The sequence below is a fragment of the Bubalus bubalis genome, chromosome 20 (assembly GCF_019923935.1).
Source record: "Bubalus bubalis isolate 160015118507 breed Murrah chromosome 20, NDDB_SH_1, whole genome shotgun sequence".
NCBI classification, from domain to species: Eukaryota; Metazoa; Chordata; class Mammalia; order Artiodactyla; family Bovidae; genus Bubalus; species Bubalus bubalis.
In genome coordinates, this window is record NC_059176.1 from 22,071,137 (window position 1) to 22,143,225 (window position 72,089).

Below are 72,089 nucleotides of genomic sequence, written 5' to 3' on the forward strand. Positions count from 1 at the left end.
GCTCAAACTCATGTCCTTTGAGTCAGTGATGCCATCCAACCATCTCATCCTCTGTCACTGTAGTTACTATATTATGTATTATATTTACTCAAAGCTCTCCCAGATTCCTTATAAAAGTTTTCACTTCATGATATGTATGTATTAACTCAGACAAGTTTGAGATCAGGTTCTCTGATATGTATTCCAAAAAGTCTGACTTTCTCATATCCACACATACCCTCCAACATTGCTAAGAACGGAAACACTCTTCCTCCCCAGACCATCTCTTTTCTTACAAAGACATGCCTAAAAGATGAGACATCCAGAGGGCATCTGTTTCTCCTAAAATCCTCCAACACCTGCCTGCTTCACGCAGCCTGCCCAACATCCTCCCCTCTGAAGATCAGTGTCAGATGTCCTGATAGCGCCAACAGCAGTTTTGCCATTGTTTGGGGGAGTAAAGGTGGGAGCAAATCCAAGGCAGTGACCTCTAAGCTAACGGATACATGGCAATGGGCTTGGTCCCTGGGGATAGAATCCCCTGGCAGAAGGACTTAGCCAACAAGATAGTCCCACAGCTGTAACTTGGGGAGAACAGGGTCTCTGGGCACACTGGCTTCAGACACTTCAGAGTCTGTGGAGCTAGGATCTTTAGTGTTCCCAGCCAGCAATACCAGTCCAGACTCGATAACCCAACAAATTCATGATCCAAAGGTTAGAAAAGGAGAAAACAGAAATTAAATTTAAAACAATTTACACATCTGTACTCCTTTTGCTCTCACCCAAAGCCTCCCCTGTTACTGTCTCTTCTTGATCACCCACTTTTTCACCACCCTCATGTCCCTCTGTTTCATTTCTTGAACCCAAAGACAGACTTACAGATTAAAACTGGAAGCAAGTGAGGAGAATGCTGGTGAATATTTCCAAGCCTTCGAAGCTGAAGGCAGACCTCTGCTCTCGTCGAGATTGCCTTTTGGTCTCAGTGCCAGGACCACAGGTGGTGTGGGAGGTGGCTATGGCTCTGTGCGTCCATGGTCAGGGCCCCAGACCACCAGTCTTCCCAGTGATCTGACTCAGAGTGCCTCCTGCTTCTGCAGGGCTTTATCTTCCCCCTTACTCTCAGGCAAGGTTGATAGACTTAAGAGCACATAGCTCTCTCCTTTTCACTTACCACGATTTTAGTGAATCAATTAATTTGTATGTATTCATCATCTGTATCACCTTTAATATATAGGTCTGTAAGGGCAGAGACCACGTCTGCCTGTTTTTTTCCACATCCACAGTGTCAGGCATGTAAATGGTACTAAGTCCTTATTGAATAAATGGAGGAATAGGTAGATGGTTTGAAACACAGCTGAAGGGCAGGGCAGGTGGGTGGAGATACTTTTGCTGATCTCTTCTGAATACATTTGCATTTGACTATATATACATAGGTACATGCACACATCTTTTATCTCTATAGCTCTTTAGAAGTTGCCTATGTGCCTCTTCTCTAGACCTCTGCAGTGGCAACCATGCCATTCTTTCAGGGATGCATTCCTTCTGCCACTCTCTGTCTGCGCTCCATAGCTCCGTCGTGTCTGACTCTTTGTGACCGCAGGGACTGTAGCCCTCCAGGCTCTTCTATCCATGGAATTTTTCCAGGCAAGAATACTGGAGTGGGTTGCCATTTCATCATCCAAAGAATCTTCCCAACCCAGGGATCGAACTCTTGTCTCTAGGGTCTCCTGCATTGGCAGGAAGATTCTTTACCACTGAGCCACCAGGGAAGCCCTCTTTAGCCCTCCAGTTATCCTCTGCCCTGCCCTTCCTTTGGATAATCTGGCATCTTCCTCTCCCTTATTATACATTAGTCCTTACAGACAGTCCAGGAGATCCATTAGCAGAAGAGTACATGGGAGGGCAAGGCCCTTTTGACAGTGTATTGAGGACTTGTCCTGTTTACCATAACATATGCTGGAAAAGATCAAAGCTGAGCAGAAGTCTGTTTGGGTCTTTCACAGAATGTGGCTCCCCAGGCTATATCTTCATTACCGACAACACCTGCTCTCCAGGCCTCAGCTGCCTGCTCCACATTCTCCTGTAGAGTTCCTCCCCCAGGGCAGATTCAACAGGGCCTCAAATTAAACTCATCACAGGTGTCTTTTGTAACATTTACCTCTAATGATATAGTGCTTATTTTGGAATTCTAGGCTGGAAACCTCAAATGCTCTTTTCAATCAATTTTTTCTTTTTTTTTAAGATTTCTTTTATATGGATCATTTTCAAAGTCTTTATTTAATTTGTTACAATAATATTTCTGTTTTATGTTTTGTTTTTTTGCCACAGACATGTGGGATTCTAGCTCCCCAGTCAGAGATTGAACCTGCACCCCCTACATTGATTGGAAGGCAAAGTCTTAAACTGGCCAGCCAGGGACATCCCTTCATTTCTTTCTTTAACCTTTAAATTCTCCATCACCAATTCCTGTTGATCCTCCCTTTGAAATGTGCATCAGATCTGCCCTTTTGTATTGAGGTCTACCATTGCCATCCCAGCCTAGATTTTTATCACTGTAATCCCAATTTACTCATTTTTTAAAATTTAATATTTATATCTAAACTCACTTAGCAAACCAGTTTAATCTTTCTGCAGCTCCCTTAAAAAAAAAAAGGCAAAACAGCTTATGCTTCTTATTTTCTAGCACATGAAGACCCAAAAATCCATGACCAACTACTCAAAGTGTGGTCCCACGCTATGTACTGGTCCAATCTTGTGTCCCAAGATTCTTGTAGACACCCATCAGGCTTACCTCATATTCCCCAGGGAAACAACAAAGACGTATTAAGCACATGCTTTGTGCCAGGCCCAGTGATTGGCACTGGAGGGAGATAAGGTAGTATCCAAGACAGACTTGATCCCTGTCTTCATGAACCCTGAAGTCTACCTCAGGATTTTCCTTCCTTCTCCAGGTCTGCCAGTAGGGCACTGCTACTGAACATAACTCCTTTGCCATCATCCTGATGACTCTTCATATACTCAGCCAAAGAAGAGCTTCCCTGGTGACTCAGTGGTAGAGAATCACCTGCCAAAGCAGGAGACATGGACTGTATCTCTGATCCAGGAGGATCCCACATTCTTTGAAGCAACTAAGCCCATGCACCACAACTATTGAGGCTGTGCTCTAGAGCCCAGGAACCACAACTACTGAAGGCTGGGCACCCTAGAGTCCAGGCTCCACAACGAGAGAGAGGCTCCACTTGCCGCAACTAGAGAAAAGCCTGCACAGCAATGAAGACGTGGCACAGCCAAAAATTTTTTAAAATTATTAAAAAAAAAAACAAAGGGTATTTATTAGCCTTGTCATTTGGGGAGGGCACCATGCTAGGCAAGGGAAACTTCAAGTCTGGAAGTTAGAGATTACATCTTCAGGACACACCCAGCACAATGCCTGGATGTGGGTAAGTAGTCCAAAACCTTTGACTTTTATATATATAAAAGTCAAAATATGGAAAATCCCATGGACGGAGGAGCCTGGTAGGCTGCAGTCCATGGGGTCGCAAAGAGTCAGACACGACTGAGCAACTTCACTTTCACCTTTCACTTTCATGCATTGGAGAAGGAAATGGCAACCCACTCCTATGTTCTTACCTGGAGAATCCCAGGGATGGGGGAGTCTGGTGGGCTGCCATCTATGGGGTCACACAGAGTCAGACACAACTGAAGCCACTTAGCAGCAGCAGCAGCAGCATATATGTATATATGTATATATACTTTTTGTCCATGCCCCAAGGCTAGTGCCCTGACCAGGGATCAATCTGTGCCCCCTGCATTGGAAATGCAGAGTCCTAACCACTGGACCACCAGGGAAGTCCCTCTATACCTTTTAAAATGAATGACACATAATAAAAGGTTGTAAACAGAGCAATCTGAATTAAGAGGAGAGAGAAAGCAGAATGTTGAGGAGTCTGCAGAAGGCTGTGCTTTGGAGGATGTGGGCTATGCACAGAGCAAGGCGTGGGAGGAGAACATTCCAAGCAAGCGAGGTGCCGACTGCCCCAACTACCTGCCCTCTCTGTTTCCATAGTGATGGAGTATACACAGCCCTGCTGGCCCTTGAACTAGGACTATCCATGCAACAATGTTCTCATCCATAACATGTGAGCAGAAATCATGGGTACAGCGTCCGCAGCATCTGCTTTAAAATCAGAGGGGGATACTTTATGCTGTGGAATAAACAGCACAAGGTTATTTCTTGCTCACGAAAGTCTGTTGCAAGCCCAGGGGCTTCTTCACATTCACTCAGGATTCCTGCGGGTTTCCATATCAGATTGTTAACAGTGAGGCCAAATTGAACGTCAGAATTTGGGGCAGAGAAAGGTTTATCACAAGGCCATGCAAGGAGACATGGTGGCTCATGCCTTGAAAAGTCTAGAGCTCGCCAAAGAGTTTCAGCAAAGCATTTTTAAAGGGCAGTTGAAGGGCGTGGGTTGCAGGTTACGTGGTCGGCTGTGCACAGTTCTCTGACTGACCAATGGTGAGGCAGCAGGGTGGTGTCCCAGGGGTTTACATCATCAGTCCTTAGGCTCCAGGAGACCTGGGGTATGTGCTTATAGTCTTGAAGAACTTCTTCCATTTGGTGGGGGGTTTTCATATCTGCAAAACAATTCAAGAAATTTGCATCAAATACTAGTATCTAGGTACTTTGAGAGGAGCTAAAGCAGAGGAGATGGGGGAAGGCCTGTCTCAGGAAGGCCCCATAAGGTCCTACTCTGTACTTAGTAGCTCAGTCTTGTCTGACTCTTTGTGACCCCATGGACTGTAGCCTGCCAGGCTCCTCTGTCCATGGGATTTTCCAGGAAAGAATACTGGAGTGGGTTGCCATGCCCTTCTCCAAGGGACCTTCCCAACCCAGGGATCAAACCCAGGTCTCCTGCATTGCAGGCGGATGCTTTACCCTCTGAGCCACCAGGGAAGCCTTCTCTGCTCAATCTTTGATTCTTTGATTCTCCTCAATCTTGAGGAGAACAGATTTTGAACAAGAAAAGGAATACAGGTTCAAATAAAAAAGGTAATCGTAAACTTGACAAAGGTACCCCACAGGGTCCTGTTGCATCTGCCCATCAACATGTGTTTTGGTCATCCTGGCAAGGGGAGCAGGGCTGGAGAATCAAGCCCATCAACAGAAACCTTGGTATGCAGATAACTCATGCTACACTAGCTCCTGTCCCTCTGGTCAACACTAGTCACATGGCTGTGCCTAATGACATGAATGAAGAATTGTAATCTCCCATGTGCCTATCAATAGAAAAGAATTGGATACTAGTAAATATTGTAATGTATATTACACTTACATAAAATGAAGGTGCATGTTATCAACTTAATGTCTACTTTCTGAAGGCTGAGACACATGTATGCATTGACCAGTCTTTGACCATGAAAATGAGGAAACTGCCCTTGAGGATGGTGGAAACACAGGATGAAAGAAATTCGAGTTGATGAATGGTTTCGTGGGGCAGAACCACTATACTAACCTGGATCATCCACTTCCTGACAACTGTGAGAGAAATAAACTTCTATCAGATTCAAGCCCCTGTGTCTTGAAGTCTTTCTCAGCAGCTTAGCCGAAACTCCCAACCAATACAGGCAACGACGTTAACTGGAGTTAGTGTAAGTAAGGGAGTAGCATTGTCGCTTTAAAATAAACAAAAGGAATGACCAGGGAAAGTCCAATGCATGTAGCAGGGCACCCAAAGCCAGTGCTCTGGAACAAAACCAGAGGGATAGAGTGGGGAGGGAGGTGGGAGGGGGGTTTGGGATCGTGGCTGAGTCATATAAATGTATGGCAAAAACCATCATAATATTGTAAAGTAATTATCCTCCAATTAAAATAAAGAATTAATTTTTAAAAAAAGGAACAGCAAGACACATCTGTCTGTTCCAACCCAATGATAAGCTTTGAGCTAGTATGAACTAAAAACAGAAAACTTTTTTCTGGTTTCTTTAAGATCTAGCATATTTCTACATTCAGAGGGTATTATTTTGTGGATAATTGTTGGCTGATTGATAGATAGTAGGAAGAAACAAAAATACGAGAAATCAAAGCTCTAGATCTAACTATACCGAAGTCAGTTGAGTCTCCAAAACATAGCACACAGCCTCCAAACTGAGAAGGACATATACCACCTTGACACAGAAAAAGGTTCAGACAGTCTTCTAACTGAAAAGGAAGGAATACTTCAGTGAAAACCATCCATTGCCCTATTGCTTCTCCAACGGTACAATGTGAAATGGCTTTAACCCTTTGAGCCACTAGAGAAAAAGAGCATGACTACATAGGAGAAAGTATTGTTTGTTTGCTAAGTTTTATTTTATTTATATTATTATTATTTCTTTTGCTTTTTAAGTTGCAACAATAGAGAGTGGTTAAGGATTCTCAATGAAGGCATGTTTCTTTCGATTTTTCTTCATAAGTGATTTTCTCTTCCCCTTTTTAATGGTATGATTAGGGAAGGTATTTGTTTCGACAAGTAAGGTCATAATTATACCCAACAATTTTTTTATACTCCATTTTAACATGCAAAAGTTTCACCTGTTGGTTCATTAGAAATATTATATTAAAAATATTAATGTTATAGTAATAATAAAACACACTATAGTGTCTTCTTAGTCAAGGTTAACTGAACTATGCATCAGCCACAAGAGGGTTAATATCTGACCTCATATCCAGATAAATGTCAGTGAAATGATAGCTTTCAAGAGGTTGCACGAAACAATCTAAAATAAAATGCAGAATTAGAGAACTGACAAAATAATTGGGGGAAAAGTAAAAATGAACATGATAATAAACAATGTATTTATAACCAGAGTAGCTCATAATGAGATATTTATATTTATTTTAATCTGATCATTACCCAATTTTTCTATAATGTTGGTTCTATAAACATTTATTTCACTAGCCTCATGATGAAATTATTATAAATATGACTTTAACCAAAATCGGTGGAGGAAAAGCACGGATCCCAGGACAGTCTTGCCCCTTGCAGCCCTGGGTTGGGGTGCTGACCGTAGGAGAGGCAGTTCCAGGGTATCTGGGAAGGTAGTTGGGGTGATGCTGACTGAGGTGTGCACTTGACCCTGGAAATCAGAGCTGGATCTTGGGGAGGTTAGAATTCTAGTCCCTAACCCCGACCAACTGTGGAGCTTTGGTGTTGAGATACAAGGGGCCGAAGCTCACCCACTTACAAGCCAAGTCAAACAGGAAGAGGAATCAGGAAACTATTTCCTTTTAAACTAATGAAAGACAGGGCTGCCCTGGTGTCTCAGTGGTAAGGAATCTGCCTGCCAATGCAGGAGTCACGGTTCCATCCCTGGTCCAGGAAGATCCCACATGCTGAGGGGCAACTGAGCTCATCCACAACTACTGAGCCTGTGCTCTAGAGCCCACAAGCCACAACTACTCAACCCACGTGTCCTAGAGCCCGTAATCTGCCAGGAGAGATGCCACCAAAATGAGAAGCCTGTGAACCGCAACCAGAGGGTAGCCCCCACTCTCCACAAGTAGAGACAAGCCCGCACAGCAACGAAGACCCTGCACAGCCAAAAAACTAAGAAAAGATAGACATGTGTAGGCACCATGGCCCTGAAAATATGGAACCTGAATTAGACAACCCTGCCTCACGATACCCAGTCAGAAGCCCAACTAGCCAGCTGTGGGCCTCCCACAGCAAAGCCTAATCCAGCAAGCTTGAGGGGAGGATGAGCAGAAGGCACACGCCCTGTGACAGAGCCCCAGCTAAAGAGGGGCTGATGGCTGAACCCACACACCTAGCTCCTCTCCAACTCACTCCAATCAACTCGCTCAACCTCCAAGGGGAAGTAAGAAGGCAGGAGTGCTTAGGAAAAATTCCCTTTTCAAAGAACGCGGAGGCGTGAAGAAGAGACCCCTCCCAATGTGAGTCCCTCAGCTGTATAAACCTGAGTTTTCCATTTTTGAACTAATATCTCCAGTGTATCTTTTCACTCTAATATTTATGATTTTAAAAAGTCTTTGAGAGGCATGTATGTACCTAGGACTAGAGTACAAAGGACAGCACTCTTGTGGGTCACTTAGAATGGGGAAGGTGTTCCTGACCTAAGTATATGAAATGTATGCCATCATATGGTTTTATTATATTTCAACAAATATCTATTGAGTACCTTCTATGTGCCAGTGAACAGAGTAATTAAAAAAAACAGATCAGATCTCCACCTGTCTTCTCAGAGCTTACACTCTAGTGTGTTTGATGTATGGGTGCATGAATAGTTGTGTCCAACTCTTTGTGACCCCATGGACTGTAGCCCACCAGGCTCTTCTGTCCATGGAATTTCCCAGGCAAGAATACTGAATTGAGTTGCCATTTCTTACTCCAGGGGATCTTTCTGACCCAGGGATTGAACTCACATCTCTGGCATCTCCTGCATTGGCAGACAGATTCTTTACCACTAGCGCCACCTGGGAAGCCCACACTCTAGGGAGGAGAGATATTAAATAAGCAAGCCCATGAAAGTGCAATTACCAAATCAATAAGAGCGTTAAAGCAAGAAAAAGTGGAGGGTGGTAGTTGGAGGAAGGACAAGAAACAAACTTCCAGGCAGAAGGAATAGCAGGTGCAAAAGGCCCTGAGGCTGAGATGGATACAGCACTTTTGAGATGTTAGATGAAGACTCTGGCCAAGAGTTCATTGAGGAAGAATCTGACTGACACAATTTGCATATGGTAGTACCAGGCAGGCAGGACATTATAGAAAATGCCAAGGAGCTTGGATTTTATTCTGAGAGAATGAAAATCTAGTGAAGAGATTTAAGCTAGGGGAAAATATGCTCTAAATTATGACGCTAAAAATGACTAACCTCTGTGAAGAATAGATTTGGAAGCATTTAAGATCAATACCCCCATGAAGTCGGCGAAGGCAATGGCACCCCACTCCAGTATTCTTGCCTGGAAAATCCCATGGACGGAGGAGCCTGGTAGGCTGCAGTCCATGGGGTCACTAAGAGTCAGACACAACCAAGTGACTTCACTTTCACTTTTCACTTTCATGCATTGGAGAAGGAAATGGCAACCCACTCCAGTGTTCTTGCCTGGAGAATCCCAGGGACGGGGGAGCCTCGTGGGCTGCTGTCTATGGGGTCTCACAGAGTCAGACACGACTGAAGCGACTTAGCAGCAGCAGCACCCCCATGAAGTAATAAAAGCCACCTGGAGAAGTCACAGAGGAGAAGGGAGAGGGTGCCCTTTGGGCCTCTGGAGTGTAGCCCCAGAGCTCTCGTGTCACACTCTTCACTGGTAAGAGCTCTTGCCACCTACGTGGGTCATTAGAGCCAAGTTGGTTAATAACTGATGGTTGGTGAGATATATCATTTTATATACTAATGTTAACACTATTTAGTGCTTCATTCAAAGGAGTAAAGGTGAATTTTTATCCAAGGGTCCCCCAAATAAAGTTTATTCCTAATAGATATTTTCCCCAGTGACTCAGTGGTAAAGAATCCATCTGCAATGCAGGAACCACTGAGACCAAACTGGCTGTCTAAAGTGTATGTGCCTGGATAAAGTTCCTTTGTCTTGATCAAAGAAGGGGTAGAAGAATTTCTGGGGAGAAAATTTTTTTAACTGAAGTATAGTTAATTTACAATCTTGTCTTAGTTTCGAGTGTACAGCAAACTGACAGATATATATATATATATATATATATATATATATACACTTTTTTAGACTCTTTTCCTTTATAGGTTATTACAAGAAATTGATCACAGTTCCCAGTGCTATACAGTAGGTCCTTGTTTACCTATTTTATATAGCGTGGTGTACGTATTTTAATCCCCAACTCCTAATTTATCTGGGAGAAGATGGTTTTTATCTTGAGGTTATACTTCAGACCTTGAGTTAGTTACCTTTATAAGCAATAGCTAGAGGTAACACCTCATTTTACCTCACTGTGCATGAGTGTTAAGTCACTTAAGTCATGTCCGGCTCTTTGCGACCCCATGTAGTCCACTAGGCTCCTCTGTCCATGGGGATTCTCCAGCAAGAATACTGGAGTGGGTTGCCATGCTCTCCACCAAAGGATCTGCCCATCCCAGAGATCGAACTCACGTCTCTCACGTCTCCTGCATTGGCTGACAAGTTCTTAACCACTGGCTGTCCCCAAAGTACTATTGAGTCACCAATGGCAAAAAGAAAAAAAAAAGTGCCTATAAAGTAGAAAAATAAAGAAACAAACAAAAGTGAGAGCCTTTGTTTACTACCTTGAGCTCCTCCTTAACGGAAGCGTTGCTAGGACAGCACTCCTGCAAGACAGGTCACCGGACTGTAGGCTCCTGGGAGCTACAGGTGGGAGGTTACCTCTGGTCGTTCCCAGTCCTGCGACAGCCTACAAGGAACCCTGACTCCGTTTATTCAACTCATTCACTGAATACTTAGAGTGCCTCCAATGATCCAGGCCTCAGTCAAGAAAAAATGTTTTGGTTTTTTTCCTGCGAAGAAACACAGCTTAACTGACTTTAGAGAAAAGGGAGTTTATGGGTTCATGTAACTCAAAAGTGCAGAGTAAACAAAGCCAGCTTCAGTCAATACTGAAGACTAACGCTCCAGTGGTTTGTGGGCGGGGCGGGGGGGGGATCCATTCTTGGTTCTGTTTTCTTCCATGTTCCCTGCATTCTCATGAGTAGCTCTCCTTAGAGCTGATGGTCCCCAGGCTGGCTCACAGTATAGCAACTAAAGTGAAAGTTGACTTTCCCCTTCACAGTAGGAACAAAACCCCGAAGATTGCCTCTAATTAGACCACCATGTACAGATCTGAACCAATCACTGACAGAAGGGGGCTGGCCAGTGACCTGTGTCACTTTGACCCATCGAACTTGAGTCATGTACTTATCCACTGGGGCAAAGCGCAGAGATTCATCACCATCCAAACAGCATGGCCCAAATTAGAAGACTACAAAGAATGTGGCTTGGTGATTCCCTAAAGACACCTTTAAAGGTGATAGCAAGGCAGTAGATATCCACAAAGTATTTAAACTCCAGCGACATGAGGTACAAAACAAGCTTGCCCTCACAAACAATGCAGGAAAAGGATGATTCCACCACGCAATGCCATACATAATGTAATTAGGCTGATCACACATCTTGGCTAGCCAAGGCAGTCATAGTTTACGCCTGGTATCCCAGCAGAATTATTAGCAATGGACTGCCTTTGTCTCAAAAATGCCCTGGTTTGGACAATGTGTTTTGTGGCCACTCTAACAGTAACTGATGTATCTTCAAATGCGCATGAAAGAAGGACAAAGGGATGACTGACTGGGAGAGAGGGGGCAGCAGTGGACTGGAAAAGCTTCATAAGGAGGGCAGTGCTTTCCCTGCACGTTGAAGAAGGTGTTTGAAATTCTCTAGAGGCTCTAGATGCTAAGCAAGTCCAAGCACCAGGAAAGGTGAGGAGGTATGAACAATCATTTGGGGTGGAGGAATTGCTCCCACACCTCTGTGATCCAACAGGATCAAAGACGTGCAGAGGAAAGGGTTGGGGCAAAGGACAGGAAAGGTGAGCCTCTGGCCTCTGACCAAAAGAAGAAGCACCACATAAAATAAAATGAGGGACTTCCCTGCTGGATCAGTGGTTGAGAATCCGCCCGCCAATGCAGGGGACACAGGTTCGAAGCCTGGTCCTGGAAGATCCCACATGCCATGAGCAGCTAAGCCTGTACACCTAGAGCCTGTGATCCACAATGAGGAAAGCCTCAGCAGTGAGCAGCCCACGCTCACCCCAACTAGAGAAAGCCTGCACACAGCAACGAAGACCCATAAATATAATAATATAAATAATTTTTACAAAAATAAAATGAATTATCCAAGCTTATCAAGTCTGGCAGTAAGCTAGACTTCCATGGTTTAGAATAGAAAGACAAAAATCTTCCTTTTATTTCTGGTCCCTTGAAACACTCTGGAAGTATGCTGAACCTGAGAAGTGAATTTAGAAGCTTGTTTCACCTCACTTAGATTCATAACACCTGCTGCTGAAGATGTAACCTGGACTCAGAAGATGAAAAATGTCCTCTGTCAGGCCCAGACATATGTCACTGGTTTGGATCATATGTCATCTGTGCCTCAGGTAATCATGAACGCGAAAGGAAGAAACAAACAGTTGTGTTGTATAATAGGTTTTCTGCTTATCCTCCTTGTGAGATACATTATTTCAAAAGGACAGATAGAAATGGATATATCATAGGGTATCAACAGAGCCAATACATTTGGCTTAAGAAAAGTGTGTATTTTAAGTTGTTCCTATAAATTTTACCCCAGATATACTGATAATTTTGCATTATTAGCTTCACACAGCCAAAGAGAATGTTCATTCTTTAGTGTTAAATTGTTATGTTCACAATTTGAGAGGGAAAAGGAAATTATAAATATGCAATGTAATCTATGGGAATGTAACTTCTTCCTAGTATAGTATTTTCTAGTAATTGTTTCACAATTCTTCATACTTCCCTACAATGTCAAAGTTTCATACAAGCAAATCTTAAAATGAATAATGGAGTTGAATATACTATAATTTCAAACACTTGTGTGTTGAACAGCTAGTTATTCTCTAGAGTACCTCTGTGAATGGGTGAGGTCAAATGTCTTTATGTAATACAATGAAAATGAAACATGAGTGTTAAACTCTAATCAATCCTATCCCTTTCTAGCTATAGCTGTTGGTGGAACAGATATTATAGTGTCCACATGATATCACTTATTTAGACCCAAAGAGAATAACTTAGTCATTAATACTGATAACCCTGGGGCTTCCCAGGTGGAGCTAGTGGTAAAGAACCCACCTGCCAAAGCAGGAGACAAGAGAGATGTGGGTTCAGTCCCTGGGTCGGGAAGATCCTTTGGAGGAGGGCTTGGCAACCCACTCCAGTAAATTCTTGCCTGGAGAGTCCCCGTGAACAGAGAAGCCTGGAAGGCTACTGTCCATAGGGTCACAAAGAGTCAGACACGACTGAAGCAATTTAGCACGTTTGCACGCACAGATAACCCTTGGGCTTCAGTAGTGAGGTGTGTGTCTCTGTCTTCTCTGTACTTGTCCCTCCCGAAGACTTCAGTCATCTTTGCAGTTCACGTCAGACTATCTCACCTCTCTGTGTCTGCCATCTGCGGACCTCTTGGTACCTTCCTTTGTTCACAGAAGATGTCAGTATGTGAATCTGTCATCTTTTCTACTCCTTAAGCTATTATCTTTATTGATGTCTTCAAGATCCTTGAGAAAAACTCCTTGCTCACATGGCCTTGCCCCTCCTCACCTTCAGTGTCCTTTCCCCCTATCTTCTAACACCACCCACCCCCACAGGTAGACCCTGGACCTTGGTATCACTGACTACTGTACTGTCCCTGAGTTTTATATCCGACTGTTAAATCTGACTCCCCTTCACGTTCTCTCATCCCTACTCCGGCTGTGCTTTGATCACACCAAGTTCTCTAAATCATTAGTCTTTACTCTTGTTCATTCTTCATGATCTCTCTCACTTTTCTTTATTCCTTATTCAACTATATCATCCTATATCTATGTGCTTTTTTATTGGGGTATTGTTGCTTCGCAGTGTTGTGTTAGTTGCTGCTGTACAACAAAGTGAATTAACTATATGTATAATACCTGTATCTCTTCCCTCTTGGACCTCCCTTCCACCTATCACCCCATCCCACCTATCATAGAGCACCAGGCTGTGCTACACAGCAGCTTCCCATTAGCTGTATATATGCCAACCCCAATCTCCCAATTCATCCCACCACCCCGCCACCTCCCGGGTCCACACATCTGTTTTCTGTATCTGCATCTCTATTCCTGCCCTGCAAATATGTCCATCTGTACCATTTTTCTAGATTTCACATATATGACTTAATATATAGTACTTGGTTTTTTTTTTCTTGCTGACTTACTTCACTCTGTATGACAGTCTCTAGGTCCATTCACTTTTCAAAAGTTAACTCTCTTGCCCTCTTTTTCTTCCAGTTCCCTTTCCCCCAGAGAACTCTAACCCTGGTTGTCCCACTAGCTCTTACTCCACACTGGCCACAGAACAAATCTGCAGAAAAGCATGTGCTTTCTGTCGACCGATTCCAGTTTAAATTCATGATCATGGATCCTTACTGGGTCTTCAGTACTGCTTGGTTACCTTAATACTTTAATAGTTTAATAGATGCTCACTTCCCACTCTTCGAGATGAGCCCGTGTCATGATTTTCCTGTCTCCTCAAACCGCCAGTCTCCACCCCAGGGTGCAGCACACCCTTGGCGCACCTGTATTCTCGTGTCTTCCTTTGTAAGAGAGGAGCGTGCCAGCTTCCATCAAAGTCACCACTTGGGCACAAGCTCTCCAGCCCATGCTTTGCTATTCCAGGACCCTCTTCCTGGAATATTCCTGCTTTTCATCAGTTTATCCTTCTGGACTTAATTACTCCCACTAGCAAAAACCTGTTCTCTTGATTCCTTCCTCCAGCTCCTGCTATATTTTTCAGCTCCTTTTCAGAAGAAAACTTTCCAGAAGGGTTGACTGAAGTTGTCTCCATTTCCTCTACATTCCTGTCTTTCCTCAGCCCACTCCAATTGGCCTTTATCCCCATTCCTTTGAAACTGTACTGTGTCAGGTCAACAACAACCTACATTCTATCCAATTTAATGGTCCCTTGAGCATCCTTGTCTTACTAGATTTCTCATAAGCATTTGGCACAGGTGACAAATCTTTACAGAGACATTTTCCTCTCTTGACTTTCCTTTCTCACTGGCCACTTCTCCTCTCCTGCTCATCCTCTTCTGTCCAGTCCCAGTGTTTTCCCAGAATACAGCATTCCCATATTAGGTCCTCAGCTGGGAATTCCCTTTCCTTCAATCTTCCACATGTCATTTAATTCTTATTTAAATAGAAGCCCTGCAGAAGGACATTTTCTGACAACTTGATTTTAGTTTTCCAGAAACTCTATCTTGTCTATTGTAATAGCTCTTAATGTATTTGTTTATTGTCTCATCCCACTAAAAATTTCACAAAAGTAGGGAATTTGTCTATCCTGTTCACGGTTCTAAGCAACTAAAAATATTTCTTGTGTGAATGAGAAAATTAATATTGGCTTGCACAGTAAAAACTAATACTTTTTCATTAACAACTACATCTTCTTTGCATTGCTATGATTGTCAAAACATTTGATGCCATGTGAATGGAAATTTTTCCTCTCATCCTCAAAATAAGATTGGTTTTCTTTTCCATTTAAACTCAAAGAGGGTCTAGAATTCAATAAAGTTTTAGAAATCACTGCATTTACTTCAATCTTTGTTTTTAAATACTAACTTAGGAACTGTAATACTTATCCTTTATAGGTCAAGACCCACTCTTAAAAAAGAAAAGCTCTTCGCTAGCAGTGACAGTGTTATTGTTGTTGTTCAGTCGCAAAGTCATGTCCAGCTCTTTTTTTAATATAAATTTATTTATTTTAATTGGAGGTTAATTACTGCAACCCCATGGACTGCAGCACACCAGGCTTCCCTGTCCTTTACCATCTCCTGGAGCTTGCTCAAACTCATGTCCATTGAGTCAGTGATGCCATCCAACCATCTCATCCTCTGTTGTCCCCTTCTCCTTTTGCCTTCAGTCTTTCCCAGCATCAAGATCTTTTCCAGTGAGTCAACTCTTCACATCAGGTGGTCAAAGAATTGGAGCTTTAGCTTCAGCATCAGTCCTTCCAGTGAATATTGTGTGTTGATTTCCCTTAGGACTAACTGGTTTGATCTCCTTGCTGTCCAAGGGACTCTCAAGAGTCTTCTCCAGCACCATAATTAAAAAGAATCAATTCTTCAGTGCTCAAACTCTCACATCCATACCTGACTACTGGAAAAAACATAGCTTTGACTATATGGACTTTTGTCAGCAAATGATGTCTCTGCTTTTTAATATGCTATGTTGGTCATAGCTTTTCTTCTAAAAGGAGCAAACATCTTTTAATTTTATGGCTACAGTCACCATCTGCAGTGATTTTGGAGCCTAAGATTTCTCACTAAATCATAGACAAATACACCACAAGGATGATTTTGTCTACTCCAAATTAAAGCTTAAATGTTAAGATTTAAACTTAAATATACTTAAATAAGTGCAGTTCTAGATTATTTTTGTGGCATTGTTTAATGCAAAGCATATTAATAATATATATTCCATAAATTATGTGAATTCTTTCTTTAATTTATAACTTTGATTAATCATTTCTCTAACTCTGGACACTGAGATGGAAAATAAATTCTAGAAATGAGAATCTAGAAAACTTGAGTAAATTTTTAATTTAGTTTTTCTTCAACCAAAATTAAATCAACTAAAATAATCTGTCAATCATTAATTACACAATTCATGAAATTCAGAGCAATTTTTCATGATAACCTAAAGACTCATGTGCCCTTATAGAAAACAGAATTTGCTTAATAAAGATAACAACACAGGGTCATGCCAAATATCTCTCTTAATGTGTGAAATAAATGTGTATTTCTCAACATTGACTCATTTTCACACCAAAGAACTGCTGCATCTGAGCACTATACACAGGACAAATAATATTCCCCGCTAAAGAACAAAAGCCTTTTTGGGCCAATATAGATGATGACTCGCACTGGTTTCATTAAAAAGTCAAATACCAAGGTAAAAAAAATATATACTTTTAAGGATTTTTTTTTCTCATAACTCCTCAGCGATGAAAAGTATTATTAACCAATATCACTTGTCTAGGGTTGTTACAATAGGGTTGTTAATCCACAGGTAGGGCATTAGTCCAGTGAGGAAATAAATTGAATACAATCTTTTCAAACAAGATACTAATTTAAGGATACACATTTACAAATTTGCTGTCAAAATTTGTCATTTTTCTGAAAGAAATGAAGCATGGTTGAGAACAAGCGATTAAAACAAAGATGCAAAATCAGGCTATTTACAAAGTCATGTTATCACTAATCTTTGATTTCTAAGAATAATATTTGAGCTTTTAACTTACTGGACATAATATTAAAATATGTATTTTCTAACTCAGAAGTAGCCTTCAAATGGTGACAAAATATGATCATCAGTTCAGTTCAGTTCAGTCGCTCAGTCGTGTCTTTGCGACCCCATCAATCGCAGCATGCCAGGCCTCCCTGTCCATCACCAACTCCCGGAGTTCACTCAGACTCATGTCCATCGAGTCAGTGATGCCATCCAGCCATCTCATCCTCTGTCATCCCCTTCTCCTCCTGCCCCCAATCCCTCCCAGCATCAGAGTCTTTTCCAATGAGTCAACTCTTCACATGAAGTGGCCAAAGTACTGGAGTTTCAGCTTTAGCATCATTCCTTCCAAAGAAATCCCAGGGCTGATCTCCTTCAGAATGGACTGGTTGGATCTCCTTGTAGTCCAAGGGACTCTCAAGAGTCTTCTCCAACACCACAGTTCAAAAGCATCAATTCTTCGGTGCTCATATGATCATAAATAGGAGTAAATAGGTGTGACTTTTGAAAAAATATATTCCAGTACTAAAAAGTCATTATATATTACCAAAGAATTGAGAAATAAATTAAATCAGATTCTTAAGTGCTTGTTTTCTTTCTGTAATATTTTTGACCAAAAAAAAAAAAAAAGATTTCCTATTTCTAGAGAGTTATTTGCAAATTGACTTCTATTTCACACTATTTGGTCAATGTTTATTTTTCTAGTGTTATGCAGCTTATGGGAAACAAATGAAATACTACATTTATTTGAATTTTTATTCAGTGTTGAGTTATACTTTTATACCTCAGCTAAATATTGTTTTGATATATTAAATGTAGACCTCTACACTCTCCCTTTATAGTCTTATCTGTCATTTGATTTTTTTCTAAGTCATTAGTCCTTCATTTCATTTTTTCTATCGTGGCTTTAAATATCCAGTGAGACCCTATGATTTTTATCTGAACACTAATAAACCACTTCTTTGAAGCAGCTTCTACTATAGCCAGGAAGTCATAATATGGATAATGAAGTAATAGTCACTGTCTTCACCACCACAGGATTCCTACCAGTCACAAGCACAGCTTCCTCAAGCCCCAGCACCGTCTCCATGTTAATAATGGTTAATGAGCTAAAGTATTGAAGACACATAGTCTCCATTTGCTCAGGGATTTTGTATTGTATATGCTAATCATGTGAGAGAACTAGAGGACGATGCAGTAGAAAAGGTTATGATTAAGAATGTTATGTATTCTTCTTCTTCTTTTCCTGATTTAAATAACTGCTGAGGCACAAACCAAGACCCAAGGGAGCTACAGAAATTTACACATTTACAACACTGGGTTCCCATGAAGAGAAGTGTCTTGCAGGAAGAATGTCAGGATGAATATTTCCCATCACATTTGAAAAGGATACCAGTAAAAGAGGGGTTGGCAACAATGCTCTTGTACTTAGAAGAGTTACAGAAGGCTTCTAAAGAGCCACTGGAGTGCCAGGCAATTCTGATGATGGTGTGGTACAATTTGAAGGACTAGAGAAGGTCCCATATTACAAAATATACCTCCACCCCTTAGAGGCTGATCTGCTGCTGCTGCTGCTGCTGCTAAGTCGCTTCAGTCGTGTCCGACTCTGTGCGACCCCATAGACGGCAGCCCACCCGGCTCTCCCTTCCCTGGGATTCTCCAGGCAAGAATACTGGAGTGGGTTGCCATTTCCTTCTCCAATGCAGGAAAGTGAAAGTGAAGTCTCTCAGTCGTGTCTGACTCCTAGCAATCCCGTGGACTGCAGCCTACCAAGCTCCTCCGTCTATGGGACCTTCCTGGCTAGAGTACTGGAGTGGGGTGCCATTGCCTTCTCTGAGAGGCTGATCACTGCACCTTAAATTTCTTCACTGGAAATACAACACTTTCCTTTATGAAGTCTTTTAAATCTGTAGTTGAGATTCAATACCAGTTAGTGAAACCACCTGTATCAGAAACCTTGTTTCCAAATGATGCTTGGGCTTTATTTTCAAGTTTCCTAAACTGGGCATTAGGAATGTATGGTTTTCAAAGTATTAAGTGTGCTCGCTATGCAGCCAGGTTCAGGAACCATTGTTATTATCTCCCATTAGGAAGCCAGCATGCTTAGGATCAGGGAATTCATAATAAGCCAGTCATCACTTGCACTTTAGAAAAGATGGTTGAGGGACTTCGTTGGTGGTCTAGTGGTTAAGAATCTGCCTTGCAATGCAGGGGATGTGGATTCAATCCCTGGTCAGGGAACTAAGGTCCCACATGCTGTGGGGCAACTAACCCCAAGTACCACAGTGAAAGGTCCCGCGTGACACAACAAAGATTCCATGTGCCACAACTAAGGCCTGATGCAGCTTAAAAACAAAAAAAAAAAAAAAACAAAAAAAAAACCTTGTATTAAAAAAATGATTTAAAAAGGAAAAAAAAAAGGGGGGGGATGGTTGGTCAGTGAGAGTCCAGAAGACTAAAAGAAACCCTTAAGATTTAAGTAATGGCCCTGATTACCAAAATCAGTGACTTTAAGACTTTACATTGTCTTAATATATCCATCAATTTAATGTAATGATATTTTGCTGAACGCTTAGAAAACTCACTATGTGCCAAGTCTTATTCTGAGTACTCTACAAATATTCATTTATTTAATCTCTATAAAAACCCTATGATGTATGTTCTTTTATTAATATTTCCCCTGTTGTACAGATGAGGAAACTACAGCTAAGGTGAAGATATGAAGTCATTTACCCGAGCTATTAAATGGATGAGCTTCACAACTCCAGCTCCTAATGCTGGGTCCTGTGACCGTTCAGATGGCAGGCTAGGCTCTGAGGAATCCAAGATGAATGGCCCAGAGGGAACCTGTAGGCTGACTGCTGCTGCTAAGTCGCTTCAGTTGTGTCCGACTCTGTGCGACCCCATGGGCTGCAGCCTACCAGGCTCCTCCGTCCATGGGAATTTCCAGGCAAGAGTACTGGAGTGGGTTGCCATTGCCTTCTCCGCAGACTGACTAATGGAATACAACTGAGAAATCAGGTTCCCGCCATCAGAGCTTTAGGAAGAGAGGTCAAGATTTAGGTCTTGCCCAAGCAAATCCTGGCTGACTTTATCTCTCCTCGTGCTACTCACCATCTTTGTAAGAATTCGTCACTTGGCTTACCAAATTCATCTCCTTGGTTTTCCCAGTGCTTTTTGCTAGAAAACAAATGATAGGAAAGCTTGAATATACATTCAAGTGGAGTCAGTTTTATTTCCTTTTGAAATGGGATGTAACTGGATATTGGTTGTGATGATTCTAGAGATTCTCATTTTGGAGAAGGTATTGCCATAGGAGTAGGATTGGAATGGGTGCAGTCATCAATTTAATTCTTTATAGATCCAGCCTTGGTTTGCAAATGAGATGAGAGATGCAGCTGCAGGTGAGAGAGCACTCATTTAAAAAAAAAAAAAAAACTTGGCAGACCACAGCTTAAAAGTGTCCACAGCTGTTTGAAATTGTGCTTTGCATATTTGCCTCTTTTGTTTTGCATGCTACTCCTTCTGCTCATGGATTCAATGAGATAATTTACAAGAAGAATTTATAAGAAAATAAGTTGTTTTCTTTTTTATAAATCACTTTTTAATATTTGGGAAGAATTTTTTCCTGAGTCTCTCATGTTTCCTTAACTAGACTCTATTCATTTGACTAATACAGGGTATTTTATTTAATTGGTATCCTGATAAATGACATGACCTCTAAATTGGCAGAGTACCAGATTAAAAGATTTAGTTTAATGCTTTTCAATTATTTTACACTTTTGTTACAATGGAGCAGCTTACCAGTTTAAATAGACAGGGAAAAAATTACAACTGTTAACTAATGTCCTAAAAGCTATTTGGGCTATTAACAGGTGGTGCTAATGGTAAAGGGCCTCACCTGCCAACACAGGAGACATAAAAGATCTGGGTTCAATCCCTGGGTGGGGAAGATCCCCTGGAGGAGAAAATGGCAAACCACTCCAGTATTCTTGACTGGAGAATCCCATGGACAGAGAAGCCTGGCAGGCTACAGTCTGTGGGTCTGCAAAGAGTCATACACCACTGAAGCAACTTAACATGTATCTTATAATTGCTTTAATGTTACTTCATTATATAATTCCTAATAATAGGAATATGTTTAGTGTATCTTCATAAGTGAAAAGAAAACTGTTTCTTGTTTTCATTGTTCTTGAACTATCATTATCTCTGATATTTATATAAATGAGGATTATTAAAGTGTATTAAAATGCTGAAAAGACTGTCACTTTGCTAACATTAGGGGACAGAAATTGTTTTTATTCCTATTTTTTAAATTAAGATATATGAGGCATGAGTGGATAACCTGCCCATAGTTCCATAACCACTAATATTCAAAGCAAGGATTCTAACATAGGCATTCTGATTTTTAATTCCACCTACTTCATCACAGCTCTCTCTTGGAGCAGTTCTTGACATGGCCACATTTAACTTAGAGGTGAAACTGGTGTTTCTCATAGGCAATCTGACGGTCTCTGTGAGGAGAATTCAGTTCTTTAATATTTACCAATAATTTATTTCATTTCTTTTTCTCCTTAGGTACAGACTGTGAGTAGAGTGGTACATTTTGACGTTTGATTTTGGACACTATGATTTGTAAAACTGGAGGCAATAGTCAGACTTTTCCCATTTCCATGTAGTTTGTGGAATTGAATCTTTGTGCCATTTAAAAGGATATTTTTGGTGTGTTTCTCTCTATATATATATTTGTTTTGTAAGAGAAATAGAGATTTCCAGTTAATAGGAATCTTGGTGAAGACCAAATGAGATAGCATGCAAAGCATCTGGCAAAATGTGTCACTTACAAAGTAGGTACTGAAAAAAATGCTACTTCTCTTTTCTTTCCTGCCTGCTCTGCTGCTATATTTTAAATTCTGGACACTGACAGTTTTATGTAACTGCTATAAAATCTGAGGGGAACTGAAACTGTCAGTTTAATTCATGGGCGTTGGTTATCGTCATGATGGTATTTCAGGCCCCAAATATGTAGCACACATATATTTGTAAGCTGCAGTAAGACAGAAGGAAATCCAAATATCTGGATATTATTTACTAATCATGGTACCCATTTCTGGCTGTGGTGGGCAATCTTATTTCTATTACCTAAAACTGTATTTAAAGCAAACTTTTTCCCAATTGCTGATGATAGAATATAGCTTGAGCCAGCCTCCAGACCTTTGTATATCACTCCGTTATTCATATGTGTTCCTGATCTCAATACAATCTTCAATATGCTTAACTGTATGCTCTGCATTACAGTAAAATGCCTTTATAAGTTGATCTTAAAATATATTTAAATAATGTTATTAATCTTATGGGAAGGCAATAAATTGTTACTAATCTGGATTGCTATCTAGTTATTCTCATTCTCAAGATGTAGGATCTGATGCACAGGTGATAAATTTTCTTGAGGTCATATGGAATCCATGAGTATAACTTGTGAAATATATTGAATTTCCCAAATAAATAATATGATGAGTATTCCTTATCATTTCATTACATAAATAAAAATGAATTTTGCTCAGCTTTCATATGTGCTTATATTTAAAGAAATGAAGTAAAGTTTTGTATATTTAAAGTATTTAATACTTAAATATATGACTAGTCAAACAGAAGAATTTTAAAACTTGAATCACTTATTTTCTACTTTCTCATTCCGACATAATAATAGTAGAATTTGATATCCATATATATATATATATATATATATATGTTGTTGTTCAGTTGCTCAGTTGTGTCCAACTCTTTGCAACCCTGGAGACTGCAGCACACCAGGCTTACCTGTCCTTCACTATCTCCCAGAGTTTGCTCAAACTCATGTCCATTGAGTTAGTGATGCCATCCAACCATCTCATCCTCTGTCATCCCCTTCTCCTCCTGCCTTCAATGAGTCAACTCTTTGCATCAGGTGGCCAAACTATTGGAGCTTTAGATTCAGCACCAGTCCTTCCAATAAATATTCAGGACTAATTTCCTTTAGGATGGACTGGTTGGATCTCCTTGCAATCCAAGGGACTCTCAAGAGTCTTCTCCAGCACCACAGTTCAAAAGCATCAATTCTTTGGCATCCTGCCATCTTTATGGTCCAACTCTCACCAAGTCTGTACATGACTACTGGAAAAACCATGCGTGTGTGCCAAGTCAGCTTCAGTTGGGTCCGACTCTTGCCCACCCCATGGACTGCAGCCCATCAGGCTCCTCTCTCCATAGGATTTTCCAGGTAATAATACTGGAGTAGATTGCCATGCTCTCCTCCAGGGGATCTTCCCCACCCAGGGATTGAACCCGAATCTCTTCAGTCTCCTGCGTTGGCAGGTGGGTTCTTTACCACAATTGCCACCTGGGAAGCAGAGGTGGAAAAACCATAGCTTTGACTATACAGATGCTTGTCAGCCAAGTGCTATCTCTGCTTTTTAATATGCTATCTGATACATGCACACACACATATCTGGCTCCTAAATCTGTGCTAGACAGCTGTCGATTTTTATTTAATTTTATTTTTGCCACATAACGTATCTTTCGTCATCTACTTGGGGTAATTGTATACAACTTTTCTTCTTGAGATCTGTCCCGTTGTCCCTCCCTCTTCTGTGAGGGACACTCCCAGCTCCAAAAGTAGAGTGTATCACCCAGGCCCAGCTAATGGGTGCAGTGGTAGATACTATCAGGATCTGGAATTTTATTTTATTCTACTTACAAGTTAGTAAGTTGTTCTGTTGCTATTTCATAGAGGCCAGCAGAAGACACAAGATTTCTGGGTCAGAGACAGAGAACATTATAACTCAGGGTACAGCCGGTGAGCAACATGATTAGCAATAGTTCATCTGTCCTTGATTATCACGGGGGTGAGGCAGTGTGAGCCCAAATGGATGCTGTGAAGTGATGGGCCTGGGTCACAGATGAGGAACACTGATCTTGGGGAAACCATCGAATTGTAGTAAGCAGTAATCGAGCCTTCTCTTTGCCTTTACTCAAGATTGCTTGCTAAAAACAAAACTCTGAGAAATAATCTAGGTAAAAATTGGTCAGCGCCTCGTATTCTTGCATACCCAGCAAGGAACACGGAGGGTGAGGGACACATGGAGGCATGCCTCTCAACAGATAAATGATCTGAGTCTAATCAGGGAGAATCATTTTTACTCTTTCCCCTGAAATTTGAACCTGGAAAAATATCATTTCAGTTTTCTGCAGCTGTCTGTAATTACACAGGAATAGCCAATCTGAGAATAGAGCCAAGATTGTGAAAGTCAGAGATGAGAAAAGGAAACTGAAAGAAAATATATTGCACCGAGTTACAGATCAAGTACACCATGAGTTCTTCGTTAAGAATTTTCAGTCATGTGAGCTAGTTAGGTTTTCATTCCGGGTTGGCATTCAACATGGGTTGTCTCATGATATCAGGTAAAGGAGGTATTATCGTCCTGATCTTACAGATGAGCACAATCTGAGTATGGAGATTACCTTGCCCATCATCACCCAATGAAGAAAGCAGAGCTACAGCCGCTGATGGCAAACTCCATGCTCTTAGCAGTTAAACTGGTAGTTCCCACACTTTTAAGTACTTTAGAAATACCAAGGTTCATCCCAGACCTAATGAATCAAGGTCTCTAACATAGAGCTTAGAGAATATGCATTTTCATAAGTTCTTGGGTGATTCTGATGCAGGGCTGTGGGCCACTTGTTAAGAAATGTTTGCTTTGGAAACAGATGTAATTTCAAGGATACAGCTGGCTGCCTGACCTTCTGATACTACGTCCTTATTAAAAACCCTTGCTTCTGGAAAAGAACACCCGAAGCCTTGTCAGTGAGGTAAACTACAAATCAAAAGAAATCCTTTTCTGAGAAAAGCTCTATTGGGAGAGGTGAGGAAAGTCAGAAAAAAGAGTACTAGGCTGAAGGGAGAAGCATTAAGAAATGGGAACTTAAAAATGAAAAGGAGGTGGTGGGCAGAGGTTTGAAGCTCTGTTTCACCAATTATTCCCTAAGAAATTTCTTTTGGCTTCATTAATTAGGCTGTGTGTGTTTAAGTTCAGATTCCACACAGAGTTTATATAGAAGGAGACCTGAGAGTCTATTGCAAAAGACGTGTAGACATCTGCTTGATTTGCTAGCCACAGTGGTTCACTGGACATGAAGGAGGATGTTTAACTTAATTATTGACTTTGAATAGACATTTTGCCACTGCTAATAATATTAGCTAGATTAATGAATTGTTCAAGGGTTATAGAGACAGAACACTATTGAGAGTTACTGTTCATCAATATTTGGACAACCTTTCCTAGAAGAGTCTTGCCAGTCACATGTGTTATTGTAAAATATTTTCCTGTTTGCTATGATGTCTTAGAATTTTTTTCTCTCCCTCTTTAAATGAAGTATTAGTTGTCTTGTGATACAGATATTATTGTGAAAGTCAGAACTTTTTCTGTACATGCTATTCTACAGCGTCTCCATCGTATGTCTTCTTCCAAGTGGACTCTGATACATGGTAAGTCTTTCTTAAATTTTTAAGGCTGGGAGCACTGGAGGTCATCATATGTGTCTGGTCTGGGCATGTAGGTGCTGAGGAGGGGCATAGAGTCCAATTCTACTGCAGAGATAATGTGGTAGCTGATGGCATTCCCTATTTCTCCTTTTCTTTTCTATTTTTTGTCCAATCAAAACAGAAGACTTGAATCAGTCTGGCTTAAAGAGGTATTTATTTTTAGAGTTTTAAGCTCATTATTATTCCAAAGAATTTTAGAAGCATGCCTGTAATCTCAGCCTTAAATAAGTATAATATTTCCAGCTTTAGGCCAAGAAGATTGCATTTGATATATGTTTTGACAATAGTTAAGTTCATCATCAAAGTGAATGTTTTACCAAAGGGCTTTTAAAAGCTGTAACTCCTTTTGCAATGATGTTTTTCTCCACCCAACAGTTTGACAAGCAGGTGTTTTGATATTTTTGTTTGAACTGGTTGCTTCTGTTCACAGGCTTTCTCAACTATATCGTCATTGCAGAAACATTATCCTTTTTCTTATGGGTAAAATCAGTAGCTGGATTTTGCTTCCAGAAGTACACTTACCCCATCTCTAGATAGTCAGCAAAGCAGTAAATAATCACTTACAACATTATCTCAGTACTTGCCTCGCTCTTGGAAGCCATGTAGCAATCCTGAACCTCTCTGCCTTCTTTTAACACCAACAAATGAAATGTGTTCAGTGAAAAGCAAGATACTCATCTGAGTATGTGGAAGAGGTTCTTATGAGCTCAGAGGTGTATGGTGCAACAAGAGAGCAGCTTTGTGGTACCTTGTTTTTAAAGCACACACCACTGTAACAATTATGTGATTGCCTATCAGTCATAACAATTAAAGACCTAACCTGTCTGATGTGGCACGCTGGAATAAAGAAGGGATGAGCAAGATAAGATTTGCAACACATAACCCTTCTAATGAAGCGTTTTTTCAAACACTGATATGAGTATGTCATCTCTATTAGTTGTTTAAAATAAACTGGGAATATATCACAATTTTTTAAAATGTATTTTCTATATTGTTCTCCAGGAAAATTCCTTGCTTTTTTATTTCTCAAGCCCAAACTATACATTCAGCATTTTTTGATCGTCACCATTAAATTGGATGAGGCATCAAAGATTTTCAAATGTGATCCTATCTTGGGGTATTGTGGGAGAAGATGACCTCAGACATTCCACCCTGAGAACACTGAGGTCCCCAGTAAGAGACAGCAGGGACATTAAACTGATACATTTTATGTTCCTCCATAAATCATGTTTCATTGCCGTGTCTCACCCTGAGGTGAGGCTCATCACCAACTTCTAGGCCATGCGAAAAGGCTTAGAAGTAAGAGGAGGCTGTAGGGGTGGGGGTTGCACAGAGATTTGCCAAATTCTTTTTCTCCTGCCTCAATATAGCAATGTGTGCATGCTCAGTCGCTCAGTCACGTCCGACTCTTTGCGACCCCATGAACTGCAGCTGCCAGGCTCCCCTGTCCATGGAATTTTCCAGGCAAAAATACTAAAGTGGGTTGCCATTTCCTACTCCAGGGGATTTGCCCAACCCAGGGATGAAACCCACATCTCCTGCATTGGCAGGCAGATTCTTTACCACTCCAACCACCTGGGAAGCCATCACAGGCTAAAACTAACTGCATCCCTATTACACTAGAGGAAAAGCATAGGACTTGAGTCCTTTAGTCTTAGCAACACATCAAAGGCTAATCAATCTAAAGGACTCAAGTCCTATGCTCTTTGTCTAATGTAACAGGGAGGCAGGGTGTATGGAATGTTTTTAATGAGTGAGGTTGACCTTTGTCAGGAGAAATGCAAAAGACCTGAGACAGAGCCACAGAAAAATTTACCAGCCCAAGGAGATCCTGAGGGTCACCAGTCTAGAGCCACTGGATTCCCTCTGGTCACTGAGCCAAGAGGCTCATCAAGAGGCTGCCTGCTGTGGCAAGGCCAGGTCACTGCTTGGCAGAGGCAGAGTCTTGGCAGAGACCCCAGACTGGGAGGCTATATGAGGACCCCTAAGACCCTGAGAGGGCTGTAGCCCAAAGGAGTTGAAGCATGACCCTCGCCAAGGTGAGAAGTCAGATCACAGGCTCTGGAAGCTGCAGATTGAAACAAACTGCAACCAGGATCATCCCAGTGGACAAATGCCCTCTTCCCAGAGATCAAAGGGCAGACAGGACCCCTTTCCCAAGGACCCCACCTCATTCCCTCCTCCATTAGGACATGAAGCCTCTCCCAGTTCACTCTAAAGCCACTTTTAAGATAACAAAAAAGGAAAGGGAACCCAGCGAAGAGACTATTGAAACATGTTTAAATAAAATTTTGAAATTATCTGAAAATGGCTAAATTATCAGCTCAGCTGGATGTTTGAACAGTTATTTAATTTTTCCTCCCAGCTAACCGGCTGGAAGGGGCTTGGATGGTCAGATGAATTAAAACAAAGAACAGAATGTTTTCTCTGCACATCGGAGTTATGAGTTCAATTTGCCACCTTGCTATAGCTTTTAAAAATAATGAAAAAGCAACAGTTCAGCTATTTTAAATCATACTGAGATTATGTGTAGAACTATAAAGCCTAGAGTTACAAGGCAGTTGAAGGTATTTGAAGCCCACAATCCCCCGACCCTGGTTCTGGAATCACTGCTTGGAAAATACTCCTTTTCCCTTATTTTGCTGTGAAAATAAAATGTTTAAAAAAAAACAAAACTCCTTTAGTACCTTCTTAAATTCTTCCAGGGATGGAAACGGCCATCACTGAAAAAAGCACAAAATATGTCTTTCTGTACCATTTTTCTAGACTCCACATAGATGCATTACTATATGCTAGTTTTCTCTTTTTTACTTACTTCACTCTGTATGACAATCTCTAGGTCCATCCACGTCTCTGCATATGGCACAATTTCATTCCTTTTTATGGCTGAGTAATATTCCATTGTGTATATGTACCACATCTTCTTTATCCATTCCTCTGCTGATGGACATTTAGGTTGTTTCCATGTCCTGGCTATTGTAAATAGTGTTGCAATGAACACTGAGGGGCACGTATCTTTTGGAATTATGGTTTTCTCCAGGTATATGCCCAGGAGTGGGATTGCTATGAAGTAGATGGCTGGTGAGGGCCTACTGTATAGCATGGGTGGGGGCAGGGAAGGAGTGGTACAATCTGTTTGTAAGACATGTATTAGGTCACCTTAAAAATGCACTCCAGTATACATTAGGTGAGACAAATACTGTTTGATTCCACTTACACAAGGTACCTAGAATAGTCAAATTCATAGAGTTGGGAAGTCCATCAGTAGATGCAATGGGCCAGAGGATGGGGGTGGGTGGGAAGGGGGGTTGAGGAGTTAGTGTTTAATGGGGACAGGATTGCCATTTAGGAAGGTGAGATGGATGATGGTGAGAGTTGCATTACAACATGATGCCATCAGAATGGTCCAGTTAAATATGGTTAAGAAAGTATGTTTTCTATTGTGTGCCTTTTCCACAATTAAAAATATTTAAAAACATCTTTCTTCTTTTAAGTTGAGATCTGATTTTTTGTATTTCCTTTATCCATTGCCCTTTGCAACATCTTTAGGACATCACTTTTTTCCCTTTCCACTACCTTTCCCTGGGATGTAAATTAGCAATTACTTACTCCCACAGCAAAGTCTGAGGTCATAAATGAGGGCAGCCAGTAGTTTAATCTGTGAGAGATTGTAATATCATCTAGTTCGTCTGGTAACCACAGCAAACCACAGAGAGTGCAACCATAGGGGAAGAAGTACACTTTTTCCTATTCATACTGACTCAGTTTTTTTCTTTCTCAGAACTAACAGACTTCAAAAAATAGGTAAAGTTATAACCACAATCTTGGTAAAAATTCCAAAGGTAATCAGAAATCTTACGTTTTAATATCTAAATGAAACATAGAGCAACTAAGCCAATATGTGTGTGTCTTGAAGTAATCTGTTGAAACAGGAAGATTCAAATTGCAAAGTCAGACAACTTGCAACAACATAATACATTTGTTTATTTAGTTAATATTACAATGGAAACAGGTTAAGAGCACTAGATTTGTGTCCTCGGAAGAGGATAATGATCAAGACGTTTATTTGTAAATTTCACTGTCCTTAACTATTAAAAATCTATTTTCCAAAGGAGTAATAATATGCATGATTTTTAAATGACAGATCTAAACTTTCAAATTTATGACCAAAAGCATATTTGTTCATTAAATAAAACTTTAAAGGACATTGTAACTCCTGGTTACTGCTTTCAGGAAAGCACAATGTTCTTGAAGCAAATATACACAAAACGTCTTTCCATAGTGATTTTCAACCATTGTGTATCATGTTGATGAAGGAACCTGAGAACCCCAGATGTTGAGAACTCCTGAGTGTTGTAATACACTCTGGTTTACTGAAACAGTCACAAACATGTATTTAATGCCTACTATGTAGAAGCCAGCAATCTAAAGCAACCCAGGTAATACAAAGAAGTAAAATTATTGGTCTTTGCCCTGCTCAGGCTTCCAATGAAGTTGGTCAGATAAAACACAAACACAAATTAATTTACTTTCAATGTCTTCAAAAGAAGTGCCAGTATTACCTAGATTGTATGTTAGAATCACCTATGCTGTGAACCTAGAAGCAGCAGGTACATAAGCAAGGACATCCTCAGTGCCTGCTAAAGTCTGTCTGAATCAGGCTGTGGAGTTCCAAGTTTGAGGGGAGGATATTTGAACCCTCATATCTAAAAGTATTCTAGCCAGTCTCACACCTGTCACTGTTAGTGACTGTGTTTGGCAACTGCTTCATGGACTTATGACAAGGGAGCAAGATAAATGTATCTAGTATGTGAGTCTATTTTGATTTGAATATATGTATATATATACATATATATACATATATTCAAATCATATGTAGGGCGATGTTGAAAGCTGAGACTTTCCACTCTGCGTGGGAGGAGGCTAAACCACATTATTTAAAACAAGAGACTACATAAGAAAAGTAGGAACAACTCTGCAAACTTCACTGACGACAAGCCAAAACAGAAAGGCTAGAGGAAAGAATCAGAGAAGAGGGCCTAGCAAAAAGGAGAGGTTTTGAGGGGACCTTGGGGGTCCCCTGCCACCTCCGGGCCGGCCCCACCGCCAATATCCTGAAGAAAAGGCCCTGGGCTAGGGCAAGTAGAGAAAAGGAAAGCAGAGACCACAGTTTTCAAACACCACAAATAAATAAATAAATAAATATGTTAAGCAAGAGAATAACTTATTAGGCACCGCTTGAAAGGCAGCAGCCCTCAGGGGTCGGGCAGGCCGCACCGTCTAGCCTGTAGGTGGCGGTGACACGGTCGGGATGGGCCGAGACTGGGAAGGCATCACCCGAGGTCTCCGCCCGGTGCCTGTTGCGACTCTTGGATGGGCACCTCCAGGAGCTAGGGTGAGGGAGAAGGCCGAGTGGAGCTGCCCCCACGCTCCCGGGCGTCCCCCGAGGCAAGCGCACCCTGTCCCGCCTGGCCCCGGAAGTCCCCCTGCGCTTGGTCTTTGAAACCAAAAGCGCCCTTTGTGAACCAGGCGGGAGGGTGACTTCCATTAAAGCCTTCCTCCCCCATCAAACCCCGGAATCTTTTTTAAAACCCCTAGTCACTTGTTCTCAGCTCCTTTTTGCTCCAAAGAGGGGGTCTGGATAGGATCGCAGAATGCCTGGGGTTCGAAGCGCGGGACCGATTTTACTAAGCACCTGGCTCCGCTCTGGGTGGATGGGGAGTCGGGGGTAGGTTTGGGGATGGGATGCGCGCACCTTCCTTCACTCGAGAGTGAGAGGAAAGACCCGCTGCCTAGATCCTTCTCCAGTCCGAGTTCCCTGAAAAGAGGGCTGCGGAGAGGGAGAGCGAGGGTTCGCCAGACTCCGCTAGGGGCATCAGGCAGAAACCTGGCGAGCGAGGGGCGCCGCAGGGCGCGGCTGAGGGCGAGCTGGGTTTTCCCGAGGGAAACCTGTGGCGGTAACCGTGGCTCAGCTTAAACAGAAACAACGGCTGGCGGGGCTGAGAGTCGGGCCGAGTTGGAGACGTTTCTAAGTTCACCACCTGCACCTGCAGGACCTGGCGGAAAGAAAGACCGAAATTGCCTTGGGCGGGGGGAGCATAGAGGGATGCAAAAATACAAGCGCAGGGGAGGAAGAAGCGGAAGAGGGGCCCGCTAGTCTTCCAGCTTATAAACAAAGCTCCGGGTCCACGTTGTCTCGCGCCTTTCCCGGGTCTTCCACCCGAAGCGCACAGTGGGCCCAAAGGCCCCACTTTTATTCTCGCACCCCGACGCCTGGGGTCCTTTCGCCTCTCGCATCTGGCCTCCCTTTCTCCTCATCCTCCCCTTCTCTGGGCTCAAGGCCCCCCGGCTCGGACCCGGGGCTCAGAGGGTCGTGATCCTGGACGTGCAGGTGCCATTACGGAAGACGCCGCCGGACTCCAGGTTTTCGGGCTGGAAGTCCTCCACGCTGTAAGCGCGGCTCTTGAGGGCCGTGGCGTAGTAGTCGACCGGCTCCTCGGCGGCGTTGTCCATCCAGCTGAGGCAAAGGATGCGCTGGAAAGAGCGCTTGAAGTTGTCTGAAAGGAAGCCGTAGAGGATGGGGTTGGCGCAGCTATTGGCGTAACCGAGGATGACCGACAGCTGGCTCACCGTGGCGTCGTCCTGCTCCGCGAACACGTTGACTAGCTGCACCACATAGAAAGGCATCCAGCAGATGACAAACACCATCACCACCATCATCACCATCAGGGTGATCTTGCGCTCCGAGCGCTTGCGCTGCTGCCAGCCGGCCTTGAGAGCCACCATGCGCATTTTGGCGATGATGAGCACGTAGCACAAGCAGATGGCCCCTACGGGCAGCAGGAAGCCCATGAGGAAAGTGTACAACACGAAGCCCACCAGCCAGCGCTGGGCGGGCTCGGGCATGAGCATGTTGCAGGCCACCGTGCCGTCGCTGTTGGCCGCCGTGCGCGAGAAGACCACGATGGGCAGAATGACGAGCAGCGACAGCACCCACACGCCCAGATTCACCACCTTGGCCACGGTGGGCCGGCGGTAGCGTGCGGCCTTGATGGGGTGCACCACGGCCACGTAGCGGTCCACGCTAAGCACAGTCAGACAGTAGATGCTGGTGAACATGTTGACTGCGTCCACGCTGAGCACGAGGCGGCAGAGTAGCGCGCCGAAGGGCCAGTGGCGAAGCAATGTGGAGGTGACCAGGAAGGGCACGCTGAGCATGAGCAGCTCATCGGCGATGGCCAGGTTGAGGATGTAGATGTTGGTGGCCGTCTTCATCTTGGCGTAGCGCAGGATCACATAGATGACCATGGAGTTCCCACAGAGCCCCACCAGGCACACCACGGAGTAGATGAAAGAGATGAGGATAGCGCTGCCCTGGCCCTCGCTCAAGGTCCCGTTCTGGGACGCGTTTCGCCCCGGTTCTTCCATCCCGTCTGCAGCGCCGGCCCCGGGGCCCCTGCTGCCGCCGCCTTCGCCACAGCTGCCTGGGCTGGGGCTAGGAGAGGAGGGAGAGGAGGCGGTGCCATTGGGGAACATCTCAGCTGATGAGGGCCGGTGGGGCTGCCGGGGCTAGGACGTTCTCCGGGCGACCCCCGCCGCTGGCGCCCTCACTCGGCACCCCGGCGGTCCGCCCGCAGCTCGCAGTCACCCGGCGCCTGGGGGAAGCGCTCAGCGACTGCAGGAAGCGCAGCTCCACCGCTGCCGGCGGAGCGCATCGCCCGGCAACTGCCGGTGCGCAGCCGCTCGCCGCTCCTGGGCGCCTGGGCACACGCGAGCGTGGAGAGGGGAGGCCGGGAGACTGGAGCCCGGAGCTGCACAGCCATTAACTGCCGCGGCTGTGGGCTGGCGAATGATTAATAGACACCACCAGCGCGTCAGCAGCTACGAAAAGGGAGGGGGGCGGGGGGCGGAGAAAGCGAGGAAGGTAGGCGATAGAGGTGTCTTATCACCCTTCGCCCAATTTTCCTTCCCAGTTTTGAGCTCCAGTCGACTAGAGCAGCTCCTTCCGGGGTTCCCCTTTACCCATCCTTCAGGGAGACCTGGGGGGTGCCTCCGCTTTCCTGGAGGGTGGGTGGGGAACAAAGCTGTAGATGCTGTCCCATCCCACCGGGCTCCTAGCCAAAGCAAAGCGTGAAGCCGACCTTAGGCACAGATGATGTCTGGAGTTCATCTCAGTTTCCCTCAGTTGCCGCCCCGCCCTGAGGGACCCCCAACTCCACGCGGATCCAATCGTCCGGAGCCCTAGCCACCGCCCCCCACCCCGCACCGCCCCCGCCTGCCCTTCCCCTCAGACCCGCTGCGGAATTCCTTACCCAGGGCGCGCTGTCTCCAGACCGACGCGCAGCTGGCCCGTGCAAAGTGCCTGTTCGGTCTGGTAAGCGCGGTGACGTGTTCCGTGCGGTCCCTCTCCTTTCTTGGGGCGGGACCCCAGCACAGGCGCCCACTCAGACTCTGAAGAGTCGCGGAAACTGACCCTAAGCCGCGAGCGCGAGGAGGCGGAAGGACCGCAACCTTGCGTTTAGGGGCTTCTGCCTTATAACCCCGCAGGCAGCTCTTGGCGGGCGGGAGTGTTCCGGGGCCCGGAGAAAACCCACTGCGAATCTCTTAATACAGCTGGTAGTGCCCAGAGCCCCCTGCGTCTGCCGAGCAACAGCGACTGCCGAAAGGAGGACGCGCTGCTGGGAGCGGAGGAGCCGGAGCCTAACCGTTCTCCCGCCCTCCCCCATCCAAACGTGCCAGGCGCGGTATTGAAAATCCATCTAGGTGTTCGCTGGGGATAGATACGGCTGCGCCGCCTGGAAAGGCTCCGCCCGCGTCCCTGCTGTACTTTGTACCCTGCAGAGTCGGCGGGCCCCGGGGGAGGAGAGTGTGAAGGCCTGGGAGAGCGGGGGTGCCAGTCGGGGTCCGGCCGTGCAGGTGATCGGACCTGTCACCAACTCCAGTAACAGCAGGAGGACGGACCTTGTTCAAGACTTTCCGTGAAATACCTAAGATTTCAGCCTTTTTTGAGCCCCCTGGATGTGTGCCCCGGCTGCTGTTTACGTTCCTAAACCTTTAAGAGACAGAAATCGATGTAGGCACGCCTAAAGCTCGCTGACTTTATTTAGGAACTGCACAGTTACTAAACGAACAAAAAAAAGTTCATTTATCATGACTTTTAACGATCTGTTAGGACTTCCCACTATCCCTAATCTGGGTTCCCTTGGGCTTTCCAATTCTTTCAGTCCAAAAAAGAATCACTCCAACTCGCCAGTTCTTTTCAAGATCCCCGTAAGTCCTTGTCTGAATCATGTGGGTTCCTAGGAAAATTGACCTGCAGCATCCCAGTGCTGCGGGGGCTCTTTCAAGATTTAGCTTTGTGTCCAGTTTTTGTGAGTTCTTCCTCTCGACCAGGAAGCACCCACTGTCTCGTGAGTCTCATCATCCCTTCCCTCAGTACCGTTTACAATAAGCAGAGGCAAATGTAAACAGAAACTAAACTCCTCATCAAGGATATTTGTGCCAATGTGGAATGCAGAAATTGGAAGGAAAAAAAAAGTATAATTTCTATTTTCCCCTCGCTTTATACAGGTATCATTTGCATATATGTTTTAGTTCTCAAAACTAAGTGCTCCTCAAAGGAAAAGAAAACCTTCTGTAGTGTGTTGATTATAGCAATCAGAGATAAAAGAAAAGATGACAGACTCTCACAGGAGTGTGTGCAATGGACACTGAATTATTAATGAGAAATGTACTGGGAAGAAATTCAAAATTTCCTAAGAAATTTCCCAAGCTGTTTAACTCATTGCTTTGCCTCAACAAATTACTTTATCTTAAGTAGCATGTGGAATTCGTGGTTACTTTTATTTCATTTTCCTTAAAAAATACAGCACATATGGAGAAAAAAATAAAAATGTTCATTGGGTTGTTTGTTGTTTTTTTATAATGGCTTTTATTTTTTTCTCCAGAAGAGCTTTTAACAAGCCAAACCTCATAATGATTTAAATGCCTCTTTGCTGATCACTGACTAAAGACACCTGGCTATTACTCAGGAGGCTGACATTTCCACCGTCATCACCTAGACCCCTTGGTGTTGATCACGGCTGCTCCAGTGGCAGTGGGTGATGAGAGCCTGTGAAGCACAGCTCTACTGTTCAGGATCTCATATGTTTGTTTTGCAGTTCATCTTAGGGAAATCTCCTCTCAATTTACTGGTAACCTCACACAAAAGAAAAGAAGACCTGATGTGAGCCTGCTTTTTTGTTTCTTTGTGAAGTAGTTTCTATGATGAATTTTTAATCCATGAAAAGAGGTTGACAGTGAGGTGTTACTTTACGCCCCCTAGGGTGGCTATAATAAGTTTTTAAGGAAAAGAAAAATAACAAATGTTGACAAGCATATGGAGAAGTTAGACCCCTTATATGTTGCTGGTGGGCATAAAGAATGATGCAGCAACTTTAGAATACTTGATGATTCTCAAGTATTCTTTAGAATTCTCAAGTATTCTTTAGAATACTTGATTCCTTTCCTCAAAAAGTTAAACTTAGAATTATCATATGACCCAGCAATTCCACTCCTAGATATTTACTCCCCCAAATTGAAAATAGACATTTGAACAAAAACTTGTACATGAATCTTCACACCAGGACTATTCATAATAGCCAAAAAGATGAACAATACCAATACCCATCAACTGATGAATGGATAAAAAAAGTGTGGTATATCCTTTTATGATCCATCCATAAAAAGGAAAGTGAAGTAGGAAATGGCAAACCACTCCAGTATTCTTGCCTAGGGAATCCCATGGACAGAGGAGCCTGGCAGAAATACAGTCCATGGGGTCACAGAGAGTCAAACACGATTGAGCAGGCACTTGGCTTAAAAAGGTTTGAAATTTCAAAACATGCTACAACAGAGACAAACCTTGAAAATATTATGCAGAGTAAAAGAAGCCAGGCACAAGTCACATACTGCATGATTCCATTTATATGAAACATCCAGAACTAGCAAATTCAGAGAGACAGAGCAGCTTACAGGTTGGCCGTGGTTAAGGGGGAGAGAGAGGGGAAACAAAATGCTTCATGGATATGGAGTTTCTTTTTGGGGTTATGAAAATTTCTGGAACTAGATAGTGGTGGCATTTGTACAACGTTGTGGATGTACTAAAACCATTGAATTGTACAGTTCAAAATGGTTAAGATTATGCATTTTATGTCATGTGAATTTTACTTAAATAAAAAGAGAGTTTGAGATAGACAGGAGCCATGCCACGTTATCAAATCTTTTTAGCCATCTATTTCTTAACATTGTATCTGTGAGCTAATCCGGAACAAACAAAAACAACCAAGCAAAAGTCAGCATGTTTCCGGGCTAAACAACATGTGTTTGGAGTTGCAACTGTTTTAAAATTACATTAAGAGAAGGAGCCTGGTTAGGAATCTGCCTTCCTCTCAGACCTCAATTTAATGTAAATGTTTCTTAAAGACACAAGAATGCTACTGTAGTCATTGGATCATTGTAATGTGTAAAGAACACAGCCTATGTTTCCTGTTCTGATGAAAAACTTCCCCCTTAATTTATTACATCTCTAAAGGCTTGAAAAAGCTTAGAATAAGCTTGTTTTCTCTGAGACAGTCACCTGTCTTTCATTTCTCCCTTATTTGCTTACTATCTTTCCTATGCCTGTGTGATCTGAACATTTCTCCATATGAGAGGAGAAAGAAGATGGCTTTCAAGACGAGAATGAAAGTCCTTATTTAGGAAGTTGCACATTCTTAAGCAGACTGATTTTCTTCCCCACCTCAATTCTCTCCTACAAGGCGCACTCTACCGTGCTGTCAAGTACCAGGTGTACACTTTGATTACCGTGTTTATCACTTTGTACTGTGATTTTTGTGTGTATGTACTTGTCTGTCCCCACTTCCCAATCTGCAAGCTTGTTCAGAACAGTGGTTACGTTCTATTTATCTTTATATCTGCAACACCCAGCACAGTACCTGGAAAATTGCCCAGTACCTCCTTGTTCTTTTTTCCCCATAGCATTCCATGGATATAGTACCTTCTTTTTTCTAACCCATGAACTGTAAACACAAAGAAATGAACTTTGGGTCTCTTGCAAGAAGAGCTTTAATATCGATGTAATATCACCATCTGTAGTAATTCCTTATACTTTTCAATCTTCTAATTTCAATTTGCATGTCCTATATCAACAGTGATCATGCTGATGACTCATTCATTGATCATTCTTGGTCTTAAATTTCCTGGCAGAGAAAGGGCTCTGGAAAATGGGTAGTATGTACTTTAGTAGCTAATGATGGTTATTTAATAGTATCATGCAGTGCGAAAGCCATTATATGTGGAAGATTGTTTCTTTCTAATTGCAGCTCTGTGTCCCAGTTGGTTTGGTGAAACAGTAATTATCAGGAACTCAAACTCTGCTTCTGTCAAAATCGTTACTAATATGTTTTTTTTTTTTTTTTCCAATTGGAGCCCACGGTGATCCTCAAACGAGCTCCTGTAATCCATGCCAGTGGTAAAGGGGCTGGCTGGGGCCAAGGATTAAGGGAACAAACGCTTCCTGGAGCATACTCTGTACTGGCATCATCAGAATTGTGTTTACACACACCTGTCTGGGCAGATGGGTCCAAGCTGGCTATGAGGGGTGAGCACCACTCAGCAACATGACCCACAAGAAGAGGTGTGTGTCACTTAAGGACCATCTGTCATTAAGCAGTTAGCTTGATGACAGTCTAATAAGAAAGTCACCAGAGTGCAACAGTAGCCAGAGGGCTAAGCAGCAATCCCAGGCATAATTTCCCAGCGAAGCCCCAACGCTTCTCAACAGCCCCAGTGGCCTGTGGTTCAGATCATCACCAATCTCGGCAAACCCGCCTTAGCTGGATGATGATTTTCCTGTTGCCTCTTGTGAAACAGTAGGGCCTTGTCTTTTTTTGTGTGCTCTCAAAAACACACACGTGGTGCATGCATCTTTGCCTTCTGCTGGAGGCAGGAAGAGCAGGCGTGAGTGGCGAGCTCAGAGCCAGTGGGAGCCAGTGGGAGCAAGTGGGAGTGGTCCAGGAAGGGAAGCCTGCTCACTCCCTCCTCCTAAGGACCTGCAGCCTCACCTACACCAGGCCCTGCCTCTGTACTCCCCTTTCTAGGCAATTGTGAGGGTGGGGATAGGGGCCAAAGCACTTTACCTCGACCTTGAGGAAGCGGTCTGTGCGACTGCCTGACTCTTCCTTTCCTGCTAGGAGAAACAGGTAAGAAGAATACACAGTCCAGGTAGGAACCCTGGCCTGAATAGAAGTTACCATTCTTTGACAGCTGTCTGGGTGAACTGAATTTTCACTACTTAAGCAATTAGCTATGGGCTTCCCTCATAGTTGGTAAAGAATCTGCCTACAATGCAGGAAACACAGGTTTGATTCCTGGGTCAGGAAGATCCTCTGGAGAAGGAAACGGCAACACACTCCAGTAGTCTTGCCTAGAGAATCCCATAGACAGAGGAGCCTGGCAGGCTGCAGTCAATGGGGTCACAAGAGTTGGACACAACTTAGCAGCTAAACCACCACCACCATGCAACTAGCCAGAGCACTGGTTTCTGATACTATTTCCTACTTCTTTTGTTTTTTTAATCATAGGAGTAATATTTAGACTATAGTAGAAAACAGACATAATCATGTAATTGTATTGTATAGGGCTGGGCTTCCCAGGTAACCCTAGAGGTAAAGAACTTGCCTGCCAAGGCAGGAGACGAAAGAGACAGTTCAGTCTCAGGGTTGGGAAGATACCCTGGAGAAGGGCATGGCAACCCGCTCCAGTATTCTTGCCTGGAGAATCCCATGGACAGAGGAGTCTGGCGAGCTACAGTTCACGGGGTTGCAAAGAGTCGGACATGACTGAAGCGACTTAGCATGCACGCATTGTGTGTGGTCACTCTTGGTCCCCATTTCTTAGTGAGGAAGAACTGGAAATTAATATCATAATTCTACTATGTATGAATAATACTGTATTTTTAATCAAAACTAAGTAATTTATTCATTCATTTAACAAATGTTTATTGAGTGCCCACTGAGTAGCAGACACTGTGCTAGGCATTAGAGATACAGTGGCAGAGAGAGAACTAGTTTCCAGTGGATTTCTAGCAAGGCAGGAGAGTCAACACTGGACAAATGGATGATGTAATTGCATTTAGTGATAAATTCTAAGAAGATAAGTAGGGATGAGGGGCCAGAGAGTGCTGGAGAGGTGGGTGTACTTGACCTAGGTTAGATCAAAAGGTCAGAGAAGGTGATGACAAAAACAGCCCCAGAGGGTGAAAAGGTGAAGGAACACACTTCGGTTACAGCCGCATGTGTGAAACGGCAGTGGTTCGGCTGACGTCGGTGTCAGGCACGCTTCAGTTACACCCCTGCACCCCTCTTTTGTTTTGTTTTGACTTCCTAAAGTGACAATAACTTAGAGAACACCTTTAGATCTCATCTGGACTTCTCTTTGAACCTGGTGAACCCCAGTGACTATTTCCACTGAGTTTTCCAGGAAAAGTAGGCTAGGGAGACAACAGCCTCCGTAGAGCACTGCCCCTGCAAGCTTTCTCCTCTGGAGCTGTGCTCCTCATTACATGGGCATCTGTGAGCGGATAAGGAAGGAAAAGGCCAGGAGTTCAACATGTGTGAGAGCCAATGCTAAAACTGAGAAAACTTGAAGGATGTATCTCTTCCTCTCAGTGAATTTGAAAAACTCCTTCCTGAGCGGTAAGACACAACCACGCATGCTCCGGACCATCTGCCAGAGAAGAGCATGGGGACCACTGCACTCATCCATGAGAGGGGGGCCCGTGTGCTCACGTCCGCAACTTCAAAACAGATGAGAATGAGGATCTGCTTCAGACCAGAAGTGTATGCAGATAAGCATATTAGATGGTAGGTTGAAGGCAGGCAGGCTAGGGGGCTGGGGTGGGGACGGGCAGCTTCTAGAATGTGGGGGGTCAGGTGGGCTTGGTGTTGTCCTCTGTAATCACACTTGATATGCAACTGTCTACCATAACAATTCGGAGTAAAAACAAAATCCTGGTTTTCAGTCGTCACGTCTCTCTCTTCAGTGATAGTGCAAAATTCACACATGAAATAACAAAGACTCAGGTGTTGATAATTAATGATTCGATGATGAATGATTAATCAACTCTGCACTTCTGAAAGAACACAGTCCCTATGACTACCTGCCCAGAGGTCCCAAGCCCACTTTTGGGGCCTGTGTGGCTAACTGCATGGCAGGTACACGCACCTCTAAGCTGGAGGGGAGGCCAAGGGATGACTGTCTGAGGGAAGATAAGGCAGATGAAGAACGAACTTGGTTGTGGGGACCAGGATGTGTCTACTCACTGGACAAGACAGAGCCAGGGGTGAAAACTCAAGTGGGCTGGGCTGCTGGTGGGCCAGGTTCCAGGGCAGAGCTCCTGAGGTGTGCAGCAGTCTACATTTGATTTACCAGATCATCAGGAAGGTAGGATGATAGCACATATTAATAGATTCTGAGCTGGACTTACAACTCTCAAGATAAGCCAACCAAACAAAACAGTAAACAGTTGGGTCTCTGGGAAAACTGTGAGCATAGATGTTTCACCCAGGCCACTGAACATGGAGAGCGGATGCCCCAGCAGCTATCGCATCCTTTTCTGCCCAGTCCTGTGGCCTTTCCCCATTCCCAAATAGAATTTTGCTCCTACTCTAGTTGAAAAGCAACAGATTACATAAATAACCATTGATGCAAAGAAGTAACAGCCCAAAAGGAGGTTCAGGCCCTTGGAAGAATGATCAGGAGTGAGGTGTTCTGGAAGTATGGTTGACATCTGGGCCCCAAGTTTGCCAGTAATCAACAGCATGGCACAGCCTTAACAGTGAACATCTTTCATGGGGCAATGCATGCACGCATGCTAAGTTGTTTCAGTCACGTCCAACTCGCTTGTAACCCCATGGACTGTAGCCCGCCAGGCTTCTCTGTCCATGGGATTCTCCAGGCAAGAATACTGCAGTGGGTTGCCATGCCCTCCTCCAAGAGATCTTCCCAACCCAGGGATCGAACCGGCGTCTCCTAAGGCTCCTGCACTGGCAGGTAGGTTCTTTACCACCAGTATCACCTTTGAAGCCCTGAGGGGGCAAAGGAGGCATTAAATATATTTCCTGTATGTAATACAATTGAACAGTAATTAAACACTAAAGCTATTGTTGCTGATGAATTTTTATAGACACAGAAAGATATTCAAAACATTGCTGTGTAAAAAATCTATTTCAAAAGTATATGAGCCCATTAAATACACACACACTCCCCAACTGAGCATATGTCTGCAAAGGCCTGAAAGAACAATTACTAAGGCATTGAAAGTGATTATCATGAAGCAGTTTGGTTATGGATGTCTCATCTCCCTTTTGTATGTAGAGATTTTCTAATTTTTCAGCCATGAGTGTGTATTGCTTTTGAATAAGATAAAAGTAATAAAAGCTTTTTTTTTTTAAATTAAAAAAAAAAAGACTCTAGGCCATAAAGTGGCTGCTCTATTTTATGGGGCATTCGCCTATTTATTTCTTCCATAATTATTTTTGCTTTCAGAAAAACACTGATAAATTTATTCTAGAAATTAACATATTGTGATGCAAATTCAATAGCAAACAAAATGCATCCGGTAGAAGGTGATAGAAGGAATGGAAACAGGAACTGGAGTAGTATACTGTCTTCCAGAAACCCCTATAGCCCCAAGGCCATGTGGTCTCTCAAGTGTGCCTGGGTCTGCTGCGCCCATCTCCTGGAATTGCTATTGTCATGTAAATCACAAGAGAATGTTTCTGAAAGCAGGGTACAATTGTCTACTGCCAAACTTCTGAGTGTAAATCATGTATTTTCCATGAATTTAACCTTGTGCAGATTATTTGACCCGTTTGTGCGTCAGTTTCTTCTTTTGTAAAGTGAAGATAATGCATCTACCTGAGATGATTGTTAAAGAACTAAATATGTTCAAAATGTTTAGAGCCATGTCTGGCATGTGGTAAGCATTAGCTAAGTATTTAGTAGCACAGGATTTCCCTGCTATCTGAAAGAAGAGCATTCCTTTGAAACCTTTCATAAGCTGAAATGGCGTAAAGCAAAGAAGCAATTACCTTAAGACACATCTTGCTAACCGATGCACAAAATAAATCAAGATAAAACACAGATTCTCACAGACAATTCAAAGCTAGGGTGCTTGATGCTGGGATGTTGAGTGTAGTTCCCAGGGAAGGACTTTGGCAGTCGCTCCCCCTGTTCTTAGTCCTCTGGGTACATGGTGCCTCTACAACCATTCATTGCAAAACAAATACTGAAAGCAATTATAGTTTTGCTTTTTGCCTTTTTTCATAGAAGCAAAAAATCCTTTGCAGATTCCTTTCCCTTACAAAAATAGGTACAAATACAGGTCTTTCATAAAGGTAATGTGGCATAAATCGAAATTTCAAAATGCAGGGGGTACCCGTATATTAGTAAAATTATGTCTTAAGTATGAATTACGAAGCAACATTATTTTTTAATCAGTCAAAAGAACGTAAAAATTTTGTTTTTAGCTCTTGCTAAGAACTTAATACAGTAGGTCTGGTGCTGCTGCTGCTGCTGCTGCTGCTAAGTCGCTTCAGTCGTGTCCAACTCTGTGTGACCCCATAGACGGCAGCCCACCAGGCTCCCCCGTCCCTGGGATTCTCCAGGCAAGAACACTGGAGTGGGTTGCCATTTCCTTCTCCAATGCATGAAAGTGAAAAGTGAACGGGAAGTTGCTCAGTTGTGTCCGACTCTAGCGACCCCATGGACTGCAGCCCACCAGGCTCCTCAGTCCATGAGATTTTCCAGGCAAGAGTACTGGAGTGGGGTACCATCGCCTTCTCTGACAGTAGGTCTAGCATGCACCTATTCTGAAATATTTACTGAGCAATGACTCTGTACACGTTACATATTCTTTCTTTTCCCTCCTGCCTACACAGTCTCATAATTCAGCACTGTGAACTGTGTCCCACTTGCAGGCTTTTAGGGCATGTCACACATTCAGCTAAAATAACTCCAAAACGTTAGTCACTTCTATCAACATTATACCCACAGTGAAGCCACTTCATCCACATCATAAAGCTTTAAACTAACCACTGCATTCATTGCTTCAAACAACCCAATTGTCATGCAGGGACAGTCTGACCTGACTTTTCTTTTTGTCTCAATTTGCAGAGAGACCTCCAAGCCCCCAAGCTGATAACTATAGTTGAAAAATGCTTTCAAATTCTTTTCTTTTCTTTTTTTTAAATGCTGAGTTGAAAGGCATGTAAGATTCTAGTTCCCCAACCAGGGATCAAACCCGTACCCCCTGCAGTGGAAGGCTGGTGTCTTAACCACTAGACCATCAGGGAATTCCCAGAAAATGCTTTCAAATTCTGAAGAGAAGTGCTGGCCCACCCCTTTCAACCATCACTCCCTCCAGGCTATATCTAAGACTAGAAAGGAAGATCGAGGGAGATTATTCTCTTAGAGAGCTTTGTCAGAATGTTGTGCATTTCCCTCCCACACAAGATGGAGTGTCTTCTCCCTCAGTCAGTAAAGCGTAGGGGCCTCTATAAAACCCCTTGGGGAGCTTGTCAGGTGTCCCCTGAGGTCGGTAAGACACAGAGACTGGTTGTTGTTGTTGTTCAGTCACTCAATTGTGTGTGACTCTTTGCCACCCCTTGGACTGCAGCACACCAAGCTTCCCAGTCCTTCACTATCTTCTGGAGTTTGCTCAAACTCATGTCGGTTGAGTTGATGATGCCATCCAACCATCTCGTGCTCTGTCACCCCGTTCTCCTTCTGATTATTATTTGGAAAATTTGGAGGTGAGCAGGAGATCTGGCAACCCACTCCAGTGTTCTTGCCTGGAGAATCCCAGGGATGGCGGAGCCTGGTGGGCTGCCGTCTATGGGGTCGCACAGAGTCGGACACGACTGAAGTGACTTAGCAGCAGCAGCAGCAGCAGGAGATCTGCTGGAACTTCTTCAGATAATAGAGTGACGAGGAAAGACTACAACTGGAGAAAGCTGAAAGTGAGGTAGAGGCAGTGTTTCCAGTGACCTGGGATGGACAGACAGGTGGGAGCACCAGGAGGGACTCTGGGTACCTGGTGGAGGGAGATGACCTCAGCAGGAAGGTATGTACCAGGAGGAGGGGCTGGCGGGGGTGGGCACATGACCAACTGGTGAAGATTGCTGGGCAGACCAGAGAAGGGCATGGGGAAAATCTCCTGAAAGATGTGAGGGTGATGCTGAAGAACCCACCAAGAAATCCCCCAAGAGAAAGAGCCACTCCCAGTGGTCACCCATGTGGCGATTAGAACTGCCAGTCAAGGAAGAGCTTTCATGTCCGTCATGTCTGTTACGGCTCTTCCCTCTCCTTCACAGGCACCAAAGGCAAAAAAGGAGTCAGAGAAAGTAATGTAAAGGAATAATAAAGACTCTGGGAAGCTGTGAGGATATTTTGTACAACATGGAAAACATAGCCGATATTTTATAATAATTGTACATGGAGTATAACCTTTTAAAACTGTGAATCACTATGTTGCATCTCTAACATATAGAGTAACATTATACATCAACTATACTGCAATTTCAGAGAAGGCAATGGCACCCCACTCCAGTACTCTTGCCTGGAAAATCCCATGGATGGAGGAGCCTGGTAGGCTGCAGTCCATGGGGTCACTGAGAGTCGGACATGACTGAGCGACTTCACTTTCTCTTTTCACTTTCATGCATTGGAGAAGGAAATGGCAACCCACTCCAGTGTTCTTGCCTGGAGAATCCCAGGGACGGGGGAACCTGGTAGGCTGCCGTCTATGGGGTTGAACAGAGTCGGACACGACTGAAGTGACTTAGCATAGCATAGCATAGCATACTGCAATTTAAATATTTCTTTAAGAAAGAAATAATCAAGAATCCAACCACTCGCCTCTTCTTTATTATAGAATCCAAACATGGAACAGGCTGAAGCTGGTACAGGGACAGGAACTTTGAGTTGAACCAGAAATTAAAGTTTCAATTTAGAAAGAATTGTTTTATACAGTGTCTGAAAATGAGACTGCTGATATCTGAAAGTGAATACAAAATTTATGGAATCCATGCACATTAAGACTTTCCACCCAGTTTTATGGTATTTAACCCTTCCAACCACACTATGAGGAATTTTCTACTCACTGCCCTCATTTTGCAGATGAAATCAAAGCTCAGAGAGGTTGAATAACAGGCTCAAGTCACACAGCTATAGTCAGAGCTAAGATTTGCTCAGAAATCTAGCCGAGGGCTTATCCTCTTATCCACCATGCCACATTTCTCTTGTCTTAGGGCTTACAGAGGGGTTTTCCAGGTAGCTCAGGGGTAAAGAATCCACCTGCTCAAGCAGGAGATATGGGTTGGATTCCTGGGTCAGGAAGATCCCCTGGAGAAGGAAATGGCAACCCACTCCAGTATTCTTGCCTGGAGAATTCCATGGACAGAGGAGCCTGGCAGGCTACAGTCCATAGGGTCACAGAGTCAGATAACTACTTAGTGCCTAAACAGCAAAACAGGGCTTACAGAGCTCACTCAGTGAAAATATGCTTTTGACATCCAGAAGTTACATAATCAACACACCTGTAATTTTGTGACTTCTGTTTTCCTCAATGAATCCAACAATTACTTCAGTTTTCCCCTTTATTTATATTGCCTAATCGTTTGAAAATAACAAATGTGCCCTTGATTAGAAATTTAGGATAATGTCTTGAAAAAATTAGCCTTAATAAAACATTATTACAAGCCATTTAAGATTGAGCCATTGATATGTCTGCACCAAAGAAAATGCATTTTTTGTTAAATGCTGGCCACCCTTTCTCAGTTCTAAATGTGTCATAACCAGCACTATAGGTAGCTTAGCACTTGTTTTGCTTGAGAATTTCTGTGCAGTTTTTTTCCTGCTTTATTCTTGTGTTCTTGCCCTGCCTTACTTTTGCCCAGCCTCAGGCAAATGTATACCAAGCAGTGGGTCAGCAGAGTCACTAGATTGAGGGGAAGGACTTGGAGCTGCTTTGAAATTTGTACTGACTCCACAAAATTACAGCCAAAATGTATTCCCAGGACAAGGAGTGGGATTGCTGCTGAAAGAAAATCAATTAAAAAATAAATAAAATTTCCTTCCCTAGAGCAAGTGCATGCACATTTCAAGTGGTCTAGGGGCTTTGCACTTGGACTTTGGTTGACTTGACGGACAGCTGTAATAGACCTGAGAATATACAGATGCCAGATTCATTCCGATGGGCACATTCTTTCCTAACTGAAACGTTAAGCTTCTCTTCACTAAACAAGTGGGAAATCAGAATTTTTAGTCCATAAAAATGCCTTAACTGACTACAGGGTAGCCACAGAAGGGGAAACAAAAAGTAAAATTCAATATTCACACTTGTGCCTGAGACAACAGTAAACCAAAACAATTCTACTTTAGCACTGGAATTTTTTTTTTCTGTTTAAGAGTTTAATTGCGATATTTTCATCTCTAAACTTGAGATTCATAGATCCGCTTTTCACACCTGCAACATTTTAGCATCTATTTATTTTCCTGGAAAATTCTATCCCATTCTCTTCATGAGAACACATGCTCTTAAAATCCACCAGGGGGAGATTTTAACACTGAGAACTTCAACAGAGAACTTCTGGGTTTGATATAGTTGTATTTCAGTTGACAGCTGGAACCACTTAAATTTTGAACTAAGCCTCTATGATAAGATTTACTTACATCTTGATAAAGCTACTCAAGATATTCCAGCTATATTAAAACCAGAGCTGAGTGGCTAGGGAGAACTGATGAAATATTGCTCCATCTTGTCAGAGGATACACAGGTGTCTGAGTGTGTGTGGGCAGGGGAGCTGGGTGTGGATGGAATGAGCCCTTCTGTCTCTAGAGGGGAAATCAGGAGACAGAATAATCTCCGGCCACTGCCACTATGTACACGGTCAGTAATTCCTAGTTTCTGCTGATACATAATGCCTTTATTCGGTTTCTCAGGGCAGGCTTTGACACCGCAATTCTCTACGAGAATGATCAAAGAAGAAATGAAAAATGTATATAAGGGATATTTTTGAGACACATTTTTGAGACAAATGTATATAAGAGATATTTTTGTTTTACTTGGAGACATATGATATTATTGCAGAAATCTGGATAACCAACATCACTGTGCCTCATCCAATTACTTGTTTGTATTGAGCAGCAATAATCTGCTGCCATCAAACTTCCAGTTAATTTTTAAAAATAGGTAATCTCTAGAAAGAAGTCTGTAACAGGAGTTGAGATGTAATGTCTTCTCCAAAGTTTGATTAACTCCTACTAACATGTAAGGGTGTCCCTAATGCTCCATTTAACAACTGCGGTTTTATAGATTTTTTTTTTTCAAATTGAAAAACAGGATATAAAGACCACTAGTGCTAGTTCTAATACAGATATTTCCCTTTCTGCCATTTTCAGAGGTGAATTTCTGCTGCATACAAATGTCTCAAACATTTCTGCCAATGAATGAACTTTTTCATACTCTTGAGTGAAAAAAAAACAAATATACATATTATATATATATATATATATATATATTCTTTTCCCCAAGCAGTATAATGAACAAACTAAGCACATCTTTTAAAATAGTATGTGAGTGGGTTTTCTGGGTTTTTTTTGAGATTTGAATTAATGTTTTATCCCTTTATTTCCTCAGCTCAGTAGGCAACACACTCTCAGGTTCTTTCCTTGGCGTGGTATGTGGCTGGCTTCCTGGCTTTTATTCTTCAGGGCTTAGGCCAGCTGAGAGAATATGGTTTGAGAAGAAATATTTCTCCAGAATGAAAGGAGCTCTCCAGCACCATGATGGGGTCAGGGCAGGGAGAGGTCTGTGAGTTCCAAGGATAGAAAGGCTTTGTTCCTGGCAGAGCTCGATGAATACAACAAGACCTTGGAGACATTGGCCAGATCCTTCAGAGTGGAGGCTTGAGTTTAGATCTGGGGCCAGTGGTCTTCCCCATGAGTGCGTACTTGGAACAAGCATGGGAGCAGCAAGGTGATGGCCTGTGAAAGCTGCTCCCTGGATGACTAAGCTGTAATTGATGGTCACCAACAACTAAGGTCCAGAAGGGTCTCTAGATACTTTAGATCTGGGTGAGAAATCACAGCCTTCAAGGGAAAGAAGCACCGGGAAGAGCAGGAAGGATTTCTCACCAACTTTAGAAAAATCTGGGCCCTAAACACAAGTGCCAGCCTTCCAGGTAGTTGATGTCTTTGTCCTACCCTGCAGGTTCTTCAGGTCAGAACTCCCAAACGTCAGCCCCTCTTAACGTAACTGCTTTCCCTATTCTGACCAGACCCAGGATGCCTTACTCCAGACACTTTCTCACTGGTCCTCTCCATGTCCCGGCGAATGTGGATAGGATTGCACAAGGTGAGAATTTTGCTGGGCATCTTCTGCAACTTTCCAGCAAATCCCCACCCTCTGCAATCCTATCCACATTCTCCATCTCCAAACCCAAGCTCTGAGTGGTAACTAGAGAAATTCCTCAACAGCACTGGACCGGTACTACTGACAATCAGGTTTCACCTCAGATTGGCCCTGCGACCTTCCCTGACAGTCTCTACACAGTCTCTACACAGTCTCTACACAGTCCCCTTTCCTGTTCCCCACAACTGCTACTTCAGATCATGCTACTCCTTTCTAATACCCCACTTCACCCTGTCCTTCCTTAACTCTCACTTTCTGGACCTCTGATTTCATTTCACAGAAAAAACAGAGTTCTTCCATGAGATAGAAACTCCCTCATGTTCATTTGACTTCCCTGGTGGCTCAGATGGTAAAGCGTCTGTCTATAATGTGGGAGACGCGGGTTTGATTCCTGGGTCGGGAAGATTTCCTGGAGAAGGAAATGGCAACCCACTCCAGTATTCTTTCCTGGAAAATCCCATGGACAGAGGAACCTGGTAAGCTACAGTTAATGGGGTTGCAAAGAGTCAGACACGACTGAGCAACTTCACTTCACATGTTCATTCACTCTACTCCCCAAACTTATTAACGTCCAAACTCATCTTTCTGTCCTTCTCCTCTTGGGGGAAAACATTTGTCATTGTTCAGTTGCCAAGTTATGTCTAACTCTTTGTGACCCCACGGACTGCAGCACACCAGGCTTCCCTGTCCTTCATTATCTGTTAGAGCTTGCTCAAACTCATGTCCATTGAGTCAGTGATGCCATCCAACATCTCATCCTCTGTCGCCTGTCTCCTCCTGCCATCAATCTTTCCCAGCATCAGGGTCTTTCCCAGTCAGTGGGCTCTTCAAATCAGGAGCTCAAAGTATTGGAGCTTCAGCTTCAGTGTCAGTCCTTCTAATGATCCCTTTCTTAAGCAAATCCTCTGCTTCGCTTTGGCTCTCTTTCCCTTCAGCTTCTTCAGGGAATTCCTTCACAGGCTGTCCCCTGTCATTCTTATGTGGTAGACTTTCTCTTTACTTTTCCTCCTTAGCATCAGCAAGGGCCACTGCTGCTGCTGCTGCTGCTAAGTCACTTCAGTCGTGTCCGATTCTGTGCGACCCCATAGACGGCAGCCCACCAGGCTCCCCCGTCCCTGGGATTCTCCAGGCAAGAACACTGGAGTGGGTTGCCATTTCCTTCTCCAATGCATGAACGTGAAAAGTGAAAGTGAAGTTGCTCAGTCATGTCCGACTCTCAGTGACCCCATGGACTGCAGCCTACCAGGCTCCTCCATCCATGGGATTCTCCAGGCTAGAGTACTAGAGCGGGGTGCCATTGCCGTCTCCAGCAAGGACCACAGTCGATAACATTTATTGGTTTTAGGCATTCTGCATACTGCCAAGGACTTTCCCTAATTTCATTTTATTACTTTTTTGTTTAAGTTTAATCTTACTTAATTCTCACAACCGTAGGAGGTGGGTACATGAATCTCTCTCTTTAACACATGAGAAAACTGAGAATAAAAAGATTTTTTTGCCCAGCATCTCATAGCTAGTAAATAATGTGTTTCAATTCAGTTGTCTTTATTCCAAAAGATGTAATGTTCAGTTATACACACACACAAATATTCTTAGCAACTGTGCTTTTCACTTAAAAAAATCCTGCATTGACCCTCCTCTGTGCCCCTAAATTTGGCACCATATTTCCTTCCTTCCATTCAGGACCAACTCTTTAGAAAGAACAATCAACACTTGCTATCTCATTTTCTATCATCAGTGTGCTCTTGTTAAGGTCATTACTGTTTTTTTGCTAAATACAATGAAACATTTCAGACTTTGTATTAGAGACTTTCCAGTTGCTTATGACAAGGTTGGTATTCTCTCCTTCTGTATGATTTTTCCTGCCAATGTCTCCTTGATATTCTCTTGCCAATTTTTTCTCTTACCTCTCTTCATGTCACTTAAGTTGATGTTCCCTGAGTCCCTCAAGCATCTTCTCCCTCTGTCCACTCTCCAAGGAAAATCTCAGGCATTATCACAACTGCAACTTTACCTTTAGGCTGATGACTCACATGTCTGTATCCTTACCTGGGTCTTTCCTGAGTGCCAACTAGCTACTAGACACCTTCATGTAGATGGTCTAAGTGCATATCCAACTCAACATTTTCAAACCTGTACCAGTTACCACCTTCTTTTCAAATCTACTTATCATAAATTTATTCTACTAAAATGCTTTAATCAGTTAGTTTATGCCAGGTACTTATCTAGGGTCACAGCAATGAACTACAACAACAACAACAAAAGACCACAAATGGCTGCTTTATGTAATCTACATACTAATGGGAAACGTGTTTCCATTTGTGTCTGCTAGGATTTGATCAAGGAAGTAGAATCTATAAATATTACAGATTAAGAGGTTTATTATAAGTTCCCCTGGTGGCTCAGCAGGTAAAGAATCTGCCTGCAATGCAGGAGATGTGGGTTTGATCTCTGGGTCAGAAGGATCCCCTGGAGGAGGAGGGCATGGCTACCATCTCCAGTATCCTTACCTGAAGAATCCCATGGACAGAAGGGCCTGGCGGGCTACTCCATGGGGTCACAAAGAGTCAAATCTGAAGCAGCTGAGCACAACACACAGGGGTTTATTATAGCTATAATACCTTACACAGTGATGGAGGAAGCTGGGAATACTGCATTCTGAAGGAGAGAGTTGGAGGAAGTTGAGAAAGTTACTAAGCAGGGCTCCTGAAACCAGACCCATCCACTAGTCAGAGTAGGACCTTAAGAACTCATGCATCAGTGGAGGGACAGCTGTTGCCTCTTCCCTCCCTGCGTCTAACCTCCAGGACCTTCAGAGAGTAATTAATGGCTCCTGCTTCATTTCTTCCCACTTTACCTTGACAACCTATAGCAACAGGTTTGAAAGTGAAAGTGTTAGCTGCTCAATTGTGTCCGACTCTTTGTGACCCCATGGACTGTACCCCGCCAGGCTCTTCTGTCCACGGAAATCTCCAGGCAAGAATACTGGAGTAGGTAGTCATTCCCTTCTTCACATGATCTTCCCAACCCAGGGATCTAACCCAGGTCTCCCACTTTGCAGGCAGATTCTTTACCATCTTAGCCACCAGGGAAGATTCGAACCCAGATCCATCTTTCTTCCTGTCCCCAGCTTTTGTGATGTTGGACTCTAGCATTCAGGTGAGAATCTCACAAAGAGAAGAGCACGGTCTCTTCCCTTACTGCTCCTCCCCAGCCCAGCCTCCACCTTTGAAGCTCTCCTCGTCCACCTTGAGCATGTAATCCTCAGGGGTCTCCATCAGGCTGAAGAACTTGCACCTGGTTGGGGGCAGGTGGCATCTCCAACCTGGGTGGGGCAGAGAGGAGTGCATAGACCCTGGCTGGGTGCCTCCCTGTCCCCTCAAGCCTCAGTTTTCTACCCAGGACAGTGGGGTGTGTACAGTCTTAGCTCAGCTAAATAGACACAGTCCAAAACCACCACACTCTCATAAATGATACATAGCTAAGTTTGCCATTGGTATTTTAAATCTGCTCTGGAAATTTCTATCTTTTATAGCTAGGGAAAGAGAGAAGAAATATCCAGGATACACATCTCAAAGGAGGATGTGTTTTTCACACAAACATGGAGGAATTGTGGAATAATAGTGAGGAGGGGGCAGTGGGAGACTTGGAAGAAGAGAAGCTCATCAGAGAGAAATTCACGGTCCTCTGTGTGGAGCCCAGTTTCAGTTAAGGCAAGAATAGTAGCTTAAACAGTGTTTAACCAAAACTGAGGTCCACCCAAGACCTCAGCATGTGATCTTATTTGGAAATAGGGTCTCATCTCTGCAGATGTAATCAGTTGAGAATCTTGAGATGAAATCATCCTGACCTAGTTGGTGGTAGTGTTCAGTCACTAAGTTGTGTCGAACTGTTTTTGACCCCATGGACTGTAGCACACCAGGCTCCTCTGTCCTTCACTATCTCTCAGAGTTTGCTCATATTCATGTCCATTGAGTTGGTGATGCTATCTAACCATCTCATCCTCTGTCTCCCCCTTCTCCTCCTGCCCTCAATCTTCCCAGCATCAGGGTCTTTCCCAATGAATCAGCTCTTCACATCAGGTGGCCAAAGTATTGGAACTTCAGTTTAGCATCAGTCTTTCCAATGAATGGGTCCTAAATCCAATGATTAGTGCTTTTTAAGATGAGCAAGGACACAGAGAGATACACAGGCAAGATGGCCATGTGGAGACAGAGGCAGAGACTGGAGTCGTGCTGCCACAAGCCAAGGAACACCAGGAACTGCCAGAAGCTAGAAGAGGTGAGGGGGGATTCTCCCCTAAAGACTTCAGAGGGAGCACAGCTCTGGAATATCTTGATTTTGGACTTCTAACCTCCAGCCTTCTGACCTCTAGAACTGTAAGAGGAGAAATTTCTGTGTTGTAAACCACCAAATTGTAGTAACTTGTTACAACAGCCCCAGGAAACTAATAAAGTAAGAATAATTCTGCAAGCGTATTGCATCTGTGTGAAGAGGGTAAGTTTTTATAACCTTTCTTTAGTTTTTAAAATATTTTATATAAAATACTTGCCTTCTCTATTTTTAATAAGTCCATTTTCTCCTTAGACTAGTGAGAGAGGATTCAGCACTCTCAGAACCCTGGTGATACAGATAGAGGAGCCAAGTGTGTAAGAAAAAGTGCAATGGAATTGTCTGCAAGAGGCTGTTTAATTCTTTAAATCCCTGCCATGCTAATTAAATAATGTTAGACTATGAACTTAAAACCTACCTACTCTATCTTACTTATGCTGACATTTTCTTCTACCGTATTAAAATAACTCTACATTTTAAATTTGCTGATTGCATATGCTCTGTGTAGATTAGGGAAGAAAAGCCACAGAGGAAAGGAAAGGCTGTGTAAACTGTGTACCTCTGGAAGAGTAATATTCCCCACCCTCATTTACTTGCCGTGTTGTGCCAGATGACCGAGAGCCAGGAAAGGCACAGTGTAGAACCTCAGAAAGAGAAGCTGTTGGGAAAACCATCTAATGAATAAAAGTGTTGATTGCCCCATTGACTCTTTGCAACCCCATGGACTGTAGGCTGCCAGGTTCCCCTGTCCATGGGATTCTCCAGATAAGAATGCTGGAGTGGGTTGCCGTTTCCTTCTCCAGGGGATCTTTCCAACCAAAGTCTCGCACACTCCAGGCAGATTCTTTACCATCTGAGTCACCAGGGAAGCCCACTATCTGATACTTGTGATAATTTCCAAATTTAACAGTCTGGCGCTGCTAAAAACCACATCTGTCTTCCTGAAAAACAGCACTTGCACATTTAAACTCAACCGTCATTTCCACACCAATTCTTCTCTTTCTCGGGCTTAAGGCTCCATTTTCTTTGACTAACGTGATTTAACTCCCTGCCCCTTTTAGGTTCATCTCCTCTGGCTGTGCTCCTGTTAATAAGATTAACGGTTCTCTCAAAGCTGAAGGACTTATCCTCCCCTGATTTCCCACAGTGACTCTAAGCAGGGTGTGTATTTCCTCCCCACCCACAGATTCTATCAGAACTCCCTTCTCCACTCTTTAATAGCTTTCGTCCAATAGTTTTTGTATTGCTACAATGTATATTTCAGTTCCTACCCTGCCTCAATTGGACAGTAATCATATGAAGGAGAAGTATAATTGCTTTTCTATTTGAATCCTCAGTAAAAAAGAAATCACATTCCTGGCCACATAACAGGGTTTAATTACTATTTGAAGTGCAACCAAAAAAAAATATGAATGGATTGCAAAGATGTTCTTAGGAATGGTCTTTGGCTACTGATATTTCTCACGAAGGGCTTCCCTGGTGGTTCAGTGGTAAAGAATCAGCCTGCATTGCAGGAGGTAAGAGTTGGATCCCTAGGTCAGGAAGATACCCTGGAGAAAGAAATGGCAACCCCCTCCAGTATCCTTGCCTGGAGAATCCCATGGAGAAAGGAGCCTGGCGTGCTGTGGTCTGTGGGTTAGCAAAGAGTCAGACATGACTGAAGCAACTAAGCACAGCACAGATACCTCTATCTGTGAAGTGACTCAGGAGTCAAAAAGAATCCAGAGTCATATAAAACCAAAACTTTGGTGTGTTGTGTGATCAAACTACCTCAAAGAACTCAATAAGAATCACATTAGAGAAAATAAGCCTTAGCTCTATGGAAGGATCAACTCCGGGTGGGGAGGACCTGGACTGGACAGGGTCAGCCTGGTGTAGACTGGAGTCTAGATATTGCTCAGGATGGCATTTCTCTAACAATGGTCATACATCCACCAAACAGGTAGATTAATTAGAGTTGACCCTTGAACAACACAGGTTTGAACTGCACATGTCCACTTATACTGGAATTTTTTTTTTTTTTCAATACTAGAGGATCCATAGATGGTTGAATCCTTGGATATGGAACTGGGGACCTGGAGGATCTGTGGATATGGAGGAACCATGCCATGTAAACAGCGGGCAGGCTATTAGTTATACTGGATTTTTGACTACACAGAGGGCTAGTGCACTTAACCCTGGCTTTGTTCAAGGTTCCACTGTGGTATGGAGGGGAGGGTGATCTAGAGCACCGAAGTAAATGATTGCAACACTGAAGGGCAGTGGGTAGGTGGCAGAAGGTTACAGTGTGAGATTTAAAGTGGAGGTTTTCTTGAAGCAGCCAGGAGAATGGTCCAGAATGGCAGCAAGGAGAATGGAGAGCACCTATCCCACTTCTAGGTCCAGAGATTAAAGTGGGAGAGAAATAGCCACTATTTGCAAAGGTTCCAAAGTAGAAGTGTTCTTGGAAGAAAGCCAGGTTTATGTCAAAGCAGGGTGAAGATCTCGAAAGACATGGAGGAAATAGGGAATGTGGTGTTATAGGGAGCACAGACCACAAGACCACCCTCACTTCTGAGACTAATAGTAAGTTCAGAGAGTTCCCCAACCACCATCAGTTCTGAAAATTCACCCAAAAAGACTCACAGAACTTATTAAATGCTGTTATCCCAGGAATGGTTTATTACAGGGAAAGGATAAGATTAAAATCAACCTAGGGAAATAAGATCGAACTAGTCAATCCTAAAGTAAATAAACACTGAATATTTATTGGAAGGATTGATGCTGAAGCTGAAGCTCCAATGTTTTGGTCACCTGATTTGAAGAACTGACTCATTGGGAAAGACCCCGATGCTGGGAAAGATTGAGGGCAGAAGGAGAAGGTGGTAACAGAGGATGAGGTGGTTGAATGGCATCACTGACTCAAAGGTCTTCCCTCATAGCTGAGTCGGTAAAGAATATGCCTGCAATACAGGAGACCCAGGTTCAATTCCTGGGCTGGGAAGATTCTCTTGAGAAGGAAATGTCTACCCACTCCCATATTCTTGCCTGGAGAATCCCATGGACAGAGGAGCCTGGCAGGCTACAATCCATAGGATCAAAAAAGTTGGACACAATTTAGCAACTAAACCACTACCACCACCAAATCAATGGACATGAGTTTGAGCAAACTCCAGGAGATAGTGAAGGACAGGGAAGCCTGTCATGTTGCAGTCCATGGGTAGCAAAGAGTCGGACACAACTTAGTGACTGAACAACAAGCAAAGAAGTATCTAGGGCAAAGTCCAAGAAAGTACCAAACTCGGAGCTCCTAGTTTCCTCCCATTCAGTCATGGCCAGCTTCACTTTCCGAGAATTGATGTCTGATGATAACATGGAGCATTGCCAGGCAGGGACACTTACCCAAGCCTTGGTGTCCAGAGTTTTTATGGAGACTCTAAAACATAAGGTTGGTTTACTGACCCAGTGGCTAATCTCTAGCTCCAGCCTCTCAGAAAATCAAGCTAATATGATGTGACCCAAAGCCTGCAACCTAAATCCCACTCCTATTTATCTGACTTGCCTGAGGCCAAAGTGAAAGAAAAGAAATGAAAGTGAAATTACTCAGTCGTGTCCGACTCTTTGCGACCCCATGGGCAGTAGCCTACACCAGGCTCCTCCGTCCATGGGATTTTCTAGGCAAGAGTACTGGAGTGGGTTGCCATTTCCTTCTCCAGGGAATCTTCCTGATCCAGGAATCGAACCCAGGTCTCCCGCATTGTACACAGACGCTTTACCATTTGAGCCACCAGGGAAGTCCTACTTTTATGTGCCCGAGGCCAGCAGGCAAATAAAAACACTGCTATCTGGCATGTCTTTCTAAGGGATTAGAGAATACCTCCAGAAGCCCAACCACGGGCAAAGCCCAGATCTCCCTTTTAGTAAGGGTAAATACTTTACTACACAGAGGACTGTACTAATGATTGTCTTTTAACATTGTATTATAAGTATTTGTACTTACATGTGTCTCCTACAATGGAAGTAAGATCCTTGAGCTCAGAATCCAGGCAATATGCAAGGTCTTCATGTTGGATGAACAAGAGTAAACATGCTCCTCTATTCTTGGTGTGTGGGTCTATACAATATATTGACTAACCTCAAATGCCATAGTCTTGGAAAAGTGACTTTACTTATTCTTTTTTGAGGAACATGAATCTTTCAGCTTCACTTGTCCCTTTAAATGAGAAAAAGCTTCCATTTTATCAGTGGGAAAGTCTGAAAGAATACTGCTCTGAAGCAGCCATGCGCTATGCCTTGAATGACAATGCACTGAAGGATTTCTTGAACTTCAGAAGGATAGTCCTCTACAGTGAGGTCTTGATGCCTAAACCAGTGCATATTTTATGAGGGGAGAAAATGAATGAATTTGTAAAATGTTCCATGGCCTGACAGCCATCTGATTTACCTCAGCACAAAGAAAGATTAAAACTGCTCTCAAAGGGAAGTGTCAGCTTATTTGTTTGACCAACAGACTTATTCTAACCACTCATCTCTCTCATTATGGCTGGGAAAATGAAAGAATGGCTAGAAATGAAAGCATAAAAGAACATGCATAAAAGGCTAGAGTTAAATGGAATATATCAGAACTTCTTTTGATGTTTAAGTCCCCAGGTTTGAATTCTGTCACTAAGTAAAGCACTTCAGAAGGTGAACCTTGCCATTATTAAAAATAGCTAAAGAATATAAAATACCCTTATGCAACCAGAGTATAAAATATTTCGAGGTATTAGAAACATCACTGTGGAAAGAGAAAGGATTACCATTCTTCTAATTCTTCTTACCCTAACAATGGTATTAAATCCATGTATCCTCTAATTCTTCTTACCCTAACAATGGTGTTAAATCCATGTAGTCACCTAGAACATACCACAAGGTCTATTATTCAATCTGCATCCAGGGTCACGTTTGGTCTTCCCATGGAACATAATGTAAAGATTAAGGACATGGTCGATTCTTTTTTTCTTCAAAAAAGAGACACTTTCTCATTCTAAGTATTTTGGACATGATTTTCATTCTCAGGAAGCAAAACAAATGGCAATTAGCAGAAACAAATAAGAAAGTGACAACCCATTTTGTATGGGAGGTCATACACGATCTGAGGCCAGGAAGCCATATTGGCTGTGCTCAGGAGCTTCAGTCGTGTCCAATTCTTTGCGACCCCAGGGACTGTAGCCCGCCAGGCTCCTCTCTCCATGGGATTTTCCTGGCAAGAATACTAGAGTGGGTTGCCATTTCCTCCTCCAAATCACCTATTTCATGATAAAGCACTGCCATGACAGCACCTAGTTCAACCTGATTGCTTCATTAAGGCCTTCTGATTTGATCTGCTAGAGTGTATCTTCAAGACAATCTCAAGGCAGATGTGACTATTAACAAAGCTCTTATTACTGATTTTTAGTTATTTCACTAGAGATTATGCATTCACAACTTAATATAGCTTTCTTACAGGTAATATTGTCCCACTTGATGTAATGTATGAGAATCCTGTGCTGAGCTTAGTTGCTCAGTCGTGTCTGACTCTTTGTGACACTGTGGACTGCAGCCCACCAGGCTCCTCTGTCCACGGGAGTCTCCAGGCAAGAAAACGGGAGTGGGTTGCCATGCCCTCCTCCAGGGGATCTTTCCAACCCAGGGATAGAACCCAGGTCTCCTTTTATTGTAGACAGATTCTTCACCATCTGAGCCACCCCTTCTGGGTGGAGAGGGTAGCTTATCCTTTCACCAGGGGAACTTCTTGACCCAGGAATCGAACCGGGATCTCCTACATGAGAATCCTATCAGAGTATAATTCCATATATTCCACAATTCTTTATGAAATTGTTACCAGACATTACTTTGACAACAAAGGTCCGTCTGGTCAAGGCTATGGTTTTTCCAGTGGCCATGTATGGATGTGAGAGTTGGACTGTGAAGAAAGCTGAGCACCAAAGAATTGATGCTTTTGAACCGTGGTGTTGGAGAAGACCCTTGAGAGTCCCTTGGACTGCAAGGAGATCCAACCAGTCCATTCTGAAGGAGATCAGCCCTGGCTGTTCTTTGGAGGGAATGATGCTAAAGCTGAAACTCCAGTACTTTGGCCACCTCATGTGAAGAGTTGACTCATTGGAAAAGACCCTGATGCTGGGAGGGATTGGGGGCAGGAGGAGAAGGGGACGACAGAGGATGAGATGGCTGGATGGCATCACCGACTTGATGGACGTGAGTCTGAGTGAACTCCGGGAGCTGGTGATGGACAGGGAGGCCTGGCGTGCTGCGATTCATGGAGTCGCAAAGAGTCGGACATGACTGAGCGACTGAACTGAACTGAACTGATCTTCCTTCTTCATACTTTATGAACTTGACCACGTCAATCTTATTTTTATTTTGAGCAGTTAGTAATCTTTTAAAGAAATTGAGAGACAACTACATTAATCCAGATATTTACCATTTTAGTGCATTTCATTCCTTCTTACTGATTCATGGCTCCATATGGGATCTTTTCCCACTCGCCTTAGCATTTCTTGTGCAGGTGGGCTGAGATGAAGTTTGTTGTTTTCACTCCTCTAAAATGTCTTCATTATACTCTCATTGTGAAGGACATTTTCACTCTGTATAGAACTTTAATGTCTTTTTTTCTTTTAGCTTTTTAAAGATATTATTCCACTTTCCTTCAGCCTGCATTTTTCTGATTTCTCAACCATCATTTTAACCTTTGTTTGCCTGTATGTAATGTGTATTTTTTTCTGACTACATTTAATATTTTCTCTTTATCAACAATTTGATTATGATGTGCCAGGATATGGTTAGCTTTATGTTTACTCTACTTGAGGTTTCCTAAGTTTTTGGATCTTTAAGTCAATGTTTTCACCAAGTTTTGGAAATTTATGGTCTTTTTCATATATTGTTTCTACTCTATTAGCTTTTTCCTTTCCTTCTGGGACTTCAGTTATACATTTGTTAGATTGTGTGTTCTTGTCCCGCAAGTTCCTAAGACTCTTAATTTAATTGCAAGTCTTTTTTTCTCATTTTCAAATTGGATAATTTTTATTGATCTGTCTTCAAGTTCAATGACCTATACTTTACAGTCTCCAATTTCCTATTAAGCAAATTCAGCAAATTTTTCATTTGCGATTTTGCTTGTAAATTCCAGAAATTGAATTTTTTAGAGTTTCAATTTCTCTGCTGACATTTCTCATATACTTATTTTTTACATTCATCTTTTCTTTAATATGTCTGAACACTGTTATAGCTCTTTTAAAGTTCTTGTCTGATAATTCCAATATATGGGTCATTTGCAGGATCTGTTTCTGTTGACCTCAATTCACTTGACTTCACATTTCCCTGCTGATTTGCAAATCTAGTAACTATTTTTATTTCTTACTGGACATTGTATGATTATTATGTCATTATGTTGCCTTTGAAAAAGTGTTAAATTTTGTTATGTCGGATGGTTAAATTATTGACAAATCCTTTTGTTTCCTCCAGACTTAGTTTTGTTTTTCATGATGGCTGATCTATTTAGGTTTTTTCTCCCTTTAGTTCTGGCACTAGTGGTAAAATCTGCCTGCCAATGCCAGAGAAGCAAGAGACTCGGGTTCAACCTCTGGGTTGGGAAGATCCCCTGGAGTAGGAAATGACACCCTACTCCAGTATGGTTGTCTGAAAAATTCCATGGGCAGAGGAGCCTGGTGGGCTACAGTCCATTGGATCACAATTCAGTTGGTCAGTCGTGTCCAACTCTTTCCGACCCCATGAATTGCAGCACACCAGGCCTCCCTATCCATCACCAACTCCCGGAGATCACTCAGACTCATGTCCATCGAGTCAGTGATGCCATCCAGCCATCTCATCCTCTGTTGTCCCCTTTTCCTCCTGTCCCCAATCCCTCCCAGCATCAGAGTCTTTTCCAATGAGTCAAATCTTCGCATGAGGTGGCCAAAGTACTGGAGTTTCAGCTTTAGTATCATTCCTTCCAAAGAACACCCAGGACTGATCTTCTTTAGGATGAACTGGTTGGATCTCCTTGCAGTCTAAGGGGCTCTCAAGAGTCTTCTCCAACACCACAGTTCAAAAGCATCAATTCTTCAGTGCTCATCTTTCTTCACAGTCCAACTCTCACATCCATACATGACCACTGGAAAAACCATAGCCTTGACTAGATGGATCTTTGTTGGCAAAGTAATGTCTCTGCTTTTGAATATGCTATCTAAGTTGGTCATAACTTTCCTTCCAAGGAGTAAGCGTCTTTTAATTTCATGGCTGCAATCACCATCTGCAGTGATTTTGGAGCCCCCCAAAAAATAAAGTCTGACACTGTTTCCACTGTTCTCCCATCTATTTCCCATGAAGTGATGGGACCAGATGCCATGATCTTAGTTTTCTGAATGTTGAGCTTTAAGCCAACTTTTTCACTCTCCACTTTCACTTTCATCAAGAGGCTTTTGAGTTCCTCTTCACTTTCTGCCATAAGGGTGGTGTCATCTGCATATCTGAGGTTATTGATATTTCTCCCGGCAATCTTGATTCCAGCTTGTGCTTCTTCCAGCCCAGCGTTTCTCATGATTTACTCTGCATAGAAGTTAAATAAGCAGGTTGACAATATACAGCCTTGACGTACTCCTTTTCCTATTTGGAACCAGTCTGTTGTTCCATGGCCAGTTCTAACTGATGCTTCCTGACCTGCATATAGGTTTCTCAAGAGAAAGGTCAGGTGGTCTGGTATTCCCATGTCTCTCAGAATTTTCCACAGTTTATTGTGATCCACACAGTCAAAGGCTTTGGCATAGTCAATAAAGCAGAAATAGATGTTTTTCTGGAACTCTCTTGCTTTTTCCATGATCCAGCGGATGTTGGCAATTTGATCTCTGGTTCCTCTGCCTTTTCTAAAACCAGCTTGAACATCAGGAAGTTCACGGTTCACGTATTGCTGAAGCCTGGCTTGGAGAATTTTGAGCATTACTTTACTAACGTGTGAGATGAGCGCAGTTGTGCAGTAGTTTGACCATTCTTTGGCATTGCCTTTCTTTGGGATCACAATGAAAACTGACCTTTTCCAGTCCTGTGGCCACTGCTGAGTTTTCCAAATTTGCTGGCATATAGAGTGCAGCACTTTCACAGCATCATCTTACAGGATTTAAAATACATAGACCTGCCCTTTTCCATACTCTGTCCTTGAGCTTCCAGTAGCTATTGTATTTTAAGCTCTCACATATGCTCTCTGCATTTAATGAGACTACTAGCCTCTGTGTATGCTCCACCTCCCTGAGCTGTGCTCTGGAAAACACCCTAGGCAGGAGGCAGACAAATATCATGCTCATCTTGTGTTACTTGCTTTTGTCAGTGATAACAGTACTGAGTGGTCTGTGTTCAATGCCTGGAAACACTTGTTTCGTGTATTTGTCCAGTTTTACAGTTCCTTGTGGCAGGAGGGAACGTCTGGTACCATTTACTTCACCAAGGTCTGAGGCAGAATCATGATTTTCCTTTATGCCTGCCAACATGGGTCAGGCAAGATTATAAATGTCCAAATTTTGACACTATGCCATAGATTGCTGGCAACATATTCAGTATGTAATCATTTCTTAATGAAGATAAATAAAATGTTTGGCATTAAATTGAGCTGGAGTTCTTTGATAGGAATAAATTTTCTATTGCTAAGACATCTAAAAACTTCTATTATTCCTGCTAGATATACAGAGTATGATGCTGGAATTAAAAGGTTTGACCTCATGAGGATAAATGTTATATAGAATTCAATTAAAAGTGAAAACCTCAATGCCATCATGATCGTCCTTAGGCTAATTTTTTATATCATCATTTATAAATGAAATTTATCATTCAGGTAAAGTTAAGTCTGCCCAATCCCCCAAATATTCAATATATTGAATATATCACTTTTTATTCACATATACCAAAACTTGTACAATGGCCTCATGAAAGTTGTTAAAACTAGAGTACTTCCATGAATACATCATGCTTAACAGGCATATTTTTATTCATTAATGAGGAGACCCAGGGGAAAATCTTCCACTAATACAAACATATTAGTTGTTGAACTAAGATAAGCAGTGAAGTCATTATGCTTTTACATAATCAGAAGATATTGAGGCCTTGATAATATTTCCATTCATCTAATTAGAATAATTCCAATGAATATTTGAGTTTTGTTGAAATTTTACTTTTATAAGCCTTATGTGCTGCATGCTAAGTTGCTTCAATCGTGTCAGACTCTGTGTGGCCCCCATGGACTGCAGCCTGTCAGGCTCCTCTGTCCATAGGATTCTCCAGGCAAGAATACTGGAGTGTTGCCATTTCCTTCTCCAGGGATCTTCCCAATCCAGGAATCGAAACTGTGTCCCTGCATTGGCAGGTGGGTTCTTTACCGCTAGCCAGGCTGGGAAGCCCTATAAGCCTCATAATGGATGTTAAAAGAAAAATGTTTTTGCTTTTCTCATAGTTTGATGCCTCTCTAAAAGTTGAGGTCTGATTAAAAGAAAGGAAGACTTTTTTTTTATCAAGTTCTATGGTAATAACATGGAGGGGAAAAGTCATCCCAAATCTGCTGTTTGTAATTGTGTCTTGATTGTTTTTAAAAGAAATTTTAAAAACGAAAATGCAAGTAGACTTGTACCTAGAGGTTTACCAACATATTAAAGATTATGTGTACTAGTTACACATTATATTTTTCTGAGACCAGGATATGATACCAAATAAACTCTTTCACTGATCATTCATTAATTTTTTCTCAGTCTACAAACACTTATTGCACATCTACTATGTGAGTTGGATATGGTTCACTTTGTTTTCTTTATGTCAGTTGTAAGAATCTGCTATTTAGGGATAGCTCTGGCCTTATAATTAACCCCATTTGCTGAAACTTTTCCACTTAGGTACAAAATTACAAATCAAGTAATTTTTACTTATCTAAAACTTCCTGTTGGTTCAAATCAATTCTCTCCCATAAGTTTTCCCCTAGTCATCTTTTTCTTTTACTTTTAAGTGTTCACAGAATTCATCTCTTTTCTACTCATTATTGTTACTGTTGCCTGCCATCTTTTCCTTTAATTTTTCAGTCAATAAATATTCACTGATCACATGCTGCAAGCCAATAACTGTTCAAAGTACCTAGGAACAAAACAGACTTCAACCACTTATCCTCATGGAGCTTATATGGAAAGAGACAAAAACAAAATAAATAAGAAAAGTATATGGTATATTAGTATCAGTAGTAGTTGTTGCTCAGTCGTGTCCAATTCTTTGTGATCCCATGGACTGTAGCCCACCAGGCTCCTCTGTGCATAGTATTCTCAGAGAAGAATACTCGAGTGGGTTGCTATTTACTTCTCCAGGGGATCTTCCTGACCCAGGGATCAAACCCAAGTCTTCCACAGTACAGGCAGATTCTTTAACCGTCTGAGCCACCAGGGAAGCTGGAATACACTATGGTACATTATAAGGTGATAAATAAGGTAGAAGGAAGAGAGATGGAGAATAAGACCTCACTGACAAGGTGACCCAGAAGGAATGACAGAGTGAGTCCACAGAGGTTCACGGAGAAGAGAGCTCTAGAAGGAGGAACTCTCCTGAGATAGAATTCTATAGTGTTTCGGGAAGAGCAAGCAGGTCACTGTACCACAGTGACCTGAACCTGCAGGTATCTGAGGTCTATCACATGAGAAATGGGACAGACGGTGTAAGGCTTTGTGAGCCCTTGTAAGGGCCATGAGAGATAGAGAGTCATTAGAAGGATTTTAAATACAGAATTGTTATGACATTTTAGAAACATCACTTTGAGTGCTGTGTTGAAAACTGAAGAAGGGCAAGAATGAGAGCAGAGAGATGCATTAGGTGGCCACTTTAGTAACCCAGGTAATATCCTGTGATGACCAGAGTGGTATTAGGGCAGGTGGCTTAAAATGTCACATCCTGGGTAAGTTTTGAAGGTATAATTGACAGGATCTGCTGACAAATTGGAAGCAGAGACAAAGAGAGGAGAAGAGAGAAGAACTGAGTTGGAAAAGAGAAAGAGTTGGAATGATTCCAGTGTCATGTGCTTAAGAATTAGAAAAAAAGTTTCTATTAACTGACAAGCAAACAACTACAGGTTGAACAGGTTTGGTTAGAAGGAAGATAAATTCTATTCGGATGTTATTTTTGTGGTGATTTGTTAGACCTTCACATTGAGAGGTCAGTAGGAATTGAATATGGGGTCAGGTGGTCAGAGAACTGAGGCAGCGGCTGGAGATATAAATTCAGATGTCATCAACATATAAATAGTATTTAAAGCCGTGAGGTTAGATGTGATCAGTAAGGGAATGAATAATGTTACTAGCTGAGAAATGAAGCAGAGCCGGGAAAGGAAACATGAAAGGAACAGCCAGTGTTATAGCAGAAAAACCAGGAAAGTATAAAGTCTTGGAAGCCAAATGAGCAACATGTTTCAAGGCAAATGCTGTTAAAAGCTCAAAGAAAATGAGGAGTAAGAACTTACTTTGGAGTTAGCACCGTGTATAACACCTGTGACCTTGACATGATTATTCTCAGAGGAATACAGAGGCAAAAACCTGTAGGGAATGTATTAAATTTGGAGACATCAGGTTTGCACTAATATGTCAAGGACTCTTTTGGTTTCTGTTTGTTTAATTTGTTCTGATTATTCTTGGCGGTTTTTTTTTTTGTTTTTTTTTTGTTTGTTTGTTTGTTTTGTTTTTTTTAATGGAGCAGAAAAATGGGGAAGCAATTGGTGGGCAAATTAGAATAAAGAAAGAATTATTTTTAAGATGGGAAAAATAAAAGCTTGTTTGCACGCCGATGAGAATGATCCTAGAGAGTAAAAAAGAGAACAGAGAATTGAGGAAGTAACTGTCTTGAATAAGCGAAAAGAATGCACAAAGCCTGGGCTTTAGCACAGAGCGTGAACAGTGGTTCTGTAGTAATAGGAGGAAAATGCTGGCTTAGAATAGGTGTATGGCTGCTTGTGGAAGTTCCCTCTGAATGCTTTGATTTTCTCAGGAAGTTGATAATTTCAGCTGTGAGTGAGGATCAAGCAGAGCTGTTTGGAGTATTAAAAGGGAGGAAAAGGTGAAATAGTTGTCCAAGAAAGTGGGAAAGTGAACATCATGAGGAAGTAGATGAGGGCCTAACAGTGTAAAGGACCTCCTAGAGTTTAGTGATTATGAACTTAAAAATAAATTAACTTGTCTGACGGTGTGTTTTACTCCAACTACACTTAACTATGGCATGGCATGGAGATAGATTTTTATCAGGATTGTGTTTTAATCAAATAAGTAACGGAGAAGGCAATGACAACCCACTCCAGTACTCTTGCCTGGCAAATCCCATGGGTGGAGGAGCCTGGTAGGCTGCATTCCATGGAGTCCCTTGGAGTCAGACACAACTGAGCGACTTCACTTTCACTTTTCACTTTCAGGCATTGGAGAAGGAAATGGCAACCCACTCCAGTGTTCTTGCCTGGAGAATCCCAGGGATGGGGGAGCTTGGTGGGCTGCCCTCTCTGGGGTCGCACAGAGTCGGACACGACTGAAGAGACTTAGCAGCAGCAGCGGCAAATAAGTAAACCAAAGAGAAGGCATGGAATTGAGGGAGTTTGAAAGGGTGTGATTCTAACGATTGACTACGGAAAGCAATGACAGAGGGGCAAAGGTCATGAAGGAGGTGAAGGAGAGTGAAAGGTAGTAGCATCAGTGGGCTATAGGTGCTGCTGGAGTAAAGAGGCAGTCTCCATTTTTGACCTTTCAGTAGATGTGTCCCGATTGTTGAGCACGCTCACGGCGCACATGCTCAGATCAGCATAACTACGGCAATATGACCTGGTTTCAATAAAGAAATGAGTCCATGTAATTGTCCAGCCTTTCTGAGAATTTTCTCAGCCTCAAATAACACATGTGAAAAAAAGCACTGGGTGCTAGACTTTGGGAGTAAGTATAGAAGATGTGCAGATAAAAAGATATGGTTGTCTAGTCTATAAACTATTGCAGAAGGAAATGGTAACCCACTCCAGTGTTCTTGCCTTGAGAATCCCAGGGACGGGGGAGCCTGATGGGCTGCCGTCTATGGTGTTGCACAGAGTTGGACACGACTGAAGCGACTTAGCAGTAGCAGCAGTCTATAAACTAGTTTATAAACTACAGGTAGTTTATAGACTAGAAGAAATATAGGCATCAACCAGGCAAGTTTCATTTATTGTGGGACCTTGTAGAGATGTTCAACTGCTGAAATTCTGAACCATAAAGTACATCCTTCCTGTAGCTCTTCTTATACCCAGGAGTTTCACACTGTGCTAAAGAGAAACATTAACAGCAGTATTCACCTCTTTGGCATGCACCATTTCTTCATGGCTGTGATATGCTTTCCTCCATTTTCCCTTGCTTAGTCCGTTCTGCCTAGCTGCAAGTGATAGCCCAATTCCTGCTTATAATGTAAAGACATTGATCCTTAATCAATTAACCATCATAAAGTAAGATTACAATGAGTGAGCCAAATATCCAATGTGGGCTAAGTATATGGACTGCAGCCCATCAGGCTCCTCTGTCCATGGGAATTTCCAGGCAAGAATACCGGAGTGGGTTGCCATGCTCTTCTCCAGGGGATCATCCCAACCCAGGGATCGAACCCAGGTCTCCCACATTGCAGGCAGATTCTTTACCATTTGAGCTATGCAGGAAGCCCCACAGAATTGAAAGTAAGCACTATATAAATATAAATATAGCAATGCTTATCTTCAAAGAATTTATAATCTCAAAGAGATGATGCTAGGCACTGACTGCTACTGCTAATGTATAATCATTTACAGTTTATCAATAAGAGTTTACATTACCAATAAAATAATAGAGCAGTTTATAAGGAAAATTGGTGGTGGTCTTGTAATATATCGTAATCTGTAGTTGTTATAATTATTTTAGACCTTAATTTATTTCAAATGCATAATGGTAGAAAGGAATGTAGTCAGGGAGCAAATATAATAGACTTGAAAATCTCTAAAAATGCCAGCACTATTCAGGTAAAACAGCATGTGCTATTCACTGTAGGGGTCAAGAATACGACTAGCATACACTGGAGAAACAGAGGTCACTCCTAAATTCTTTTCCTCAAACTTGACCTTCAAGCACTACTCCTTATTCTGAGATCTTGAAAATGTTACTATTGTGCTCTTGGGAATGATTTAATGAAGCTAAAAATACTGAAAAATAATTTTTAAGAAATGAAAAACACACAGTACAGCAGAGAAAACACAAATTGTTTCTCATAGACAAGAGAATACTTTGCAGAAATAATCTAAAATGAAATCTACAAATCTACAAATCTAAATCTAATATTTTACCACAATTCAAAGTAAGCATAATAAGAGAAATCAGGAAAGTCCTTAAAATATCAGATAGATAGTAGTTTCTGACCAACCCAACGAATAGCTGGGTTAAATATTCTTAATACCATCCCCAGACTCATCCTCGTTTGGTAAATTGAAGCTACATGTATGATACTTAAATATCTCACAGTGGTTACATCCTTTCACTACCAAGTTTTCAAACATTTTTGGTCATATTAGCAAGAAAATGAACATAAGAACAACACTTCTTTTTTGAGTACCATCAGAAAAGTGACTGGTAACATACATTTTCTTCCAAATGTTAAATATAAGTGAATAAAAGACTGATTGAGGTTCTCTTTCTCTTGCCAACTCCTAAACATTTCAGGTATGCTGCCATGTAGATGGTGCTAGAGACCAGTGTCTTCCTGTCTTGGTCTTGAAGTGTTATGGAAAGAATATGGGACCGGAGAGAAGAGGCCTGGGTTGTCATGACTACTCATTACTGAGTCAAAATCTTTCAAGACCTCAGTTTTCACATCTCTAAAAGACTTACTTGCTAAACCTTGGTTTTTTTTCCTAATAAACAAAGAATTTGTGAGTGAATAAATAAGTTTGGGTTCACATAAAAAACCAGAATCTCAATGACAGACCTTCAGTTATTTACAAACAGATACACTTGATTTGGGGGCTTCTCTTGTGGCTAAGCTGGTAAAGAATCCACCTGCAGTGTGGGAGAACTGGGTTTGATCCTTGGGTTGGGAAGATTCCCTGGAGAAAGGAAAGGCTACCCACTCCAGTATTCTGGCCTAGAGAATTCCATGGACTGTATAGTCCATGGGGTCACAAAGAGTCATACATGACTAAGCAACTTTCACACTTAATTTGTCCAAGCTCATTGCCTGTTTTCTTTGAGCCATTAACACATAATTTCATTTCTTACATGAGAATATGTCTTAGGCACTTGCTAAATACCTAATTCGACAGAAAATAAAGATATAATTTTAGACATTGTTCCTAAAATTTGAGAAGTTTGGTGCTTTAGTGGAGAGTCAAGATTTCAACATATAAAGTGTTTATAGAATGCTAAGTCAATATCTGACCTCTTCACATAGTTTTTGGTATTAAACTTTGACTTCAAATATGAAATTAGAATGTCAAAATATTTTCAAATATGGACAATTTGTCAGAATCAGTGAAGCATGGTGATATTACATTCTCATTTTAATTCAGTCACACAGTATATTTTCTTTTCCACAAATTATATACATTTCCTACCTTCACATATAAATGTTTAACCTAGCATTTGTGTAAGAATAAGAGAACATGTGCTTTTTGTTTCTATTTAATGAAATTAGAAACCAGTTTCTTTCAGGTTCAGCTAGTAGACAGTAGACATAATGCATCTTATTCTTGGTCCTTCCTCTCAATGCTAGGAGTCACTATGATCTGCATGTTTCTCTCTCTCTCTCTTTTTTTTTTTTTTGCTTCAAGGAAGCATTGCAAAATGAGCAATTTTTTTTTGTTATTATTTGCTCACTTAATTACAATCAATTTAGCAATTTGGAAATGCTCTTAGCAAATTTTAAAAGCCATTTTTCAAAGTGACAGATATGTGTGAGACATTGTACATGCTACAAAAATGCTGATCTATTTTTTATGTTCTCTACCTTAATTTGTTTCTGATTCACTGAACAAACATTCCTTTTGTTCTTATACATAATTATTTTCTCTCCTTTTTAGTTCATATAATAAAAATTTCAGACCACTGTAAATCTGTTCTTAAATCCAGAGATACACATTTTTCTGAGATTTAAAAATAGAGTGAAAGAAAAGGAAATGCCATATGAAGGCCAGAGTTAGAGTGAACATAAAGCAAATTTAAATCTGCCATGACTCTTCATAAATGTGTGATTTCTATAACAAGCTAAAAATACCTGGCATTTTTGTCACCTTCAATCAGCAAGCAAAAAATGCTCAAGATAATGAAAATACTTGAGATAAATGAAATTTATTTCAATGTGACGATCAAGATAATCACATGCCAGAGAGAACATGTACTCAAACAAAGCACTGGGGCCCAGCCATTGTGAGCATTGTCTGTGGATTGTTTTTTAAACATGTGTTCAGTGTCCATAATGTGCAGGATTGAAAAGAACCAATGCGGCACACTTCTACCATCTAAAGTATAACAGTCAGTGTGACAGGTGTTAGCTAAGAGTCACACTAAAAATGCAGTTTTGCCAATTGACTCATTTTAAATCAACTTGGAAATTTACTTTATATGTTTTAAAAATACTATAAAAAATAAAACAAAATCCTATTGTTACTACAAGACCACTTACTGATGGAAAGAATATGTACTCTGGAGCCTAACAGACTTAGGTTCCCAATCCTTTGGCCAGACTCAATGAGGATGTGACCTTGGGCATTTTATTTAGTATCTGTGGGCCCCAGTTGTAAAATTGGAATAATAATAGGCCCTCCATAGGGTGTTGTCAGGGTTAAATGAGAAGAATGTTCCTCATATATAGGAGGTCTACAATCTAGGAAATTCATGTTTCTTCCCTCCCAATAGTGCCCACCCTCTGTCCTATGCTAACGAAACCGAGTTTGCCTAAAATCAAGTCCCCCTAAAACAAATTCCTCTGTCATGTTTATGATTTACCTCTCTATCCAAAATTTTATTACCATTCTGTTCTCCTCAAGACTGAGCCATATCAAAGAAAAGGGAGGATTGAAATAGAGCCAGACCCTGTGCGGCCTTCCCATGTTCAAAAGCCTTTCTGTGTCCACTTCCTCACATCTTTCCTGTTTGAGGTAAAAGGCTTCAACCTCCTAGACCTTCCATGAGTTCCCAAGGATTCAAACAGTTACTAATTAGAGAAGGGAGGGAATGCAGAAACAAAGGAGGAGCAGTTAAGAAACAAAGGGAAGTGAAAGTCGCTCAGTCGTGTCCAACTCTTTGCAACCCCATGGACTGTATAGTCCATGGAATTCTCCAGGCCAGAATACTGGAGTGGGTAGCCTTTCCCTTCTCCATGGATCTTCCCAACCCAGGGATCGAACCCAGGTCTCCTGTATTGCAGGCAGATTCTTTACCAGCTGAGCCACTAGGGAAGCCCAAGAATACTGGAGTGGGTAGCCTATCCCTCCTCCATTGGATCTTCCCAAACCAGGACTCAAACCAGGGTCTCCTGCATTATAGGTGGATTCTTTACCAACTGAGCTATCAGGGAAGCCCCCAGATAAGCCCCTGATATTGTTTAGAAGCAATAATGCAATGATAAATCTGGTCCTTTTCATACTGTTCATGGGGTTCTCAAGGCAAGAATACTGAAGTGGTTT

General features: G+C 42.5%; 1 protein-coding gene across 3 annotated transcripts; it reads right to left on the reverse strand.

Annotated features, from left to right (window-relative positions):
* Positions 1-4,497: 4,497 nt before the first annotated feature.
* On the reverse strand, positions 4,498-34,319 carry SSTR1 (somatostatin receptor 1). Of its 3 annotated transcripts, none has more exons than XR_006546782.2 (2): positions 33,885-34,319; positions 4,498-4,614 (listed from the first exon to the last, which is right to left on the reverse strand). XR_006546782.2 is itself a non-coding variant. In XM_006059554.4 (2 exons), exon 2 carries the CDS (start codon positions 32,998-33,000, stop codon positions 31,936-31,938), a length of 1,065 nt encoding a protein of 354 aa, XP_006059616.1. In that variant the 5' UTR covers positions 33,001-33,067; positions 33,885-34,303; the 3' UTR covers positions 29,533-31,935. The 3 variants fall into 3 exon arrangements, 2 of the variants coding, with proteins under 2 accessions (XP_006059616.1, XP_006059615.1); XM_006059554.4 differs by lacking the exon at positions 4,498-4,614 and adding an exon at positions 29,533-33,067 and having other exon boundaries at positions 33,885-34,303; XM_006059553.4 differs by lacking the exons at positions 4,498-4,614; positions 33,885-34,319 and adding an exon at positions 29,533-33,108.
* Positions 34,320-72,089: the final 37,770 nt, after the last annotated feature.

What these genes read in the sequence shown, in the direction of transcription:
- SSTR1 (XM_006059553.4), bottom strand. Translation starts at nt 33,108, where the DNA reads ATGTTCCCCAATGGCACCGCCTCCTCTCCCTCCTCTCCTAGCCCCAGC.